Here is a 60,948-nt window from a genome sequence, read left to right as displayed (position 1 = left end):
CTGCATTTTGTCCTGCATTGCCGCGTGGAGAATGTATTGTAAACATCACCGTGTGGGACTACGGGAGGCAGTTGTGGCCAAACTTGGTGTGAGCGGTAAATTGCGTTTTTTTTTTTTTCATGCATTATTATTTCCAGATTAATCATGGTCGTTAACGCGTTATTGTTGACAGGCATTATATATATATATATATATATATATATATATATATGGCAGAAAACGCAGACAAGTCTGAAAAAACAGTTTCTGCTCCTGCACCCCTCCTTAAAATAAACTGCTTTATTTTAAGCTAAAATAACATGTGTTTGATAGAACAATATTTCTATATGCTACAATAGCAGATTCGTGGCGCAATAAGCCCCGAACAATTTTTAATTTGTCTGTTTTACCCTGGAAACCCCCGTTTACAAAGTCTCACAACCGCTTTTGTTTCCATCCAGCCATAAAAAGGAATTTATTTTTCAAAATGTCATTTTTAGCTTAGAATCATGAATTAATGCCTATTATTTAGTTAAAAAAAAAAAAAATTAAATATGCGAGTGAATAATATTTAAACTTTTAAACAAATTACGTCACAATGAAAAAAAAATGTCTGTAAAAAATCCAGGATATCTACCTCATAACTATCGCTTAATTTTTTTTTTTTTTCTTTTTAACCGTTGCATTTCCCCTCAATATTTTAGATGAAAATATTCGATCCAAAGAAAAATTGAAAAAAAAAAGTTTAAAAGGGGTAAATACATGACAAAGAAAATCTCAACAACTACTTGATGTCTACGATTACTACATCGCGCCCCTTGTTACATTACCATGTTTCACCCATAAAATCCCCCCATGGCCATTCACAGCTGTTTCTTGACACTCGGTGATGCTACATGGAGTTTTTGGATTGAAAAAAGGTAAATACGCGATAAAATCTCGTTAAAATCGTGGCGTCTAATTCTGCTCTCTCATCCTCTCACCTCTAGTTAGAGTTTTGCTGTTTAAAAAAATTTGTTTTCAAAATGCCATCCTGTTCAAAATTTTTCATCCCCCAGAAAAATTGAAATTTTAAGCTTTCCAATGATGTATCACACATGGACAATTTTGAAATATGGCCAAATTGGGGGTCTCAGAGCGGAACTTCAAGTCACCTGAGTGTTTTCCGCCATATACGTGATAAATTTTGATCGTTTAATGAATCTGAAGATAACAATGCCTTTAAATGCTGAATGTTTTAGTGTACATGAGTAGAACAAACTACGCTCAAATATGCAAATTTAGGACTTTGAAGCCTTCATACATTTTTACATTAACTTTTGTAATATTTGTTTAATCTATCACGTATATACAGTATGTCAATTCTTTCCGGCATTTAGTCTCCAATGATTAACCACATTTTGCTTCCATTCATTAAAAAGTTTATTTCTCACATTAAGACTTTGAAACTTTCATTCTGCTGAGTTGTGACACAAACACAAAAAAAGGCATCATTTGGTCTGCGTGTGTTGGGCAGCGTTTGGGCTTCTCGTCATCAGCAGGATTGAAAAATAAATATGGAAAAAAATAATCACTTGGGAATTGTAATAGATTTACAGCGAGAGAATCACGAGCTGTGAAAAGTTCAAGTCACGCTTTGAACAACGACGCGTACCGTGGAGAAGGAAGCAAAAGGGGAAATTTGTTGTGTTATTCCACCATCACACAAAAAAAAAAAAAAATCACAGTTTCACAAAAGCAAAAATCACAGATTTTGAAAACAGTAGTCGTCTCGTGAGCTCCACGCGAACATTCATCGCTGCGCTTTCAGTGATCCGACTGGAATGGCGCCAACGCAAGCGGGTTCGACTCGGCGTTCGTGCTCTGTACAAACTGAGGAAAGCTCAACTCGTCGGCCAATCACACGCCTCCTTCGGCTCTGTTGGCACCGCACTGAGGCACTTGATAGGTCAGTTCCTGCCCCGCTGCATTTTTAGGCGTGTCGTACGCCGACCGGCCTCCGTCTGTCCGTGTCAGTAACAATGTAGTCGGCGCGGCCCCCTGCGGGTGACGGCCCATGTCCACCACGATGGGCGTGGCGTACTCGGCTCCCGAGGCGGGCAGGGGCTCGGCGTACGCGTGGTAGACATCGGGCGATATGGGCGCGTCGTACAGATCGGGGTCGCTGTACCCCGGGTCGGGTCCCTCGTCGGGTTTAAAGGTGGAGCGTGCGCCCAGCGTTGTCACGCCGCTGACCAGGGGCTGCGCGTATTCTGTACACATTAAAAAAAAAACATGATCGTGAATAGGGGTGTGACAAAATATCAAAATGGTGATATATCGTGATACTTTGTATCTCAAAGGGTTATCGATATGCTCCTGCCAAGAATCGAGATATCGTTTTAAAACTGTGTCAATGTCTAAAAAATAAATAAAAATAAACCAACAAGTTGCTACCAAAATCTTCCACCATAATAGTGTCTCAGTTAACTCTAAAGCAGGGGTGTCCAAACTTTTTGCAAAGGGGGCCAGATTTGGCGAGGTAAAAATGTGGGGGGCCGACCTTGGCTGACGTCCTTTAGGTCGAACAATATTTTTAAGCAAAATTTAGCAAGCCATTCAGTGTGTCACATTTAATTTGTTATTTTTTTAATGAATAATTTCAACAATCTCGCAACTAGCCTTTGCGGCGTTCTCTTTCGACTCTTGGGCTCTTGCGAAATACTACTGCTGTGAAATTTAACTTCAAGTTGCTTCAATTTCTCACAGCGTATCTTCCCTGTAATTTTGTCGTACATGTCAGCGCGTCTTGTTTGGTAATATCGCCTCACATTGAAATGTTTAAAAACAGCGACTGTCTCTTTTGCAAATGAGGCAAGACACAGTTGTTACGTATTTTAGTGAAGAAATCTATCATCTATCCTTGAAGCGTCGGCCGTCACAGTCAACTTTTTTTTGTTGATTGTCGCCATTTTAGAAAATTGGAAGTAGAAGGTCACACGGAGTATTGTTGCTTAGCCCTTAAATACCTGCAACATGAAGCAATTATCAGAGAATCCAAAAATTTGAAAAATAAGGTCCTAATGAAACCTTTTTTTTTCAAACTTGTGAAAAGAAAAGTCAAAATGAATATGTGTAATAAGCGCTCTAATGTCTATAACCCATGCTAAATCATGTTTTTTTCTTATGGAACCTGCAGATGCATGTGTTGACTTGCATCCATAATTTTGTTTGTTTGTTTGTTTGTTTGTCAAAAAGAAATGTCAAAATTATAAATTGGTCTGAAAATCATGAAATTTTAGGTGTATCAAATGTGATACATTTGGCAATAAAGGGTTCAAGTGCTGCTGCCTTTTAGTGGGTAAATGAGGAGCAGCATTTCGTGTGTAAGCTACTTCATATGCTGGTTGCAGTACTGCTGACCAATTTATTAAGTCTGTGTGCGGGAGATGTTATTGATTTTATGACAGAGGCTGGGGGCCGGATGAAATTTAACCACGGGCCGCATTTGGCCCCCGGGCCGGACTTTGGACATGTCTGCTCTAAAGCCTGAGTTATAGAGCTGGGAATCTTTAGGCACCTAACGATTCAGAGGCTCCGATTCGATTATAAAACGATTATTGATGCACCCTCCCTCCTTTTTTATTTTTTATTTTTATAAATGTTTTGTACATTAGTTCCAAAATTGTTCAAAAATCCTCTCAGGCTAAACCAAACTACTATTTCAGTGTCAAGTTAACATATAACAGTAAACAAATATACAAAAATAACAGTAAATAAAAAAACTCCAGTCCCCATTCTGTATCAGCAGCTTTAAACTACATTCAATTAATTTAATGTAGTGAATCAACTGTTAGTTTTTAAAATTGCTCCCGTTATTCCATAATTTCCCTTCTGTCTACTTTTGTCACAGTTTTAACACTATTTCATCATTTAAAGATAGATTCAAGACAAGATTCTGCCGATTTATTTTGGATAAAAAGTTCATTCAGGGTCCCCCCAGGATTGATAAATCTAAATTTAAGACTTTTAAGACCTTTTTTAATGCCATTTCAACTGAAAATTGATACTTTTCTCGCACCCATTATTTAGATAATACTGAATCATATTAAACAAATAAAGCACTGAACATCAAATTTAATCTCAATTACTAAGTGTGTGTGACAAAAGAATGCACATTTATTGAAGATACAATTAAAACACATTTAAAGTAACATTATAAAGTCTGTCAGAATTTTTTTAAACACACACACGCACACAATAATTATGGACAAAAAGAGGAGGAGGACAGGACAGGACTCAGACCAGCCATTTTCTGTAACAGGCTAGCCGCTAGTACACCTGCCAAGGCCCCAGTGAACATGGCTAACTCTTGGCGAAATTCACATTCATTCGAAAGGCAAACCGAAATGTTTAAGCAAGTCCACTGCCTTCGCATGACCCATAAACTGCAACCTAAAGTATCTGGACGTAACTTGAGCCCTTATCACATACTCCAAAACAACGGGAATATTGCGGGACTTAACCGTGCAGCAGTTGTGTGTGAAAACAATTTCCCGTGTCGACTGACATTCGAAGCAGTGTGCGTGAAAGCGGGCGTTAAATTCCCGGGTCACAGCAGATGGCTGATGACTTAAATATCATAGCGGCGGCCGATGTAACTTCCTCCCTCTTCGCAGTAAGAGGATAAGCGGTAAACAAACATCGCAATTATAAACATAGCAAGCTGGAAACAGCTAAATTAAACTGAAAACATGACCAAAATTAAAATTTCAATTATTACATCGGGCCGGGCCGGGCCAGGGTTCTTTCTCGCAAACTTTTTGAAATAACTATATATTAACGAAGTATGAATGATAAACTCAGGAATACTTGTTATAAAATAAATCATTTGGATTAAAAAAAAGAAGGCACTGTATGGTCATTGCAGAGCCAGAGCGTACCTATACGCCCTTTTTAATCTTCCCCTCTGCGAGTCCGCAAAACTGCATCTGTTTATTTTTATTTAACAAACTTTTCCAGCGTTATTTCGTTGTGTAAATAAATTTATAATGATCATAAAAATATGTAGTCTATTTAAACATTAAGAAAATGTGCGGGTTTTTTTTCTGCCAACTGAGAATTCGTTACGCAGACATCGTCACAAATGTTATCACACAAAACGCGGGTCGGGCTTTAATACCCGCGGACCAGTTTGGGTCGGGCTGGACTTTTTAGGCCCGATTTTAGCTCTAAAAGTCTTGATGAGCTTAAATTGGCTGCAGTCAAAGTCGGGAATGCTCCCCCCGGAAAAATAAAAAACACGATTTGAGCAACATTATGTTTAACAAACTTTTCCAGCGTTATTTCGTTGTGTAAATAAATTTATAATGATCATAAAAATATGTAGTCTATTTAAACATTAAGAAAATGTGCGTTTTTTTTTTTTTTCTGCCAACTGAGAATTCGTTATAAAAGACAGGCTTTTATGCAGACATCGTCACAAATGTTATCACACAAAACGCGGGTCGGGCTTTAATACCCGCGGACCAGTTCGGGTCGGGCTGGACTTTTTAGGCCCGATTTTAGCGCTAAAAGTCTTGATGAGCTTAAATTGGCTGCAGTCGAAGTCGGGAATGCTACCCCCGGAAAAAAAAAAAAACACGATTTGAGCAACATTATGTTTAACAAACTTTTCCAGCGTTATTTCGTTGTGTAAATAAATTTATAATGATCATAAAAATATGTAGTCTATTTAAACATTAAGAAAATGTACGGGTTTTTTTTCTGCCAACTGAGAATTCGTTATAAAAGACAGGCTTTTATGCAGACATCGTCACAAATGTTATCACACAAAACGCGGGTCGGGCTTTAATACCCGCGGACCAGTTCGGGTCGGGCTGGACTTTTTAGGCCCGATTTTAGCTCTAAAAGTCTTGATGAGCTTAAATTGGCTGCAGTCGAAGTCGGGAATGCTCCCCCCGGAAAAAAAAAAACACAATTTGAGCAACATTATGTTTGACAAACTTTTCCAGCGTTATTTCATTGTGTAAATGCATTTATAATGGTCATAAATATATGTAGACTATTTAAACATTAAGAAAATGTGTGTTTTTTTTCTGCCACCTGAAAATTCGTTACAAAAGACAGTTAAGACGCTCCCTCTGGAACAAAACGCAATATGAGCAACATTGTGACAGCCGATGCCGACCAAAAATTTACATTAAACATTAAAAAACAATGTCTTAAAAGTCTTGAATTTAGATTTATCAATCCCGGGGGGACCCTGAATAGGAGCGCGTCAGGCAACCGCGCAGGGTCGTAAATCGGGTCTTCCTTGACCTCGCAGGTCTGACGCGGAAGTATAACACCGCCTTTAGGCTGCCATTGACGGTGCTCGACGCCCAATCCATTTTGACTGGGAACGTTCGTTCATTTAAAACCAGAGCATTCACAGTCATTCGGTCCGATTTTTCGATGCGTTTCCAGGTCATTTCCTGTTGAGTTTGAGTCACTGCCTATTCATTTGGGTGATTCCCAGGTCACTTCCTGTTCTGTAACTCAAAATAAACAGGAAGTGACCCATAAAATACCCCAAAATCAACAGGAAAAAACTGAAAATCAACAGGTAAATGACCTTAAATGGCCCTAAATGACCTCATTGCCTTGCATTGGCTGCCACTGACGGCCAAAGACGTTCAATCCGTTTGAAGTGGGAAGGATGGCAGCGAATGAACGAACGTTCATTCGCTGCCATCCCTCCCACTTCAAATGGCTTGGACGTCTACTAATGATAAACTCATTCCAATCCACAGCAGAAGCTTGTTTTTCTGTTTATTAGTTGTTTGTAGAATATCCTAGAATGATTTTTCCTGACCAATGTATCGATAATCATCGTATCGCCATAGCATCGTTACCGTGAGCTTTGTATCGCAAATCGTATCGTGAGGTACCAAGAGGTCCCCACTCCTAGTCTACAGTAAATGATCTAAAAAAAATTAGGGATCCATCTTTCATCTACGATACCTGCAGGTTCGGCGTGCAGTCTCGGAACGGCGCCCCTCGAAGTCAGCCGTCCAACTTCGCTGCTGCTGTAGCGTACCGTATCTTCCACCTCCACCAACTTGGACGGCAGCAGCTGCTTCATACTTTTCCACCAGTCTGTAGAGAGAATAAGCCGAATTGTAAAAGTACTAAAAATTGAGAGTAAATGAACAACAACAACACACCACTGCGATTCCAGTGAGGAAGATCATACGTTCCTTCAGAGCTCTTCTTCCTGTAAACGGAGACGTCCAATTATGAAAAAGATGTTTTCTGAGTGGTTGTCAAGTCATGCTAAGCGGATACTGACCGACTCTTCCAGTGCCAAGCACAAATCACCAGCAAGAAGAGTGCCGTCAACACCATGACTGGGCCAAGAACAGCCGCTAGCGCCACCTCTGAGTTCACAAATAAGAAAAATAACAGTTTTATGATTCATATGAGGCATAATTAGGAATTTGGCAATACAGGTAGTCACCGGGTTACGATGTGCTCGACTTATGTGATTTCAACTTTACGACACTGGAGTCTCGTTCGCCATTTTGGCTCCATCGTTCTCTTTTTTGTTTTTTTTCCCCACTTTACTTTTATAATATCATGTGTTTTGTCTTCATTTAATGTGTAGTTGTTCAGCTTGACAAACAGAAAACAAGGCAATCAGACCCGATTTTACCTCTATCTTAAAGTCTTGATGAGCTTAAATTGGCTGCAGTTACGAAGTTGGGAATGCTCCCTCCGGAAAAAACACAATTTGACCAACATTATATTTAACAAACTTTTCCAGCGTTATTTCACTGTGTAAATGCATTTATAATGATCATAAAAATATGTAGTCTATTTAAACTAGGGTTGTTCCGATCATGTTTTTTTTGCTCCCGATCCGATCGTTTTAGTTTGAGTATCTGCCGATCCCGATATTTCCCAATCTGATTGCTTTTTTTTTGCTCCCAATTCAATTCCAATCACTCCCGATGATTTTTCCCGATCATATACATTTTGGCAATGCATTAAGAAAAAAATGAATAAAACTCGGACGAATATATACATTCAACATACAGTACATAAGTACTGTATTTGTTTATTATGACAATAAATCCTCAAGATGGCATTTACATTATTAACCTTCTTTCTGTGAGAGGGATCCACGGATAGAAAGACTTGTAATTCTTAAAGGACAAATGTGACTTTGTATATTATGACTAAATATTGCCATCTAGTGTATTTGTTGAGCTTTCAGTAAACGATACTGTAGCCATGCCCAAATGCATGATGGGAAGTGGAACCATGACCGTGCGTAGTGCTACCAATTGATATATCTTCTCTGCGTTGGGATATAACATAAGGTGTTAAGAAAAAGATCAATTGCTTCCGTGTTTCTCCACATTGCTTCCCATGATATTTCTAGTCGTAGGGAGAGGGATTGTAAGGCTTTAGCCAATTATAAAAAGGCTCCAAAGGCTGCCAAAATTCACTCGACTCATTTTACGCTGCCTTTTATCTCGCTATATGGGTAAAACGGCGCCATTACAGATTGAGCGCGACAATGCGTGAGTGGGTCGTGCAGCGCATGCATTAATTGCGTTAAATATTTTACCGTGATACACTTTTTAAAAAATTAATTACCGCTGTTATCGGGATAAATTTGATAAACCTACCTTAAGCCTAAACTAAAGACTCTGGATGAGTGTAACACATTATGTCTGTAACGTTAAATGAGACTGCCTGATGAAATAAAGATAAAAAAAAAATAAATAAATAAATACAATTAGAAAACGATTTAATTAAAAAATACATATATACTGTATATATTAAAAAAAGGCATGGCCGATATTTTTTGCCGATTCCAATACTTTGAAAATGACGTGATCGGACCCGATCGATCGGGGGATGCCGATCGATTGGGGCATCTCGAATTTAAACATTAAGAAAATGTGCGGTTTTTTTTCTGCCAACTGAAAATTCGTTACAAAAGACAGTTACGACATCGGGAACGCTCCCTCTGGAACAAAACGCAATATGACCAACATTGTGACAGCCGATGCCGACCAAAAAGAAAGAGATCACCAATGGACTCATTTGAAGTATATGAATGGTAATGGTTATATATATATAAAATTAAGTATTTAATTTTCTGTTCCCCCCCCCCCCCCCCCCCCCCCCCCCCCACATTCTGTGCCTAATTGTTGAGGTTTACCCATGTTGACAATTACAGGCTTCTCTAATATTTTCAAGTTGAAGAATTTGCACAATTGATGGTTGACTATATACCAATACCCACTGTAGACAGTCCAAAAGGGCAGCGGTAACGGCATGAAAGTAATACCCACTGTCATTAATACATACCAAAAAAAAAAGATTATAATACTCTTGTGTTAAAAATGTGTAAAACCCGGACCGGCCCTTTTGGCCAGCCAGCCCACCAGGATTTGTCCCACCCTCCCGATTATCCTGCCCACACCTGAGTAGAATGGTGTTTTCTTTTTTTTTTTTTTTACCTTTGCCAGCGTGCGGTGGCATGGTGGTGTTCCTGATGTCTGGAGGTGAGGTGGTCTTGCCAAACGTACGTGGACGTTTGGGTAGAGCTGGGCGGGGTGTGAAACGGGGTGGTGGGAACATCCTGGGTTCAGCGCCTGTCCTCACTGTGGACAACAGTGCAGTTTAAATAAAAGCTTAGGGGGGAAAAGTTCATCTTGATCAAAATAGTGAACCTCTGCAATGACAATGTTTTAGCCTTTGCACATTTTACAGTTGTTTTGGCGCCATCTTGTGTTAGGTTGGGGCTATTTTTTTCTTTGTTATCATGATTCAAAACACATTATTAGAGCTATCGTGGATTTTTTTCACTTAAAAAAATACAATATATCACTTAAAATGTTAAGATAAATGCAGTGGCGCCTCCAGAAATTTTTCATAGGGGTGGCCAGATGGGGCCACTTAAAATCTTGGGGTGGCCAAAACTAAAAGCCATAATTTCAGGTTTTCATTATATTATTGCAGTAAAAAGGTCAGGGGAAAACTATCAGAAAGACTTAAGGACACGGCTACTGATATACTTTGGTGTATTGTGTAATATTTGATGTTACTAATGATTTAATGTGCATAGTCCGTAACTGTCCAGTCAACATTTTGAGTTCCATAACAACTGTGTTTTATTGTGTTATGTATATATTAGGCATAAGGTGTACATTTAACTTGGGCTGTCAAACGATTAAAATTTTTAATCGAGTTAATCACAGCTTAAAAATTAATTAATCGTAATTCATCGCAATTCAAACCATCTCTAAAATATGCCATATTTTTCTGTAAATTATTGTTGGAATGGAAAGATAAGACAAGACCAGGGGTCGCGTTAACCGGAAATTTTCCGTCGTTGACCGGTTTTTTAAAACGGTGACGGAAAAAACTGAAGTCCGTCCGTCATTTTGACAGGTTGCAATTCACACCCCAGACCACAGGGTGGTGAGTTAGCATATTAATTAGCTATTGTCTCTCTTAATGCATGACGTCGTTGGCTCTTCTGTCAGAATATTGTAGCGTCACCGGGGTCTGGCGGCGGCACCGTGATTGACACATCAACGCGAGGTTCTTATTGGTGCACCCGGTGTGCCAGCGCGTCATCCAACTGATGGACAAGATTGCCGCCTGTGTATAGACCCCAATCACATGACGTCACAACTCCGCCCCCCTGACCGGAGCCGCCATATTGTGTGTCAGCTCGTCATGTTTACACATTACCGCTACGTACACGCCTCCTATTACGGCGTGTTTTTCTGCTCGTTAATATTAATAATCAAAATGGTGAAGGCGTGTGTGGCGGTTGGTTGCTGTAACAGAGAACATAGACGGAGAGACTTGAAGTTCTACTGTATATTCTGAGAGACCCGAAGATGAGAGCGAGATGGACTGCTGTAATTCGACAAGAAATCTGGGCACCAAACGATCACCACAGACTATGTAGTAGTCTTTTTATATCTGGTAAGATGCATTTAATATATATTTAGAAGATTTTGGGCTGACAACCACAATTAAAATCATTGTGTGACGTTGGTGATTGGGGTCTATATCGTTGCCTCCTTTTCTTTGGGGGCGGAGTTGTTGGCGGTAAGCAGAGTAAAAAGGGAGAAAAATACCACGACTTCCGTGTCTAATTTTTCGCCGCCAAGCAAGCGTTACAATATTAATTAAAAATGAATGAAAACTAAATACTATTGAATATGTCATCATTATCATTTAAAAAATTTAAGTCATGGGTAAAAATAGACTGACCGGATTTTTATGACCCTGTCAGTCAAAATGACAGACAACGAAAATGTCTAGCGCAACCTAGGGCTGGGCGATATGGCCTTAAACATGTATCACGATAAATTGAGCAGATTTATCTCGATAACGATACATGACGATAAATTCGCCCAAGCGGACTGTTATATAATTTGAAAATCTGAATCAATGCATGAAATACAGATTAACTATTTCTTGTTGATTTATTTACCAGCATTCAATTTGATATACTGTATTTAACAATTGTACATGCAGTCTAAACATTAAGTTTATAAAAATGTATTGTAAGCAATAAGAATTCAAGTATGAACATTTAAAACAGCGTGTATGACTTGAACAATGTACATTGTCAAAATCAATATGCCTGTGCAAACATGTAATTGTAACACAAATGACTTGCAGCTTGAACAATACACTTCAAAAAGACAACTTATTGTTAATGGCTGCTGTGACATAATTATTAAATACAAGTGTTTACTTTATGGTTTAAGGGTTTTTTTCCCCCCAGTGCATTTTTTAATAAACACACGTACAATAAAAATAGCTAGGGCCATTTCTCGGTCATTATAAGTTTCGCCATTGGATTGTACTTTATGCTGAATGCTTTACCATCACAAAAGCTATCAGAGGAATCACACACAGACAGATACAAAATAACGCCACATAGTAATTGCTAGATGCAGTCCGTGCCCAATCCACTCATTAAGTTCAGCCGTTTCGACAAGGTTAGAGCCGCTATCCGACTCCATAACGTTCATTTTAGAGCTGAAACGAGTACTCGAGCAACTCGAGTAACTCGAGTTTAAAAACTGATCCGAGTAATTTTATTCACCTCGAGTAATCGTTTATTTTGACAGCTCTAAGCATCACGTTTTGGTCGGACTACTTTTAATGCGGGACAACGCGCTGTCACGTGCGGAGAGGAAGAAGGGGGAAAAAAAAAAACTTACTGCAGCCGACAGCCGCCACAAACGACGCCGACGTTGCTAAATACTAGCCCGCACGATGCTACGTTGGTACAGGTAGCGTCTCATAGAGATCACATGTATGTTGAACTAGATGCTAAATGACAGACTCGGCCGCGTCTGGGCAGCTCTAGTAAACAGCCGCCATCTTAAAGCAGTAGAGCGCTAAGCGCTAATAAAGAGCGCTAAGCGCTAATAAATAAGATTAACGTTCCTGTTCTGAAGTCACGTTAGCCCTGCGGAGGGCTAGGTTTCTATTAATTATGACCACTGTCGATGCTTGGCTAACGTGTCTTACATACAGGCTTTAACATAACATAGCATTGTGGAGTGATGAGGGTGTAAAATAAAAACTTAATCATGCTAACTATCAATTTTAGCTCAGTAGTCATTGCTGGATAAAACACCAAGTAGCACTGGTGCTAATGTGCTCCAATACAGCCTGTATCATACATTTATTTTGAACACTGCAAAAACTCAAAATCCTATCAGGACTTACAGTTTAGACTAACTTAAAACTTGACTAGAACTTAAAAATGGCTTGACACAAAGAGAAATTCAATTGAAAGACGTGGGAAAAAATCCAAACTTTTAAGTGATGTGTGTTATCAAGCGTAACGGCATTTTTAGGTGAGATATATATATATATATATATATATATTTTGTAATAAGATCTAAAGTTTTTTGAGTGAAAGCAGTGAATTAGTCTTTTTTTTTTTTTTTTTAAATTCTAGTTACATCTGAGATGCAATTGTTGGCTGTTTTCAACAATATACATCGAAAATAAAGACATTGATTGACTGAAAATGGTTCAAAATTAGATGAAATGTCTTGTTTTCTCATGTATATTTATAATTGCTCTTCACCTAAAAATATATTTGTTTTATCCGATTACTCGATTAATCGATAGAATTTTCAGTCGATTACTCGATTACTAAAATATTCGATAGCTGCAGCCCTAGTTCATTTGTAGCGTTAGCCGCTAGCTAGCGTTAGCCTGGCTACCAGTAGAAAGCACTGAAAGCACCATCTCCGGAAATCGTGAGAACAAAGGAGGACAGCGGGTGAAAGCCCGTCTGGATGCCACCAAGAGTCAACTAAATGTCGGTTGAAAGTTTGGTGAACCTCCCTTAAGCCACACTCCATCACGTTTTGCTTGTAGCGTTAGCTGCTAGCGTTAGCTTACCGGGCGTTTGTTTGATTGGCTTCCTGATGATCACGTGACTCCCTACGTAAGCACATTCACTGCTTTCTTAAAGGGGAATGAACATAGACGAACAACACAGAATCAAAGCGGGATGAAAAGCCTATATTTTCTTGTTTTATTAATTTACCAAATTTACCGACATGGTCAAAATTATGTCGGTCATCGTTAAGAATTTCGGTGACGGTAAATTTTCGGTTTACCGCCCTGCTCTAGCGCAACCTCTGGACAAGACGGATATATACATTCAACATACTGTACATAAGTACTGTATTTGTTTATTATAACAATAAATCCACAAGATGGCATTAACATTGTTAACATTCTTTCTGTGAAAGGGATCCACGGATAGAAAGACTTGTAATTCTTAAAGGATAAATGTGAGTTTGTGTATTGTGACTAAATTGCCACTGTACTACTGTAACTAAACTAAAGCTTGCTCACCTGTCGGCACTTGGCATCCCAGCAGCTCCACCTTGATGGCAATCCTCTGGTGCCACCAAGTTGGGTTTATCCTCACGTAGCGTGCCTCCATGGGGGGAATGAAATTATTCCTTACCTCGTGCAGGTAGTTAATGTTGCCTTGGAAAACCTGCAATTCCAACAAAAAAAGACAAAGTCTCAAAACTCCCCATGACGATGTTCCTAAAACGTACCACTCACTCCGCATCTATTATTAAAGCAGAGTCGTCACCCCAGCACTCTCCTCAAACCACTTCCTTCCTGAGATAAACATCCCTCAGTCAAGACCCGTTACTATGGCGACAGAGCTAAGTGTGCAGCCATCAAGAGCTGGGATTTTCGATACATGGGTCAGGAAATCATTTTAGGATGTTCTACTAAACAACTAATAAAAAGAAAAACAAGGTATTTTCATCCTTCTGCTGTGAGGTCATCACTAGTAGACGTCCAATCCCTTTGAAGTGGGAGGGTGGCAGCGATTAAACCAGTACTTCTCAAATAGTGGGGCGCGCCCCCCTGGGGGGGCGCAGAGCAATGCCAGGGGGGGCGCATGTGACCTCGGGGAACATGTTTTATGCGTTTTTTTTTTTTTTTTTTGCCGTACTGGAATAAAGTGTACTTGCACATCCACTCAGTAGGTGGCAGTGGCGCTCTCATTTTCAGAGTGCGCGCAGTATTTTTGAACTAAGGAAGAGCACTCAGCACACACAGACAACAGATATGAAGAGCAGTGTGCCACCGCCGTTTTCGAAAGCCGTTTTCCGACCGGACTCACTCACGCAGCGACCCACTGTCTTGTCCGGTTCTCACGTCGCCGCCCGAGAAGTGCCATTTTCGGCTTGGGATCGTCACGACGACTGCCCTCACCTACGGTTCTACCTCGGCCGCCGTGAATGCGCTTTTTTTCGAGCCGTTTGCCTTTAAGCTTTGACTTTTAATACAGTGGGTGATGATGAAAGACCACTGTTTACTGTGTCTAAAAATAATTATAGCAGATAGCAAGAAGCCAAATCAATCATTGTTAAGCCGCTTGATTTTTTCAGTGAAAACGTGCCTACAGTATATTGCCAACAATCGTCCTGCTTTGTCAGTGTTCTATCAGTAAGCCAGTGAGCATTGTTAGCATGCTAATTGAAAAATAACTCCACATCATTGCAAAGGAGGTAAATACTGTGAGCAGCAAAAATAAAAACTGTCCTGTCCAAGGACACTTTTCCCCCCCCCTTTTATTCAGATTTGTTTTTTCGGTCAAATTTTTTGGCACATTGTCCTCATGAGTGAATGTTTCTAATCAATTTTAATTTGGTATTATTTACTGATTTTATTACATTTTATTTTTCTGTATCAAATGGTCAAAAATGTACCTTGAGTGTATTTTTACAGTTTGGATGTGAATTTTTTTTTTTAATTCAGGCAAATTGATGCACATCAAGTCTTCTCTGTTACAAACAAAACAATGTTTATAATAAAGTTATACTTTATTATAAGTTGATCTATGTTACTTTTTTTCTTTATTAGAAAAAAAGGACACAATGTTAGGCAGATGCGTATTTATAATAGTAATTTTATAGACAAATGATACTATTTACAGTGGCGGCAGAGAGTTTGGGGGGGCGCGAAACATTTACGTCTTCCTTGGGGGGGCGTGACAGAAAATAACTGAGAAGCACTGGATTAAACGGATGTTTATTCGCTGCCACCGCAACAGATTGGACATCCTTGGCCGTCCGTGACACCCAATGTCAAGCAACGAGTTCATTTTGGGGCATTTCACGTCATTTCTGTTAATTTTCGGTCACTTCCTATTCATTTTAGGACATTTACAGGTCACTTCCTTGGGTTACTGACTCAGGAATAAATAGGAAGTAGGGCTGCAACTATCAATTATTTTAGTCATCGATTAATAGTCTCAACTAGTTAGTTCACAAAATGGAGTAATCGGATTAGTAACATTTAATGCGTTGCAGAATGAATTTTAGGAGATGAAAGACAAAGGCTTGCTAAGATTGCACTTTCAAAAGAGCATTACATGTGAATACAAAATAAATATTTAAAATACCTGAGCTTAGCCTCAAACGGTAAAAAAAATAAATAAATGGAGATCTAAACACAGCAAAAGAAAAAACTGGTAACTTGCATAGCAAAAATCTGCTAGCTTAAATGCTATAAAAAGCTAACTTCTTTTTTTTTTTTTTTCAATGCTCTTAAAAAAATCGTTTAAACACTAAGGGTGTAACGGTACATGTATTTGTATTGAACAGTTTCGGTACGTGGTGCTCGGTTCGGAACGGAGGCATACCGAACGAGTTTCTGACGTAATGTAACCAGGGCTGTCAAAATTAACGCGTTAATGGGCAGTAATAAATTTTTTAAATTAATCACGTTATAATATTTGACGCAATTAACGCACATGCCCCGCTCAGACAGATTGAAATGACAGTATACTGAAATGCCCACATGTTAATTGTGTTTTATGGAGCTTGCCGCCCTCTGCTGGCGCTTCGGTGCGACTGATTTTATAGGCTTCAGCAGCCATGAGCATTGTGTAATTATTGACATCAACAATGGCAGGCTACTAGTTTATTTTTTGATTGAAATTTTTACAAATTTTATTAAAACGAAAACATTAAGGGGGTTTTAATACAAAATTTCTATAACTTGTACTAACATTTATCTTTTAAGAACTACAAGTCTTTCTATCCATTGATCGCTTTAACAGAATGTTAATAATGTTAACGCCATCTTGCTGATTTATTGTTATAATAAACAAATAGAGTCCTTATGTACCGCATGTTGAATGTATATATTCATCTTGTGTCTTATCTTTCCATTCCAACAATAATTTACAGAAAAATACGGCATATTTTATAGATGGTTTGAATTGCGATTAATTGCGATTAATTAATTTTTAAGCTTTAATTAACTCGATTAAAATTTTTAATCGTTTGACAGCCCTACTATAAACTAAATTACCAACGCATAAAAAAACATTAGCTCCAAAACTTGATGTTGGTCTTAACAGGGAGGAGCTGGATTCAGTCATGTTAAATGAATTATGTCACATTCACTGTTGCAACTAAAGTGCAGTATACACCCAATTCAAGAAATTCAAATGCAAAGACATTCAAACAAATCATTACAACGCAAGTCTAATTAAACGAATCATCAAAGCAGCAAAATTGGATTCCAAGCTTTTTTCTAATCGAATTACTCAATTTAATTGATTAATTGTTGCAGCATTAATCGGAAGTGACTGATGATCAACGGGAAGTAACCTGTAAATGCCAAAGAAAGATTGGCTGTGAACGCTCTGGTTTCAGTGATACTGACGTCGCTAGACGTCCAATCAAGTCAAAATGAATTCGATGTCAAGTGAGCTAACTGGTAAAAACCTGTTTGTTCCTTTTTTCTTTTCTAAAGAAACAGGGAAGCTCTTTGAATATCGATTATTGGTGGGAACATATCGATAACCTTTTAGGCTACAAAGTATCGTGATATAATCACATTTTCAATATATTGCCACACCCTTAGAGCAAACTGCGCCCCGCTGCCCAGATTTTATTGTCCCGAAGCAAAATTAAGACGATATCATTGAATATGTCCCACACAAGAAGCTTCAGTTCAGCCTATTGCTATGCACTTCTAAGGTTGAACACTAGATGGAGTTAGTCACTTAAACACTTCCTCTCAATTTAGCTCAGGGGTTAAAACATGTTGAAATTATTGTAGGAAACTTTAATTTAGTATAATTTTTTTTAAATGTGATAAATAGCTATGTTTGTTGTGATTTTATTGACTTTTTTGCTGTCAATGGAAATGTTCTTTTCTGAAAAGTTATTTCAGTAGCGTAAATATGAATATATATTTTAGGGCTGTCAAACGATTAAAATTTTTAATCGAGTTAATTACAGCTTAAAAATTAATGAATCATAATTAATCGCAATTCAAACCATCTATAAAATATTCCATATTTTTCTGTAAATTATTGTTGGAATGGAAAGATAAGACAAGATGGATATATACATTCAACATACGGTACATAAGTACTGTATTTGTTTATTATAACAATAAATCAACAAGATGGCATTAACATTATTAACATTCTGTTAAAAGAGATCCATGGATAGAAAGACTTGTAGTTCTTAAAAGATAAATGTTAGTACAAGTTATAGAAATTTTATATTAAAACCCTTCTCAATGTTTTCGTTTGAATAAAATTTGTAAAATTTTCAATCAAAAAATAAACTAGTTGCGTAGTAGTGATGTCAATAATTACACAATGCTCATGGGTGCTAAAGCCCATAAAATCAGTCGTACCCAAGCGCCAGCAGAGGGCGGCAAAACTCCATAAAACACAATTAACAAATGAGCGTTTCACTGTACCGTCATTTAAATGTGTCTGAGCGGGGCATCTGTGTTAATTGCGTCAAATATTTTAACGTGATGAATTTTTAAAATTAATTAACGCCCGTTAACGCGATAATTTTGACAGCCCTAATATATATATATATATATATATATTTTTTTTTTTCAATTAAATCGTTTTCTAATTGTATTGTAAAACTAAAAAAAAACAACAAAAGTAACAAGTGGACATTGCACTGTGCTGTCATTTTAATCTGTTTGAGCGGGGCATGTGCGTTAATTACGTCAAATATTTTAACATGATTAATTAAAAAATTTAATTACCGCCTGTTAACGCGATAATTTTGACAGCCCAAATATATTTTGAAATATCTTTATACCTCTGGATTAGTTCGTTACTTGTAGCCTTTTATTCATTCATCGCCATTGAGTTATAAACAACAAATCCAAATCAACTGGGAAGGTTGGCAGAGTGATCATGTTTCACTGCCATTGACGTCGAAAGACGTTAGACCTGTCGCGATAACAAATTTTAGTGTGCGATAATTATTCTCATAAATTATTGCGATATTATTGCGCGCCCCCAATTTTTTTTTTAACCAATTTACAATAACACAGTGAGAATACAGTATATATTAATAGATCAAGTACACCCATTTAAACGCGATAAATATTTACCCTTAAATTCAAAAATACTTTTTAAGAAATCACAACTAAAAACAATAGACCATGCCTCTTAAGTAAAAAACAACAATATTGATACCACGCAGAAAACACAGAATAAATAAAATGTGTTTAAAAAAAAAAAAAAAAATCATTTAATAACTTAAGCAAAATTTAGGCAAATGAAAACTTTCCCTGTCATAGCTTCTGCAAGGGTGTTCCTTAGGGATGCAACGATACAGTTAAGTCATGGTTCGGTACGATTTTTGATACGGGAGACACGATTTTCGATCCGATTCAATACATTTAATGCTCTGTAAAAAATTGACTAAACAATTATATTTTTTGTTTCGTTTTTTTTTTGTTTTTTTTTTTTGTTTTTTTTTTGCTAACGAGCAAAAATTAAATTGCCATCATATAAACATGCATTTTAGTGCATAATATTTATGTGCTTACTTCTTACTGATCTGAAAAACAATTGTATAAAAGTGCTTAGAACAATCTTTACTGTTTGTAAAGTGAGGCAGGGCACACTGTTGATTGATTGCTACAGCTCTCTTAGCAGCTAGGTTTACTACATGAGCAAGACATCCTATTTGTGGTCCGAATCCATCTGTGTCACGTACTGAATTAACAATATTTGCAACATTATCTATAGTCACTGGTATGGATTGATTTGGCCTTCTTAACTTCCATTCAGTCATGACAGTTTATTCAATGATGTAGTATATGGACTACGTGTCCGATAATCACTCTGGGCTCACGTAGCCAATGGGATGGGACATAGCACATCTAGTTTGCCATTTCATGATATCTAGTGTGTGCGCGCATTAAAAAAGTGCGCCGCTGAAGTCATGTCTGCTCATTGCATATGACAATCGACTTTCATAAACAGGACGAGTTTGAAGCAGCTGTTCGTTGTCAAAGCAAGGTTGTTCGTAGCAGCCAAGTTGGTAACAATGTTTTGGCGGACTTCGTTGTAAATATCCGGCGTTGTGCCGGAAAAATAGCCGCCCCGCGCGAAATGTCACTCCTGACGGGAGCGCCCACACGACAGCAACACCGGCGCGCCATAGATGGTCCACAGTCACTCTGGAGGACTGACGCGGCCGGTGAACAATAGGATATATTGGAACGATTGGCTCCGGCGCTAGTTTTTGCCGGACCTGGAACGAAGATGCATTTTACGCAGTTGGTAACGAAGAATCCGAACTTTTAACAGCACGTCTGCCGCACGCACGTGCACGCGAGGCGATAAATCGTAGCGGAAAATTAACCGCCTTCATTTTTATTTATCACGCGATAAATGGAATTATTGCATATTGCGACAGGCTTAATACACGTCCAATCCAATTTGACAGATCGATTCGGATCATCTGTTTAATATTGACGCTTATGTCCTTTAAGTCAATTTCCAAGTTTGCCAGATGTGTGTTACCATGTCTTGTGTGGTGTTGGCCTCCTTGTAGCTGAACCAGCGCTGGCCGTTGTGACTGTAGAGGATGCGGTACGCCGCCACGTAGTACGGGTACTCCCTCAGAGTAGAGCCGGTGGTGGTGATGCCTTCAGGGAACAACAGGAAAAAATAAGAATTTTCGATATTTATTCTGATTAAAGTACTCTTCATCGTTGGGTAAATAAATGCCCCTGGCAACCATGTCGGATAATAAAGTATTGCAGTTATAGGGACAGATTAGCAGACAACCAATAGTAGTTTCTCAGTGGATTATATCTTGCGCCATTTTCTAAATTCTAGTCTAATGATGCTGCTGTCAAATAAAGTGTTACCTAATCACCCAAATAAATTAACAAACAACAAAGCCGCACTGGACTATAAACCGCAGGAATCAGAATGAAGGAAAAAAGTAGCGGCTTATAGTCCGAAAATTACAGAATGTGTGAGTGATTTGCTATGAAAATTGTAACTAACATTAGCATTCATAGCATTTAAGCTAGCGGACTTTTGTTAGGCAAATTAAGCTAATTTAATCTACTAAATTTACATATTGATCAGACTAGATGGACGTTTGAACAATTGTTTTAAGTGTTTTATTGTGAAAATGCGTGCCGTTTTGACCATAAGTGTACGGGTGTGTGTTACAGCTTTGCAAATTGTCAAAAGTGAAGGAAGTAAAAAGCGCAATTGCCTTGTTTGATGTCTGTAAAGCTAAACAACTTCCCATTTAGTATGTACAGAACATGGCATATTAATAAAGTAAGGTAAAAAAAGATACTTTGAGGTACAATAAGGTACTGTTTATGTGACTAAAAAACTCCAGGGTCGTAAAGTCGAAATCTCGTAAGTCGAGTATGTCGTAACCCGAGGACTACCTGTAGTTTGAAAATTATGTGATTGACATTACTATTAAATCGTGCAACAAGCAGGGTTGTTCCGATCATGTTTTTTTGCTTCCGATCCGATCGTTTTCGTTTGAATATCTGCCGATCCCGATATTTCCCGATCCGATTGCTTTGTTTATGCTCCCGATTCAATTCCAATCATTCCCGATAATTTTTCCCGATCATATACAGTTTGGCAATCCATTAAGAAAAAAATGAAAAAAAAAAACTCGGACGAATATATACATTCAACATACAGTACATAAGTACTGTATTTGTTTATTATAACAGTAAATCAAAAAGATGCCATCAACATTATTAACATTCTCTTAAAGCGATCCATGGATAGAAAAACTTGTAGTTCTTCAAGACAATAAATCCTCAAGATGGCATTTACATTAGTAACATTCTTTCTGTGAGAGGGATCCACGGATAGACTTGTAATTCTTAAAGGATAAATGTGACTCTGTATATTGTGACTAAATATTGCCATCTAGTGTATTTGTTGAGCTTTCAGTAAATGATACTGTAGCCATTTAACTGTTCTGCCCAAATGCATGATGGGAAGTGCAACCATGACTGTGCGTAGTGGCACCAATTGATATATCTTCTCTGCGTTGGGAAATAACATAGGGTGTTAAGAAGATCAACTACTACCTTGCTTCGCCACATTGCTTCCCACGATATTTCTAATTGTTGAGAGAGGGATTGTAAGGCTTTAGCCAATTAAAAAAATGCTCCAAAGACTGCCAAAATTCACTCTACTCTTCTTACAATGCCTTTTAGCTCTATATGTAGGTAAAACGGCGCCATTATAGATTGAACGCGACAATGCGTGAGTAGGTCATGCAGCGCATGCGTTAATTTTTGCTAAATATTTTAACGTAATTAAAAAATAATAATTACCGCCTTTAACACGATTAACTTCATAGCCCTACTTTAAGCCAAAACTAAAGACTCTGGATGAGTGTAAGACATTTTGTCTGTAACATTAAATACTATTAGAAAACGATTTAATTTAAAAAATACATATATATATATATATATATATATATATATATATATATATATATATATATATTAGGGCTGTCAAAATTATCGTGTTAACAGGCGTTAATTAATTTTTAAAATTAATCACGTTAAAATATTTGACGCAATTGACGCAGATGCCACGCTCAGACACATTTAAATGACAGTACAGAGAAACGCTCATTTGTTACTTGTGTTTTATGGAGTTTTGCCGCCCTCTGCTGGCGCTTGGGTGCGACTGATTTTATAGGCTTCAGCACTAATGAGCATTGTGTATGTTATTATTGACATCAACAATGGCGGGCTACTAGTTTATTTTTTGATTGAAAATTTTACAAATTTTATTAAGACGAAAACATTAAGAGGGGTTTTAATATAAAATTTCTATAACTTGTACTAACAATTTTCTTTTAAGAACTACAAGTCTTTGTATCCATGGATCGCTTTAATGTCAATGCCATCTTGTTGATTTATTGTTATAATAAACAAATACAGTCCTTATGTGCCGTATGTTGAATGTAGATATACATCTTGTGTCTTATCTTTCCATTCCAACAATAATTTACAGAAATATATATATATATAGATGGTTTGAATTGCGGTTAATTGCGATTAATTACGATTAATTAATTTTTAAGCTGTAATTAACTCGATTAAAAATTTTAATCGTTTGACAGCCCTAATATATATTAAAAAAAAGTCATGTCCGATATTTTTTTGCCGATTCCGATACTTTGAAATAACGTGATCGGGACATCTTTAGTAACAAGTATTTCTCTTTGTAAAGTGTCCTGAATCAATACCTGTGATCCTCATCTGTCTTTTCAGGTCCACCTGCAACCACTGGTGTTGGTCACTCTGGGAGGGCGCCCAAGGTAGTCCCGTCTTTTTTAGCCGCGCTCCCGACGGCGCCCACAAGCTGTGCTGGCCCTCCGAATTGTTCCACTCCCACACAGAGGACGCAGAGATCTGAATGTCCGCCACGCCGCCGGACTCTAGTCCTAGCGTTCCATAGCAGCCTGAACGCAGTCAAACACACAAAGTCAACCAAATGCTTCTTGGTTTATCCTTTTACACCATTCAAGTGGAGTGACATCTACCATTTGTCCTGAAGGTGAAGAGACTGTTTGAAAGGGTTCCTCTGTTAGGCAAACAAAAAAGGGGTGGTAGAGAATGAAATTTTTATCATGTTTTCAGTGCAGTCAATTGTTTAGTCCATGTTACTGTTTTATCTTACCCAGTGGATGTGACGTTGTTAGCCAGTGTGCCCTCGTAGTGCCGGATACCTTTGCTGCTTACCACATGGATCCTTCCCCCCACAGCGTTGGACACCACGCCAGCGTGGACGGCGGCCAGACACAAGGGAGACGACTAGGAAAAATATTAGAAAAACCTTGAAGAACGTCCGTAACACATGAAGTTCATCAAACTTAGGAGCCAATACAAAAACAATGTTGCCAGACTGGATAGGAGACAATGTATTGTACTGGTTGATTAAAATATGGGCTAGTTTTGGAAAGAATCGGTTTGATGACTGTATTTTCACGAGCATAAAAGTCACCTGAAAGTTAAAACATTTGTTCCAAAATGGACAGGTTAGGGTTCACAACAGAATTCAAATGGGCTCAGATGTTAATGCCAAAATGTCTGCTCGTATATTGGAAAGCCGCATCTAAACTGAGCTATTTACAATTACCTCCTCTTTTTTCTGTTCGGGGTAAAAGATACATTCATTTCGGTGGGAAATAATATAAGGTGTTAAGGAAAAACATCATTTGTTACCTTGCTTCCCACGATATTTCTAATAGTAGGGAGAGGGATTGTAAGGCTTTAGCTAATTAAAAAAAGGCTCCGAAGGCTGTCAAAATTCATTCTACTCATTTTACGCTGCCTTTTATCTCTCTATATAGGTAAAACGGCGCCATTACAGATTGAGCGCGACAATGCGTGAGTGGGTTTTGCAGCGCATGCATTATTGCGTTAAACATTTTAACGTGATACATTATTTAAAACATTAATTACCGCCGTTATCGGGATAAATTTGATAACCCTACCTTAAGCCTTAACTTCAGACTCTGGATGAGTGTAACATATTATGTCTGTAACGTTAAATACAATTAGAAAACGATTTAATTAAAAAATATATATATATTAAAAAAAAGGCATGGCCGATATTTTTTTGCCGATTCCGATACTTTGAAAATGACGTGATCGGACCCGATCGATTAGCACATCTCTACTTTTAACATGTGTCTAGAATGAGGGACAAGTGCGAGTTTGACCCCCCCAGCAACAGTCGTTAGCGTCATGAATATTAATGAGCAAAGGTGATGTTTTACGTGCGGTACGCTATTGGAGGTAGTACACCGTCAACAAAATAATTCTCAAATGGCATAACATTAAAATGTCTTTGATGCACTGTAACTAAAAATAATAATAATTGAAACAACTGACAACATCAAAATGTATTTTTTTTGTTGTTCTTTTTTTGTATTGTTGCTTAATCTGGTTTGTTTTGAATCAATTCAATTTATTTATAAAAAAAGTTTTTTTTAATCGTCAAGTTTACATAATTTTTAATGCCTCAAACATTTAGTTTAATGCTTTTTAATAACCCGCATAAACCCCGTTTGAACTTTACTGGTATAGTTCGCAACAGAATTCAATTGGGCTCAGATGTTAATGCCAAAATGTCTGCTCCTATATTGGAAAACCACATGGCGGGAAACACTCAGGTGACTTAAGTTCCGCTCTGAGACCCCCAATTTGGTCAACTTTCAAAATTGTCCGATATGCATGTGTGATACACCATTGGAAAGAAAAAAAAATGTTTTTTAAACACAGGCATGAAAATGGGTCAGGGGTTAAAAAGGTGAGAAAGGTGTGGAGGAAATATGTTCCGGCGTTCTGCCAAAATGTCCGCCGTCGGCAAAACGTCCTACATGTGGCGAATTTGACCATTTTAATTTTTCACATAAGGCTTAATATTCGAGTTAATGGGGGTTTAATTAGTTGAAGGAGTTGATTTCAACCACCATTGACTCGCGCTAGCTTAGCCACTCCGGAGCCCTGAAACTAACAAATAACTGTCAAACTGCACAGAATTTGTTCAAATCATTTCCAACGACTAATTAAACCCCGGCTAACTCAAAGATTAAGCCTAATGTAAAAAATTCTGAACTTCCCCTTTAAAATAAAGACCATTGAATATGGCCCTTAAAATGTTGTCTATAAAAGTTTTAGAGCAATAAAACAAACAACACAAATGAATAAAATGAACAGGAATCATTCAAAGTATTTCATAATGGGTCCAAATGATTTTTCGAACAGATCATGTGACTATAGAACCTTAGAGACAGCCGTTTGCATTGCTTAGCCAAAACTACAGCTGAGGAGGCAAGATGGATATTTAGAATTTCTTTAAACCTAAGCTTTCAAAACCCTCAACAACAACTGAGCTTGAACCGAAGATTGAGCACGAGCAGTATCAAAAAGTCCTGGCTGTCGTGTTACCTGTTGTGGTGCTTGAATTGGATGCTTAAAGCGGTGGACAGTCTTTTTGAGCCAGCGCAAAGTTTGCAGCGCACGGAGATATTTTTGTTATCTTTACTGGACAAAAATGTGACGTAATGGCTGTGTTTCCAGTGTGCAAATGCAGCCGTTTGTAGTATATCTCCTGCCTATTTCATTGCATCCTGGCGAGGTAGCAAGGCTATGTTGTTTTGGCCGCAAACTCCCAGCGCTCACGCATCATGGTAATACACGTGACCCTTTTTGTTCCATCCCCGATTAAAAAATGAGACATGTGATGTCACTCCCATGACTACAGTATTCTTCATTCTACACACATTATGGGGCAATAACAAAATAGTAACGCACAGGTATCAAGGAAAGTAATTTTACTCAGATTACTGATTTAGAAAAATGAACGCGTTAGATTGTTCTTTACTGAAAGAAAGTAATCAGATTAGTTACGCATTACGATACCGCGTTATTGACAACACTGCTTTTATATTGCCGTTAAATACACAAGCTTGACGCTACCTTAACGGGAGCTATTTTTTCACCGGACGCTCCGGCAGTGTTCAACGCAAGCTGCAACGAACGGCAGTAACTTTGTCATACCACAAAATATGAAAACGAAAACCATTACTCACTAAATTCAATATGCTGGCAAATGCATTCATCTAAAAACAATTGGGAGTGATACTTTACCTCCTCCAGCGAATGTGAATTTGTGCTTAGTACAAGATCATCTGTCGCAATTAGCGATCTTTGACGCTCTTTTTTTTTTTTTCTTCCCCGCATACAAACTTGTTTCTCTCTCAGCGGCTGTGATTAACCTCAATGAAGTTGCTGTCCTAGCTAAGCCTTGCCTATCATTCGTCTTTGTAAGTTTTTAGTAACTTTGTGTATTGAATTTGAAAGGAAAATGTTTTGTTTTTGACGAACTTTTTCATGAAGCTAAACTGTTGAAGCTACTCACATGTGGAAAAATACGAGTGTACAACGTTTTAAATGTATTCATTTGGTATATTTCAGTTACCACGATTTGAGAGATCAATAAATTGAAGAATTTACGCCTTGCGTTTGGAGTGCTTGTTTTTGGGTTTGCTGGAATAGCGTCACTGACACACGCAGCATCAAACAGGGGAAGGGGTAAGCACTGCCGCGCCAAGCTAATTCTGGCTGCATTTTCGACACATGAAAAATAACGACTACGTACTACTGTATGACGGAAAATTTTAGTGGTTTTGTAACCGCGACGTTTTCATAGCATGGTAATCCGTGAAGGTAACTGGCACATGCCTACAAACGACCCCCCCCCCCCCCTTAAAAAGTTTTCTCCTCGGATCTACACGATTCACGTAGGTCATCCTTTTTTACTTCAAAACGGCGAATTTCGCCGAAAGGTGAGAGATTTTCATGCCTGTAAACAGCAAAACCCTATTTGGAGGTGAGAACACGCGAGAGAAAAATGACAGACGCCATGACTTTAACGAGATATTATCGCGTACTTACCTTGTTTTGATCCAAAAACTCCATGTAGCATGTATCATTGAGTGTCAGGACACAGCTGTGATTGGCCACAGCTGGATTTTTTGGGGATTTTATGGGTGAAACATGGTAATATAACAAGGGTCGCGATACAGAAATCGCAGACATCGAGGAGTGATCAAGATTTTCCTTTTCATTTTTTCACGCTTTTTAACGTTTTTTTTTTCTTTGTTTGGATCGATTATTTATCATCTAATATATCGGAGAAAATGCGATAGTAACAAAAAAATATAACTAAGCGATAGTTATGAGGTAGATATCTGACTTTTTTACAGACACCATTTTTTTCATTAAGACGTTATTTGTTTAAAAGTTTAAAACATGCGTGTGAATAATTTTTCAAAGTCGTTTTTTTTTTTTTTCCAAAAACGAAATATTAGACATCAGTTCATGATTCTAAGCTTAAAATGACAGACATTTTGAATAATAAATATAATTAATTACCTTCGTTTTGTGGCTGGGTTGAAACAAAAACGGTTGCGCGACGTCTGTAAACAGAGGTTTCCAGGGTAAAACGGACAAATTAAAAATAGTTCGGGGGCTTAATGCGCCATGAATCTGCTATGGCAGCATATAGACATTGTTCTATTAAACATAACAGTTGTTTTGGCTTGAAATACAGCAGTTTCTTTAAAAGAGGAGTACAAACTGCTTTTTCAGTCTTGTCTGTGTTTTCTGCCACATCTAAACTGAGCTATTTACAATTACCTCCCTTTTTTCTGATGGGGGTAAAAAGATGCATTTTGGGGGGGGGCATTTTAGAAGAACTGGCAATATTTGTGTATTTATACACAATTTTACATTATTATAAAAATGCCTTTGTAAAGAAAAAGTGCCCCGGAAAATACATAATAGAAGCCTACAAATTCAATGTCTCCAGCTCTGACACTAGTAGCAATCAAAAGAGATGATTTGCCCAAGCATAGTTTTAACCGTGTGATTTAAAGCACACTTTGCATTCACACTACGGCACCCATGATTCGGCATGATGTCACCTTAATTTGGCGAGAATGCTCGTGTCTCAGGTAGTGAATCACCCCACCGGCTGCATTCCAGCTCTAACGCGCTACCAAAACATAAAAAAAGCCATTCCTGGGAACAGCTGGGATTTTTTATGACTGGAAAAGGCCTACCACTGGAATTTGCCGCCAACTAGTTATAGGAAGACGCTGGAGTGACTAACATGTTTGCACTCATGTATTTATTTACATGCACGGTGCAGGCAATCAACACTCATTTCATGACCGCTTCAAATTTCCCATGAGCACAGGCACACACTTTACTTCCGAGCAAACCACTTACACCATGTTTCCAGTGAACACCATTTGGCGTGGGCGGAATGTGTACACGACGTAAACTGGGTGACATCTTAGCAACGCCAAACAATAGTAGGTTTCCGGTCCAGGACGACACCCTTCAGAGACCATGCTTTCGCTTTCTGATCTAGTTTCTTATTCTCTTCCCATTTTCTTTACTCTTTGTCGCACCATAATTTTGACGCTTCAACAAAAAAATATATATATACAGTGGGGCAAATGAGTATTTAGTCAACCACTAATTGTACAAGTTCTCCCACTTGAAAATATTAGAGAGGACTTTAACCATGACAGAATGTGAAAAAAAAAAACAGAAAATCACATCGTTTGACTTTTAAAGAATTTATTTGCAAATCATGGTGGAAAATAAGTATTTGGTCAGTACCAAAAGTTCGTCTTCCATTTTCTAATGATTGCTACCACAGTTGATTTCTTTACACCAAGCGTTTTACTTATTGCAGATTCAGTCTTCCCAGCCTGGTGCAGGTCTACAATTGTGTCTATGGTGTCCTTTGACAGCTCTTTGGTCTTGTGGCCACAGTGGAGTTTGGAGTGTGACTGACTGAGCTTGTGGACAGGTGTCTTTTATTCCGATAATGAGTTAAAACAGGTGCCATTAATACAGGTAACTCGTTAGACCTATTTAGAAGAAGTTAGACCTTTTTGACAGCCAGAAATCTTGCTTGTTTGTAGGTGACCAAATACTTTTTTCCACTCTAATTGGGAAATAAATTCTTTAAAAATCAAACAATGTGATTTTCTGTTTTTTTTTCCACATTCTGTCTCTCATCGTTGAGGTTTACCCATGTTGACAATTACAGGCCTCTCTCTAATCTTTTCAAGTAGGAGAACCTGCACAATTGGTGGTTGACTAAATATTTATTTGCCCCACTTTATATATACATACATATATATATATATATACACACACACTCACACGGTAATTTTCGCACTGTAAGCCACTAATTTTCCCCTCATTTTGAATCCTGTGGGTAATAGTCTAGCGTGGGTTATTTGTTGATTTTTTTGGGTTAACAGGTAACACTTTATTTAACAGCCGCATAATAAGACTGTCATAAGACCGTCATAATCATGACATGACACTATCATGGGCATTACTGAATGCTTATGACAGATGTAATAAATAGTCATCCGGAAAATTATGTCACTAACTTAATTTTTGTCCAGCTCAGATTTTTTTTACATCCATTCAAAAGTGAGATTATTTGCCGGATGACACAAGATGGCATCTGTCATAAGCATTCATTGGTGCTCATGGCAGTGTCATGTCATAATTATGATGGTCTTTTGACAGACTTATGGCGCCACTGTCAAATATAGTGTCCCCAAATACCATAACTAGCAATTAATGAAACAACTGGAACAGTAACTGAAGAAATAATTAGCACAGATAATGAACTTTGATTGTTTTTTTTTTACATCTATAGTGCTGCAATGCACGCTAGGAGACATGTTGGACGACAACAGTGTTGACAGCAGGTGGCAGCAGAGGTTGACTGTCTCCCCCAAGGGAGCAGTGATGGCCAAATGAAGCTTCTTGAAGCAATGATGCTTTGCAGCCAATTGGTTCCAAGCGTCATGGTGGTTAATTTGGTCTTTTGACAGTCTTATGATGCCGCTGTCAAATAAAGTCTTATCGGTGAATATCTTTTGGTGTAAATATCCCATAATACAGTAAGCACAGCTGTGGCTTATAGTCCAGTGCGGCTTCTCTATGAACAGACGTCGTTTTAGCGTCAATTTTGGTGGGTGGCGGCTTATAGTCAGGTGCGCCTAATAGTCCGAAAATTACAGTAAATACTGTTTTACATCGTGCAATGTACACGTAAAAACCACTCTGAGCTTCTGTTTCTGGTGTTTTTATTGTAGCTGCTTGTGTTTGGGGACTTGACTTCTGGCACTCTAGTTTCTTTCCCTACCGAGCAGCAGCTGCCGCTGAGCCGCTTTACCGTCACAAAGCAAATGCAGCCGGACACACTTTGAGCTTTTCCTCATTGAAAGACCGGCATCCACCACTGCGTTACGTGCACATGAGTAACTTTTTGAGGAAAAATGTAGTTCTAATCGTAGTTTTCCCACACCGCACTTATTACTTTGAGTAGTAGCTACTTTTACTCGACTACCTTGGACTACATGTGCAAAATTCATATACAAAATATTAGTGCTGCAACAATTAATCGATTAAATTGAGTAATTTGATTAGAATAAAAGCTTCAAATCAAATTTTGCCGCTTCGAGGGTTCGTTTAATAAGAGTGGCATTGTTATGGTTTGTTTTGAAAGTGTTTGCGTTTTTTTTCCTCCTTAAAAACTTTTTTAAAAAATGAAAGTGTTTGCATTTAGTTTTATTGATTTGGGTACATACACTGCCCTCTAGTGCCAACAGTGAATGTGACATATATCATCTGATATAACAAGCAGCAGCTGGAGCCCCCAACATAAGGTTGTATGGATTTGTTTGAGCTAACCTGTTTTTTTTATCCATTTGTAATTTAGTTTAGAAGTATATTTACCGTAATTTCTGGACTATAAGGCGAACCTGACTAAGCCGCCAGCCACCAAATTTGACATGAAAACGGCATTTGTTCATAGATAAGCCGCACTGGACTATAAGCCGCAGTTGTCCTCATTGTATTATGGGATATTTACACCAAAAGATATTAACTGGTACCACTTCATTTGACAATGGCCCCGTAAGACTGTCATGAGACCAAATAACCCACCATTAAGCTTTGAACCAATTGGCTGCAAAGCCTTATTGTCACCAAAAGCTTCATTTGGCCATCACTGCTTCCTTGGGGTAGACAGTCAACCTCTGCTGCCTCCTGCTCTAAACACTGTTGTCATCCAACATTCCTCCTAGCATGCATGGCGGCGCTACAGAATTATTTCTTCAGTTACTGTTCCAGTTGTTTCATTAATTGCTAGCTATAGTACTTGGTAACATTTTCTTGGATAGTGGTGCCATAATACTGTCAAAAGACAGTCATAATTATTACATGACACTGTCATAAGCATTAATGAATGCTTATAATAGATGTCAGTTAGTGTCATCCAGAAAATTATCTCACTTTTGAATGGATGTAAAAGATCTGAGCTGGACATAAATGGATTTAGTGACATAATATGACACATATTGACATCTGTCATAAGCATTCAGTAATGCCCATGATAGTGTCATGTCATAATTATGATGTTCTTATGACAGTCTTATGATGCTGCTGTCAAATAAAGTGTTACCTATTAGCCCAAATAAATCAACAAATAAGCCACACTGGACTACAAGCCGCAGGATTCAAAATGAGGGAAAAAAGTAGCGGCTTATAGTCCGAAAATTAGGGTAGCTGCTTTTCATTGGAATATGTGTTTAATAGATTTGTTAAGAGCCTTGTTAAAAAGAAAAGAAAAAAAAAATTAAGTTAGCATTTTATAGCGTTTGGGCTAGCGGACTTTTGCTATGCAAGTTATCCAATTGTTCTTTTGTTGTACTTCAATCCTTATTTAATCATTTTCTTATACCGACTGAAGCTTCATGTGATGTAAAGCACTTTGAATTGCCTTGTGTTGAATTGTGCTGTATAAATAAATTTGCCTTGCCTTGCCTAAGCCTAGGTATTTTATTTTTCAATGCATTTGTTGCTCTTGTGAAATGAAAGTGCAATCCTGCATAGTTTAAAAAAAAAAACACTCGGGAATTTCATTTTGTATTCACATTTAATGCTCTTTTGAAAGCAGTCTTAGCAAGCCTTTCTTTGTTTTACATCTCATAAAATCTATTCTGCCATGCATTAAATGTTCCTAAACTGATTACTCGAGTATTCAAACCAACTAATTGATGGATGAATCGATTACTTGAGCGATCAATCGATAGCTGCAAACTTACGAAATATGGTGCCTTTTTATAACTTTTCACAATGGAAAAATTAGAAAACAATGCACTTCACTCAAGAAAATCTGTATCGCTATAAAGTGGATTACTGCACGCTCCCACTCACACAAAGTCCTGTCAGACCTCTGCATTCATCATCATAACATGATCATGCTGGGATGCACAAGCGCCAAAGAGCACGCACACTCATACGCACCCACACAAGCGCACACCCTATATGACAAGCAGACAGCGAGGTGTTGTCCAGCATGTCAGATGCACTGAGTCACCCTCCAAGAACACGCTGCAGCTGCACTGGATTAAGAGCTCTTTTCTTCGGGGCCAAATTATCATCTCACCTCCGTTTCACCCCTCTGACCCGGTCCCTCCTCTGTTCCTGAGGGGCGCCCCACTCCCTCAAAGCCCAGCACCGCCACCACTTAACACTTCGTCCCTCCCGTTGCCGGGCAACAACCCTCCTCTCTCGTGCGAATCATGTAGTGGTGACATCATTGCGCCCCCGCACAGTCAGATACCAAAAAGAATAGGCTGGTTTACACCACAAAAAAGGGCACTTCAAATGGACCACAAGGTCATGGGGCTATAATGGGGCTCATTGGAGAGTAGCTCTGCACCAAGGTCAAAAAAAACAACCCTCATTTGGACCTTTGAAGATGGCACCTCTTCCATATGCCTAATGGGCAGTGGTGGGTAGAGGAGCCAAATATTTTACTCAAGTAAGAATAGTATTCAGTGCTGCAACGATTAATCAATTAACTTGAGTAATTCGATTTAAAAAACATTCAAATTAAATTTTGCTGCTTCAAGTATTCGTTCAATTAATGTGCCATTAAAACTGTTCTTTTTGAAAGTTTGCATTTTGTTTTATTTATTTAGGTGGATACACTGCCCTCTGGTGGCAACAGTGAATATGACATAACACATTTCTCATGGCTGAATCCAGCTGCTCCCTGTTAAGACCAACATAAGTTTTTGTTTGAACTAATGATTTCGCAATTGAGTTTATTGGTATTTTTAGCCTTTTTTGTGGAAATGTGTTTGAACCGTGTTAAAAGTAGGGCTGTCAAACGATTAAAAATTTTAATCAAGTTAATTATAGCTTAAAAATTAATTAATCGTAATTAATCGCAATTCAAACCATCTATAAAATATGCCATATTTTTCTGTAAATTATTGTTGGATTGGAAAGATAAGACACAAGACGGATATATACATTCAACATACGGTACATAAGTACTGTATTTGTTTATTAAGACAATAAATCAACAAGATGGCATTAACATTATTAACATTCTCTTAAAGCGATCCATGGATAGAAAGACTTGTAGTTCTTAAAAGATAAATGTTAGTGCAAGTTATAGAAATTTTATATTAAAACCCCTCTTAATGTTTTCGTTTTAATAAAGTTTGTAGAAATTTTTAATCAAAAAATAAACTAGTAGCTCGCCATTGTTGATGTCAATAATTACACCATGCTCACTCATTGTGCTGAAGCCCATAAAATCTTTTGGACCCAAGCGCCAGCAGAGGGCGCCAAACGCCAAAAAACAAGTAACAAGCGGACATTACACTGCTGTCATTTTAATCTGTTTGAGCGGGGCATGTGCGTTAATTGCGTCAAATATTTTAACGTGATTAATTTTAAAAATTAATTACCGCCCGTTAACGCGATAATTTTGACAGCCCTAGTTAAAAGCATTGTTAAAAAAATAAAAATAAAAAACGTTAGCATTGCATAGCATTTAAGCTAGCAGACTTTTGCTATTTAAGTTAGCCAATTGTTCTTTTGTTGTACTTAGATCGCCATTTATTTTTTTTTTTATTCTATGATCCTTATCCGATTACTCGATTATTTGAACTATTGCATCGATTAATCGACTACTAAAATAGCCGCAGCCCTAGTAGCATTACTTCAAAAGTAAAAGTATTCATCCAAAAAATGTACTCAAGTACAAGTTAAAGTATTTGATGAATAGAATACTCAAGTACAGAGTAACATTGTGAGTAACTGCTTACAATGTGATTTTTCTGAAGCAACAGTATATTTTTTTTCAGCAAAACGTCTCCTATATTGACTATCATTATTACACTGTATTATTACCATGTTAGGCCAAAAATATAATATACAATATAACACAATATAGACAAATCATCAAATTAAGACTAGAAAAATGAAACATCATCTGTCCAATTAGCATGAATGCCCTCGTAGCAGCCAATCACAGACCTCATTCCTACCATGAAATTAAAACAATCCTCTCTCCGGTTTCCGTGGTCTATCTGTGCCAAATAAAAACTGGACTGTGATTGGTCCGCTCAGACTGTTGTTTCCGGTTCAGCGCGAAATCACCAACGTTGACATTCTTGTGCTAACGACCACCTCCGCAACAGTCTTCTGCATCGCCTGCTCCTCAACATTTGTATGATCAACATTTCTTGTTCAATGTTGATGAGCTGCCTTCTCCGTTGGCATTGTTGTGCAACTGGAACAAAACCGTACAAACACAACGCCGCACCCCTCTAGTGGCTTGACGGTGAATTAAAGGGCAACGCGTTCCCTTGCCGCAGAACTATCAAATGCTCATTGACGCCGTATTCGCTACGCCGTCAATGCAACGCAGAAGCATAACTCAGGCTTAAGAGTAGCGTTTCCTCTTTACAAATCTACTCATTTCAAAGTAAAAAGTATGGTGTGGTAAAACTACTCTTAGAAGTACATTAGGACCAGATACTGCATTAAAATGCAAGCATCTGTTTCTCCTAGTACGAAGAAATAATAAGCTGATGCTGCCAAATATGTACTCTTTGAGATTTAGTTTCCAATTCCCAAGATGGCTGCCAGTTACAAACACCACCGAGGAAGCAGAAGAGGAAAAATAAGTGTTTTTTTTTCCCTCGATATTTTTCATGTATGGGCCTATACTTCAAAATGGTGGACGAGTACATGTTAAACGGTAATACCAGCCAAGATTTTAAGTTTTGTGAACACCGACATTGACGTAAGTGACTATAAAGATACGGTATTAGCTTTGTTAAGAGGGAAAACTGGGAAAATCAGGCTAGTGAATTTGTGTCCTCTGCTATCATAAGACATTAGCACATGAGCTAAGCTAATGTATTAATGTGGTATAACCAGATGTGGGTAGAGTAGCCAAAAATTTTACTCAAGTCAGAGTAACGTTACTTCAAAATAATACTACTCAAGTAAAAGAATAAGTAGTCATTCAAAAAATGTACTCAAGTACAAGTAAATATGTACTTGGTGAAAAGAATACTTAAGTAATGAGTAACATTGTAACTGCTTACATTTTTGTTAGATTTTTTTTAAATGGTATTTTTCTTCTCAGCACAAAATTATCTTTAGGAACTGTTGTTATAATGAACAACAACCCATTACATAACCACACTAAGCCAAATAAATAAATAAATTTTTTTTAAAAATCATTGAATTCCGAAGAAAAAAAAATGACAGAAATGAAGCATTATTCGTCCAAAGAGCATGAGTGCCCTCTAGTGGAGAAAATAGTTCCTAGTTTGAATCGTGAATAGTTCCTTCATTGTTCCCATTATGAAAATAAAAGTATCATATCTCCAGTTTTCAGTGGTCAATCGGTGCCAAATAAAAACTGGAAGAGAAGTTAGTTCGAGTCACGTTGAGGGCTGCGCTCAATATCAAATCATTTTTTTTACGGCGCCACCTGAATGAACAGGATGGCGTGATCATAGAACAACGTGATCGGTATAATGGAGTCATGTGATTATTGTTGCAACGTCTCATTGGTGAAGCTACGTAGGGCTTAGTAAAACTACTTGTTAGGGCTGTAGCTATCGATTATTTTAGTAGTTGATTAATCGATGAACTAGTTACTTAGTATTACATAGAGTAATCGGATGAAGAACATGAACAATTAAAGACCTGAGCTTAGCCTCAAACGTTATTTGAAAAAGACAACAACAACAACAAAAAAAGAGGATCTATGTACAACAAAAGAACAATTGGCTAAATGACATAGCAAAAGTCCGCTAGCTTAAATGCTATAAAATGTTAACGTTTTTTTCCCCCCAAACAATGCTCTTAAAAAAAAGGTTTAAACACATAAAAAAAAAAATAAAAAAAAAAAAAGGCTAAATATATCTACAAACGAAATTACGAATGCATTAAAAAACATTAGCTCAAACAAAAACTTAGCTTATGTTGGTCTTAACAGGGAGCAGTTGGATTCAGCCATGTGAAATGAGGCAGACCAGAGGACAGTGTATCCACCCTAATCAAAAAAACTAAATGGAAAGACTTCTAAAATAAACCATTACAACACCACTTTAATTAAACAAATACTCGAAGCAATAAAATTTAATTCTAATATTTTTTTTCTAATCGAATACTCGAGTTACTCGATTAATCGTTCCAGTATTACTACTCATAGAAGCACATTTTTCTCAAAAAGTTACTCCAGTAAATGTAATGGCGTACATGTAACGCGTTCCTACCCACCTCCGGGTATAAAGGCATAGACTGTAGACTTATTATGAACATCAGGCTGTATACCAAATTGAAGAAACGATTGAAAAAATATTTTTCTCGGCATTCAATAAAGTTTAAAAAAGTAATATACTGTAGTATAATCAAATAAAGAAAAAGCAATCTAACATTTGTGAGTTGTTTTGCATTGTTTAAGTTCTGAGCTAGCTTCCCAGGCCAAATTATGACAGTTAATAGGGCAATATGACTTGTCAGAGACATGCATCAACATGTCCTGACCAGCCAGGTGTCGGTCGGTTACAATTCTAACGCGCCAACTGCAGTAAATTGCATCAGCTGCCCCTTATTGCGTTAGCTATCCAGCAAACTAGATAGCGGGCTAAATTGAAATAGGACGACACTATCTACACAGGCCGAAAGCTAATTAGCGTGGGAACGACAGCCACTTTGTAACCACATGGGATGATTTGCAAGTATTTCAAAAGCTACTCGATATCAAATCAGTTTGACTGAAATACTTAAAAGGAAGGAGTAGAATATTGACTGAGCAGCAATACCTTTGACCTTAGCATTAAACAAGGACAACAGAGGGAAAATGCCTAGGCTACATTTAAGCTATTGTCTCCGCTTTCGAGCATGACGGTGTTTTTGCTGAATGTGCTGAAACCACACCCTGCAAAACAGTCAATAAAATACCACTACCACGACCTGAAAACAGATGCTACGTCATGTAGCATCTTTAATTAGCCTACGCAAACTTAAAGACCTAATGTGAAGTAAGGTTGGCCAACCATGTTTTTGAATAATATCAATGGCTAAACAATTATAAGCATATTTTCGATATTTTTTTTAACGCAACCCTTCCAGATTCTTTGTTTAACCTATAGCAACGCCCTTGACAACGAAAATGCTTTTCTTCGACAATCTTCGGAAATGACGTCACCAGTGTTGTTAATCTTGCTGAAAAAAAGTAATTAATTATAGTTACAAATTACTTCTCCCAAAAAGTAATTGCGTTAGTAACTCAATTACCTGAATGTAAGAGTAATTAGTTACTTGGCAAAGTAATTGGTGATAATTACTTTTTTTTTTTCCCTCAAAAAAAAAAAATAAAAAAAACATTGGCCACACTATGTGAAGTTTTTTGTGAAGGTTTTTGGTACAATTGGCCCGAGCCCAATTCTTTACCCTAATTTACCATTTACCCTGAATCAACTGTTAAAAGTTGTTAAAATTGCTCCCATTATTGCATTAGTTCCCTTCTCTCTACTTTCGACATATGAAAGTTTTAAAACTGTTTCATCATTTAAAGATAGATTCAAGTCAAGATTTTGCCGATTTAGAAGTATTTTAGATAAAAAGTTACTTAGGTTCGCTAGGAAGGTTCTCAACAACAGAGCAGTCCTAAAAAGTCTACTGCTTTAAGATGGCGGCTGTCAACTAACGCATTTTGTGCCATGTCTGTCATTTTGCATCTAGTTATATCTATATACAGTACATGTGATATCTACCATATCTACCATAACATGTGGGCATAGTTTGTAGGCTATCGGCTACAACATGTATTATTGGAGCTACCTAGCATCGCGTTTGCTCGGCGTCACAACTTTCTTGCCTCCTCCCCACTCCTGCTCTGCTCTGTCGTCTCGGTGAGTCCGTCTCCCTCAGACTTTTCGACCAATATAGTAACGCATGCATTTCCGTCCTCAGTAACGGTAACGGCGTTGCCAAGATGAGAAAAGTAATTAATTAGATTACCCACTACTGAAAAAAATAACGCCGTTATATTGTAACGCCGTTATTAACAACACTGGACGTCACATAGAGAACTGCGAGGGAAGTCCGCCATAGAACAGTATTGTTGCATTGCTTCTCAGTAAGATGCCACGGCGGTGTGTGGCGATGTATTGTTCTCATTCTAAAGAAAAGTTGTATGAGTGGCCAAAGGACAGCAGGGCACGTAAAATGGACATCTTTCGTTCGCGCGAAGCGAATGAATTTCACGCCATCATCGAGTGGTGTTCTCTGCTACAAACACTTCGAAGATTGCGCCATTGCGCCACACCTTCCCGTAGGGAGCCGGACCCAGGCAGAAGTTGAATTGGCTGTGATAAACTCAAAAACACACTGCGTTCTAACGCCGGATTTGAGTGGAAATAGGACGAAGGTTTTACTGCACACAACCATGCAAGAGTGTCTCAAGAGTGATTTGGTGAAGGATTCAATTAATTATTATATTTTTCGCACCATGCATGCACTTTGAAACGTGAATACAATAAAATGCATGGGAAAAAATTGTGTAACTTGAGCTTTAAATATTAATGTAAAATGAATGATAACTGCCCATTTTTTGCTTTTAACCAAGAATCTAGACTGTTTTACGTTCATAACTATATATATTCCGCAATTTAAGCATTTATTTACAAGAATTTTCAACTTAAAAAGCGCTTTGTTTCGTGACGGCTGCCATGTTGGATTACAAAATATCCTAACTTTAGCTTGAAATATTTACGTAAAATGAATGATAACTGCCCGTTTTTTGCTTTTAACCAAGAATCTAGACTGTTTTACGGTCATATGTATAGAAATCCCGCAATTTAAGCATTTATTTACAAGAATTTACGACTTAAAAAGCTCAGTTTCTTGACGGCCGCCATGTTGGATTACACAATACCCTAACTTTGGCCTGAAATATTAAAGTAAAATGAACGATAACAACCCGTTTTTTGCTCTTAACCAAGAATCTAGACTGTTTTACGGTCAGATCTATAGAAATCCCGCAATTTAAGCATTTATTTACAAGAATTTACGACTTGAAAAGCTCTGTTTCGTGACGGCCGCTATGTTGGATTACACAGTAACGTAACTTTGGCTTGAAATATTTATGTTAAATGAATGATAACTGCCCATTTTTTTTTAACCAAGAATTCAAACTGTTTTACATTCATATCTGTAGAAATTATGCGATTTAAGCATTTATTTACAAGAATTTTCAACTTAAAAAGCTTTTTTGTGACGGCAGCCATGTTGGATTACACATCACCTTAAATTTGGCTTGAAATATCTACGTAAAATGAATGATAACTGCCCGTTTTTTCTATATAGGATCTATACTTTTTTACGTTCATATCTGTAGAAATTCCACAAGCATTTATTTTCAAGAATTTTCAACTTCAAAAGTTGTGAATTTATAGCGAAAAACACAAATTTTACTTTTGTTGAGTAAAATTAAGATGATTGTGCATGTTTTCCTCAAGTATAAAGTTTCTGATGTGAAAATTGAGCAATTTATTAGCTGTTGAAAAAAAAAAACCTAACTATATTAAAAAAAAAAAAAAAAAAAAAAAAAAAAAAGTTGCTATTTTGGGCAAAAACTTATATGTTTAATATTGCTATTGATCCTAAAAACATAGGTGATTATCTCTATATTTGGTGATTTTTTGCGCAGCTAGTGTAAAATTTCAGAATTTTATAGCCATTTTAAGTTTTCTTATGCTTGTAAAAAAAAAATAATAAGGATTTTATTCGGGAACGACTTTGAATTTTTTGATGTCGTTGCTCATTGAGACTCATACTGTATATGCCTAAGGGGAGTGGGTGTTTTGGTTTTAGGTCGCTAGCGGCTTTGGTTTTGAAAATATTTGAATTTTAAATTTTTTGAAAATAGGCACCCTACGGATCAGCCCCGTGTCCCATCAACTGATAGTGAAGTCTATGGCTGTATAAAGGTTGACTGTAATATTGCTCTACATTGTGACTACAGTTTGACACTAAAGACTGCAATGTCCATTACTTCCTAGGGACGAATCAGGCTTTGCTCACCTCTCTGTAGCCAATCGGTATTGTCCCGGAAACCTCCTCTGTAGATGTTAAGCATCCGGCTGGACAGTATTTGCTTGAGAAGAGTGAAAAACAATAATGAATACAAATAGATAGATGGACATCACACAAACAGTAAGGGACTTACCTATATTCCGCTTCAGAGAAATCACTTCCTTTGTGCAGGCAGGTGATGAGATCTTAAGTCAACAATGTCAGAACAGGTTTATGTCAGCAACAACAATTAGCATCATGTTACCTTACAAGCAATCAGTGGTTTTAACTGGGCTTGAACAACCTTAGAAGAAATGCGCCCTCTCAGGTAGTATGCAATGCTAATGCTAACATGCCGAAATTACTGTTGGGTGGGTTACCTGTGTGTTCTGTGGTGGAGTAGGACAGGTAGAATCCACGTCCAGTGTGATGGAATCCGCTCATGAACTGAACGGTCACCTGGTTGCCGGTGGACTCTATTAGCTTGTCCATCTTCACCTTCAAACCGCAGTACTTTTCTGTAGCATGATAAAAAGTCATGTTAATTAGTAAACGGTATTAAGGCTAACATGATTAAAAAACAAGAATTCAAGACACATTCATCCATCGCAGGGCACAAAGAGACAAACACTCATGTTAAGATTCATACCTATGGACAATTTGGAGCGTTCAATTGACAATTGTACTACTACTGTAAGTTTTTGGGCTAGAATACCTGAAGAATACCCATGTGGTGATGTGGAGATAGAGAACATGCAAAATCTACACAGGAAGGATTTTATCCTGGGATTGAGCTGTTGATCCAAGGCAGTGGTTCTAAACCTTGCTAAAGGTACCAAACCAAACAAGTTTCTTATGTGTATTCACCAAACCTTTCGGAATTAGATAATAGCAATTTGTTTGAGTCAGAAAACTGATTTATATAAGCTAGCAAGCTAATATCTAAGAGGATTCCCGTTTAAATTTATTCTCATTTTGACAGTATATTTAATAGTTCAAAATTGGATTGTTTTTAGCTTTACCGATATAGAAATGCCTGTGGCTAATCTATGGACAATCAACAAAATCAATATGTTCAAAAGAAAAAAAAACAAACACGAATAACCACACAAAAATACAACAGTATGAGACAAAAATTTACTGCAAATAATTTTACTTTGTGCCGTTGCTTTTAACTTTAGAAAATGAAATGAAACATTTCATTTCGCACTGTTCCTTTTTTCTGTTTTCATATCTACATTCTCATTCAAATGTCATATCCTTGCATCACAGATGGCGTAAAATGTGACGCAAATGTTTTTTATGCTTGCGCAGACCATGCTGCCCACAGTTCCATTGTACTTCCTCAAAATAAATGTGAGTCAACCTTCCACTGAGCAAACCAGTTTCGTCTCCCATCAGATCGAGGACTAGCAGTTGAAAGATAAACCTGTAAATATGGGGCAAACCAGTCAAAAAACTGGTCTAAAACACTAACTTGCCTAAATTTAGTTAGCATAGAAATACAGGGCCCCATGTTTTTCGTGCGCAGCGTTGGGCTGGACTGGGAGAAAAGCTGTGCTAGCTAGCAAGCGAAGCTAGTATGATGACTGGCATGATTTTGTCACATTCTGCTGCTGGTCAGATTGTTTTGTTCCAGAGATGTGGGATAAGTTCCCAACGCCGTACCTGCATCTAATTCTTACCGATCCTAGGCGGCTTGTACTGACTTTACTGCAATTTGACAGTTTGTATATCCCCTCGTTGTTAGTGGCATCATTCCTTTGTTTTTTTTTTCGTTTGTCTTTCTCTCACCGGGGTTTTCCCTCGTTTTTTCTTTTTTCTATTGATCCCCACCTACTGTCACCTTTTTGTGTTGTGGAAGTACGGCAGCGCTGCCCAGTGACGTCACCGCCCAAAGTGCATTGCGTCGTCAACAACAATGGTGACCTACTAGTTAAACAAATTTTTCAAATTATATAGAAAAACGAAAACATTAAGAGGGGTTTCAATATTAAATTACTATAACTCATACTAACATTTATCTTTTAAGAACCACAAGTCTTTCTGGACGTGGTTCCCTTCAATCTTCGTCTAACCCCTTAGACTTACTTACTCAACGAACCCCCGGGGTGCGATTGAACCCAGGTTAAGAACCACCGATCTAAGGATTGTGAGGCAATGTGCTAACTAGTCATCCACTGTGTCAGCAGACTGTAAGACCCAGTTTATCATTATCATTAAACACAATTCTTTCCATTGGGATCCGCATTAATAAAGATGTTATCTGTCCCTTTATGGTTTTAGCTTTTCACTCATCACATGCATTCATGCTAACAACAAAACAAGCTTACCGATCTCGCTCCTATCAGGTCCGATGCCGTTGTACAAGCGGAGGTAGTTGACTTGGCAGTCGCCGTCATCGATGTCCAGCTCGGCAAAGCAGAAGTGGACTCTCTTTCCAGGCGGCACGCTGATCTCCCACTCGCACACCGTGTTATTAGGGTACGGCCCTGGATAGCCAAGTGATGACAGGGTCCCGCTAATTGGGCCCAGCACTGTGGGACCGCAGCCATCCCCTGCACATGTACAAAAATATAGTTGTTACGTACTTCAGCAAAGGGCGCATCAATTTATTGACTCGGTTTGTTTTGCTTTTCATTTAGCTTTTTGTGACATCGATCTAACTAATGCTAACTAATGAAAGGCCAAGATTGAATTAATGTTGTATATGGAGTCATGTAATATAATCTCGTGAGATTTCATTGTACTTTATTTAACCTCGGTTTAGCGAGTAAAGAGTAAATTGACAATCTTGTAGCTTTTTCCTTGGCTTTTCGATGATACTTAAGCCAAAAGTCGGGCGATTGTCATGCATGGCAACATGCAAAGCATCAAAAAATGTCATGGGATTAAGTGATTTTGTACATTAGTGGGGTCAGTTAAGCATAAATCAAAGGATTTAGTTCTATGACATACTACTAGATCTAGATTTAGCTCAATTACAAGACACATAATTTATATTAGGGCTGTGGCAAACGAGTAATTTTCTCCCGATTAGTCAGCCGACTATTTTTACGATTAGTCGACTAATCTTTTTTTTTTTTTTTTAATTTTTTTTTTTTTTTTTAGTAATTTAGCAATGAATTTTTTTATGCTTGTCAATTCACAAAAACATTTTGGAACACTTAAATTCTTGATTAAAGTACAAATAAACAGATAAATAACAATAATAAATCACAAATAAACAATGAGTTCAAATGCTGATTGAATTAACTTGTGCAAAAGAATGGAATGTAAAGAGATTCAGCACACTGACTTCATCTTTCCAAAATGATTCAAAACAATTCTTAAAAAAATACCTAGCATTAAATTATAGTATACTGTAGTACTATATATGATAGTATTATAATAAATATTCATTGCTAATCAAATTTTTCATAAAGGGTGACATTTTAAAGGTATTCTTAGTATAGAATCTGAAGTATATGGGATTAACTCCAGAAATCGTTATTTATATGACGAACATTACATGCTTTTATTTTGAATTGTTCACCGGAAGTACGTTCGCTAAACCGCCAACTACTAGTCGGGACAGCTCTAATTTATATTATACATTTTTTGTTTGTTTTGGAACACATAATTAGTTGAGCTGTCAAAATTATCGCGTTAACGACGTTTTTTAAATTAATCACGTTAAAATATTTGACGCATTTAACGCACATGCCCCGCTCAAACAGATTAAAATGACAGCACAGTGCAATGCCAACTTGTTACCTGTGTTTTTGGGAGTTTTGTCGCCTTCTGCTGGCACTTGGGTGCGACTGATTTTATGGGCTTCAGCACCCATGAGCATTTGTGTAATTATTGACATCAACAATGGCGGGCTACTAGTTTATTTTTTGATTCAAAATTTTACAAATTTTATTAAAACGAAAACATTAAGAGGGGTTTTAAGATAAAATTTCTATAACTTGTAAAAAAATATCTTTTAAGAACTACAAGTCTTTCTATCCATGGATCGCTTTAACAGAATGTTAATAATGCCATCTTGTTGATTTATTGTTATAATAAACAAATACAGTACTTATGTACCGTATGTTGGATGTATATATCCATCTTGTCTTATCTTTCCTTTCCAACAATAATTTACAGAAAAAAAAATGGCATATTTTATAGCTGGTTTAAATTGCAATTACGATTAATTACGATTAATTATTTTTTAAGCTGTAATTAACTAGATTAAAAATTTTAATCGTTTGAAAGCCCTAGTAATTGGCAACTGATATCAATTGCTATAATGCAAGACATGACAAGATATCCCATAACTCTCTAGATGTCAATTCAGCGAGCATCAACATGCATTAGCAAGTTATGTTTTGAAGTGGTTTGTGTGAAATTGTAGTTTACAAGCGACATTAAATGCTAGATTCCTGTCGAATCTAGTAGAGACCTTTTCACGGCTGCCCTAATCTCCTCTTCCTCCTTAAAATTAGCAAAGCCGAGGTACGATAACGATCTCACGATATAACAATTATCGATACATGTGTCAGGAAATCATTGTACGATGCAACTAACAAAAAGAAAAACAAGCTCTTTTCATCCTTCTGCTGTGAATCGAAATGAGTTTATCACTAGTAGACGTCCAATTCATATGAAGTGGGAGGGTGGATTCGTTCGTTAGCTGCCATCCCGCTTTTAATATTAGAGCATTTCAGGTCATTTTCTGTTGATTTTCAGTCACTTTTGGACTTTGGGTTACTGCACAGGAAGTGACCTGGGAATGTCCCAAAATAAATATGAAGTGACTTAAAATCAACAAGAATGAACAGGAATTTACCTGTAAATGACGCCAACACAAGGAAAACTGGCTGCAAAAGGTCCGATTTCAATGCAATTGAAGGCTCTGGACGTCCAATCCATTTTAAAATGAATTCCACGTTGACCTGAACTGGACGTCTACACAGACACTATTCTAGAGGAAGACTTTGCTAGCAACCTGTTGGTCCCTTTTTTTCCCCAAACAGTAATACCTTTTTTAAAACGATTAGTGCTGCAACGATTATAATCAATTAACTCGAGTAATTCGATTAGAAAAAAAGCTTTGAATCAAATTTTGCTGCTTTAAGGATTCGTTTAGTTACAGTGGCATTGTAATGGTTTGTTTTGAAAGTGTTTGCATTTAGTTTTATTGATTTGGGTTGATTCACTCCCCACTAGTGGCAACAGTGAATATGATATAACACATCTAACATAGCTGGATCCAGCGGCTCCCTGTTAAGACCAACATAGGGTTGTTTTTGTTTGAGCTAATATGATTGTTTATGCATTCGTAATTTAGTTAAGAGGTACACTACCATTTAAAAGTTTGGGGTCGCTTTGACTCCAAACTTTTGAACGGTAGTGTATATTTAGCTGTTTTTATTTTATGTGGGCATGTGTATTTGCACAATTTGTTAAGAGCATTGTGAAAAAAGTTAGCATTTTATAGCATTTAAGTTAGCGGACTTTTGCTATGCAAGTTAGCCAATTGTTCTTCGATCCTCATTTTATTTTTTTTTTCATACCATTTGAGGCTAAGCTCAAGTATTTTTATTTTTAAATGCATTTATTGCTCTGGTGAAATGAAAAAGCAATTCTGCATTCTTTGAGAAAACACTTGGGAATTTTATTTTTATACCGTTTGAGGCTAAGCTCAACTATTTTTATTTTTAAATGCATTTATTGCTTTGGTGAAATGAAAAAGCAATTCTGCATTCTTTGAAAAAACACTTGGGAATTTTATTTTTATTTCAAAGTGCCGCGTCCTCCACCCCTTTTGAAGACAAGGGATATTGGAAGTTTTTTTTCGGCCTGCAGCAGGCACTGTATGCAATGTAAAAAGACCTCAATGTTGTGGAGGTGGGGAACACACAACTAATTTTGCTACTGACCTGCATCAGAGTTAGCATAACATTATTTTGTGTGAATTTCTTGAACTCGAGCAGGAAGCTGCGTTGAAATATCCTCCGACATGTTTTCTACTATTAACGATAATTAAACAGTAAGAAATGTAGTTAACCAAGAATCTACCCATTATAGATAGTTAACTGCTGATTGCTGCAAGTTTGTATTTCTTGTATATGTTAATATAATTTGTGTTGTATATTGCAATTTAAATTTGCTAATAAAATCCAGAGATTTTTCAGACAAGTTTTCAAACTGTTTAGTAGTTTTTGAAAACAAAGGTTTGAATCCAACATGTATCACCTGAACCAATACACATGAAAATTACATAAGTCAATACAGATTTATTTTGCATTGATCATTTAGCCTTTCAATTAATTAGGTTCATATTGGTGAGAAATGTAGCCATGACCTCCATTCACCCAATCGGTTTGGTCTTATAAATGTCCCGTCCCCACCAAAAAGTGTACATGCAGGTTATGCTGTTATATCGTCCCTACCAATGTTGAGACCAAACCTACGCCCTTGCTATTACTACTTCCATTATGTCTCCTATGGTCAAATTTGAAGTCAATGTATTGTTTTTGACCTCAGAAAATGCAGTATAATCCATTCTGTAGTTGTGAAACACTAGCTAATCGTAAGCAATACATCAAAAAGTGCACCTTGTGACCTTAAAGATTTTTTCAAGGGGGGTGGGGGCTGATGTGTATTTATCTGCGTTACGCAAGCGCTTCCCGGTGGACATTATCCGGCTGAAGAGGACAAAAACAAAAGCCTCATTCCCTGCTCTGACTCACTGCAACGTTCACCAGCAGCTCATGTTACCTCCCTAATAACTCACCACAACACATCACTTTAAAATCAACTGTCTGCATATTCCACTGCATTCAATGCATTAGATATCACGTTAGTACGAGTTGGGTAACTTTTCGGTCATAAATCACTGGCTGCCATTGGCAGCGCTGGACGTCATTTAAAAAAAATGTCACTTTAATTAAGGACCAATAGGTTGCTACCAAAATTTTACATTCTCATTTTGTTTGGAAGACAAACGTTTTTGACATATTGTCCACGACAGTGAAACAAATAAACATTGTTTTTATTACAGTTATAGATATATATAAATAACTATATATATATATATATATATATATATATATTTTTTTTTTTTTAAAGTAGTTGTAGCGGATGGAAGCGCAGAGTTGCCAGCTCGTTTTTACGTACTGACAACTCGTTTCAACCTATTGCCAACCACATTTTATTGTAATGCCAACCTCATTTTAACATAATGCCAACCTCGTTTCAACCTATTGCTAACCTAGTTTTAACGCAACGCTAACCTAGTTTTAACGTATCGCCTACCCCGTTTTAACGTAACGCCAACCCCGTTTTAACGTAACGCCAACCTCGTTTTCACGTAACGCCATCCTCGTTTCAATATAACGCCAACCTCGTTTCAACGTAACGCCAACCTCGTTTTAACATAACGCCAATCTCGTTTCAACGTAACGCCAACCTCGTTTTAATGTAACGCCAACCTCATTTTAACATAATGCCAGCCTCGTTTCAACCTATTGGCAACCTCGTTTCAACCTATTGCTAACCTAGTTTTAATGCAACGCTAACCTCGTTTTAACGTAACGCCAACCCCGTGTTAACGTAACGCCAACCCCGTTTTGACGTAACGCCAACCCCGTTTTGACGTAACGCCAACCCCGTTTTGACGTAACGCCAACCCCGTTTTGACGTAACGCCAACCCCGTTTTGACGTAACGCCAGCCCCGTTTTAACGTAACGCCATCCTCGTTTTCACGTAATGCCAACCTCGTTTTCACTTAATGCCAACCTCGTTTTAACGTAACACCAACCTCGTTTTCACGTAATGCCAACCTCGTTTTAACGTAATGCCAACCTCATTTTAACATAATGCCAACCTCGTTTTAGCGTAACGCCAACCTCATTTTAACATAATGCCAACCTCGTTTCAACCTATTGGCCACCTCGTTTCAACCCAGGGTTAACCGAATATTTTCCGTCGTTGACCGGTTTTTTACAACGGTGAGGGAAAAAACTGATGTCCATCTGTCATTTTGACAGGTTGCAATTAACACCCCAGACCACAGGGTGGCGAGTGAGCATATTAATTAGCTATTGTCTCTCTTGATGCATGACGTCGTTGGCCTTACTCGGAAAAATGTCAAGGCAACTCCGTGTCCGAAGTTTCTTCAAAAAGCCCCAAAACGACGATGGTGTTGATAAAAGAGGTGAAAAAAGGGGGACTGATGCAGTGAAGGATGACAACGAATCAAGTGAATCGCCGGTTCACTCCTCACTGCGGCGAGCAGTTGAAAACGCCGCCAATTACCAAGAAGGGGAGAATTGGTAACCCGGTGAAAGCGGCATAAAGCCAAAAAAGCGGACCAGACTAGCCAGAGCCTGAAATTATTTCAAGGAAAATATGGAGGGTGCCACCACTGTGTGTACTCTTTTTGCTAAGCTGAGCTCGCATACTACGGTAGCACGTCGGCTATGAACGAACACTTGACGCGCCGTCACCCAGGTGTATTTCGGAAGACAACAGGAAACAACAAGCTAGCGGATTGTAAGTCCATACAACTTTCTAACGATTTTTTAAAAAATTGAAGTTTCCTTTAGGTGCGTCGTATCAACATGCATTTTTATTTAATAATAATAAGAAACAATAAAAAAAAAAAAAAATATATATATATATATATATATATAATGGAATTATATAATATTTTATTATTATTAAATGTATTAGGATCATGGAAGGTCCCACTTGGGGGGGGGGGGTATATATATATCCTGTATATACATAATATAATAAAAATATATATGGAAACACAGCACTGGCCTGCTTACTGTAATCCATGACTGCACTAATGTTAGTTACTTCATATTATAAAGTATTATTGTATCATTGTGGATATACATATAGTGACTGCATCAAGATATAGTCATTTTAAAAATTTAAGTGACGGGTAAAAATAGATTATGACCGGATTTTTATGACCCTGTCAGTCAAAATGACAGACAACGAAAAAGTCTAGCGCAACCTCTGTTTCAACTTATTGCTAACCTAGTTTTAATGCAACGCTAACCTCGTTTTAATGTAACGCCATCCCCGTTTTAACGTAACGCCAACCCTGTTTTAACGTAACGCCAACCCTATTTTAACATAACGCCAACCCTGTTTTAAGATTTGCTTTGAGTATTTTCTTAAGGCATTTTTTACTACGTACTTCCTGTATGCATCTTAACAAAACACATTGAGAGCGCACGTTAGTACTTTGGGTGACAAATTCGCCTGTGGTAGGACATTTCGGCATGATTCAGTATGAATATTTAATAATAATAATAAATTGTTTTTTAATTTGTCTTTTTGGCACTCAAGGTCGCCGTATAATCATTTAAAAAACAGACAAATTAAAGACTAAAACTAGAGCCGATAGATCGGGTCCGATCAAGTCATTTTCAAAGTATCGGAATCGGCAAAAAAATATCGCCCATGCCTTTTTTTAATATATATATATATATATATATATATATATATATATATTTTTTTTTTTTTTTTTTTAAATTAAATCGTTTTCTAAATATATTTAACGTTACAGACATAATATGTCACATTTATCCAGAGTCTTTAGTTTAGGCTTAAGATAGGGTTATCAAATTTATCCCAATAACGGCGGTAATTAATTTTTTTTAAAAATGTATCACGTTAAAATATTTAACGCAATTAACGCATGCGCTGCACGACCCACTCACGCATCGTCGCACTCCATCTGTAATGGCACCGTTTTGCCTATATAGAGAGCTGAAAGGCAGCGTAAAATGAGTCGAGTGAATTTTGGCTTCCTTTGGAGCCTTTTTTAAATTGGCTATAGCCTTACAATCCCTCTCCCTACGATTATAAATATCATGGGAAGCAATGTGGGGAAGCAAGACAGCAATTGATCTTTTTCTTAACACCTTATGTTATTTTCCAACGCAGAGAAGATATATCAATTGGTAGCACTACGCACAGTCATGGTTCCACTTCCCATCATGCATTTGGGTTGAATGGCTACAGTATCATTTACTGAAAGCTCAACAAATACACTAGATGGCAATATTTAGTCACAATATACAATGTCACAAGTCTTTCTATCCGTGGATCCCTCTCACAGAAAGAATGTTAATAATGTAAATGCCATCTTGAGGTTTTATTGTCATAATAAACAAATACAGTACTTATGTACTGTATGTTGAATGTATATATTCGTCCGAGTTTTATTCATTTTTTTCTTAATGGATTGCCAAAATGTATATGATCGGGAAAAATTATCGGGAATGATTGGAATTGAATCGGGAGCAAAAAAAAGCAATCGGATCGGCAGATACTCAAACTAAAACGATCAGGATCGGATCGGGAGCAAAACAACATGATCAGAACAACCCTAACTAAAACCAGTAAAAATAATTAAGTATAGAACGTTCAAAACAGTAAAATTTCTAATCTATGAAAATAATTAGCAGAATAGTAAAACACAAAGTAATCAGGGATTATTGCCTTGGTCTTTCCAAAGGAAAGAACAAGGTTATGTTATTCTACAACTTTATTACCTTGGTCTTTCTGAAGGAAAGACAAGGTAATGCAAATTTTTCCCATTCATTTTAAATGGGCAAAAAACAAATTTTCCCCAAATCAACAGAAAATGACCAGATATTAATAGGACGTATACCCCAAACGTCCCCAAACTCCATTGACGCTTATGGGGGTTGCTGCCATTGACGTCCATGGACGTCCAAAATTTTCCCCATTCATTTTCAATTGGAATTTTTTATTTTCGCAAAATCAAAAGAAAATGACTAGATGTCAATAGGACGTGTCCCCCAAACTTCCCCAATTCCATTTACGCTTATGGAGGGTGATGCCATTAACATCCACGGACGTCCAAACTTCCCATTAATTTCCAATGGCATTTCTTCATGTTTGTTCATTCTATTGATGCCAATGTACTTGGATTCCATTGATGCTTATGTAAGTTGATACCATTGACGTCCAAAATTTTTCCCATTCATTTTCAATGGGAATCCCCCCCCCCCCCCCCCAAATAAACAGAAAATGACTAGATATCAAAAGGACGTGTACCCCAAATGTCCCCGATTGCATTGCCGCTTATGGAGGGTGATGCCATTGACGTTCATGGACGTCCAAACTTCCCATTCATTTTCAATGGCATTTCTTCATGTTTGTTCATTCTATTGATGCCAATGTACTTGGATTCCATTGACGCTTATTTAAGTTGATACCATTGACGTCCATGGACGTCCAAAATTTTCCCCATTCATTTTCAATGGGAAATTTTTTTCCCCCCCAATCAACAGAAAATGACTAGATATCAATAAGACGTGTACCCCAAATGTCCCCGATTGCATTGCCGCGTATGGAGGGTGATGCAATTGACGTCCATGGACGTCCAAACTTCCCATTAATTTCCAATGGCATTTCTTCATGTTTGTTCATTCTATTGATGCCAATTACTTGTATTCCATTGATGCTTATGTAAGTTGATACCATTGATGTCCATGGACGTCCAAAATTTTTCCCATTCATTTTCAATGGGAAATTTATTTTTTTCCCCAAATCAACAGGAAATGACCAGATATCAATAGGACATGTCCCCCAAACTTCCCCAATTACATTGACGCTTATGAAGGGTGCCGCCATTGACGGCCATGGACGTCCAAATTTCCCATTCATTTCTAATGGCTTTTAATCATGTTTTTTCATTCTATTGATGCCAATGTACTTGGATTCCATTGACGCCTATGTAAGTTGATACCATTGACGTCCATGGACGTCCAATTTTTTTCCCATTCATTTTCAATGGGAATTCCCCCCCAAATCAACAGAAAACGACAAGATATCAATAGGACGTGTCCCCCAAACTTCCCCGATTCCATTAACAATTATGAAGGGTGCTGCCATTGACGTCCATGGACGTCCAATTCTCCCATTCATTTCTAATGGCTTTTACTTTGTTTCGTGCCATTGACTGGCATTATGGTCCATTCTATTGATAGACCTGAGTGGGACTAAGATCTGTATCTCCACAGAGGAAAGACCAAGGTGTAATTTCTCCCGAAATTGCAGTTTCTAGTTATGGAACTCTCTGAACACGTGAGTTTTGAGTTTCGATATTTCCCATCTCGCAACCCTGATCGCAAATCGTATCGTATCGGGAGGTACTCAGAACTTCCCAGCCCTTCTGTTTACCTCAACCGCAACTTCACCCACCTTTGTTTTCCTTTAAAACACACCTCATTAGCAGAGTAGTGCTTGAACTAGCTACTAACATGCCGAATGTTGCATTCATGTTTCAACCACCATATAAAAGCGTTGAAACATGTGGAAGTGGCGTGAGTGTAACGAGGGGAAAGGCCACAACATGCCCAACATGTGCTGCTGTCTCTTAGAAGCCAAACAGCAGCCATGCTCCTTTAAATCTTGTACGACTTTGAAAGATTAGACGTTTTAATACAAGCGGGAATGTCATACTCTGCACCTTAAACTAATGATTTAACGCTTTGCTTTAATTCGGTGTTCGTGTGAGCACTTGAACGGCCTGAGTACCAAAAAAAAAAAATCACAAACAAAACCGGTTCTCCTGGTTTTAGCACAACGAATGCTCAGCGGCGGCAAAAGGGTAAAAAAGTAAAGGAATATAGCCATACTCGAATTTTTAATATAGTGCTAGTATCACGTTGTAATATGTGTGCGTTTCCTCCGATGTTTACAACACGCTTTTGGCCTTTCGCACCCACCTTTCTGCGCCCTGCAACCTTCCGCGGTGAAGATGATGACGAGGAACGACAGGACGAGAACCCCGGCCCCTGTCGGCCCCCTGCCCACCATTACCGCTCTTTCCATAGTAGCAGCCTGCAGTCCAAATGCATACTGCTCGCTTCGGGACCGCCGGGGTTCGCACACCACGACGAACGAATTGCACCACGCTGGTTGGCGTTCGGATCCGAGCGTGGCTCGTCCACCCCGAGCCCGCGGATGGAATTCGGCCCCGCTATGTTGATCCAGTGATTCGCGACACTTTCTATGGAGGTAAATTAGCACACGTACACACACCACAGTCAATCTGAAGGGGCTACTTCCTCCATGAAAGCTCCGCCCCTAGTTGGAACTCGCTCACGCACGCACGCACACGGAACAACACACATTTGACACCCCCGCAGGTACAAAGGGCAAATCCACCTTAACCCAATTTTAACCTTAAATTATATTTATTTTGAAGTAAGCACGTGCCGGTATGAGATTCTGACGGTATGATAACCTTAAGCCAAAATATTACGGTTTCACGGTATTGCAGTTACAGTGATCCCTCGTTTTTCGCGGTTAATGGGAACCAGAACCCGCCACGATATGTGAAAAACCGCGAAGTAGTTTTTTGTGTTCAACAGTGTTGTTAATAACGGCTTAAATACTGACTTTTTTTCATGTACATTTATAGCAGTGCTTCTCAATTATTTTCTGTTACGCCCCCCCAAGGAAGACGTAAATGTTCCGCGCCCCCCCCAAACTCTCTGCTGCCACTGTAAATAGTATCATTTGTCTATAAAATTATAATAATAATAAATAATAATAATAATAATAAAATAGCATCTTAATTGATTTGGCTTCCGGCTGTCCGCTAGAATTATTTTTAGACACTGTAAAAAGTGGTCTTTCCTCATCTCCCACTGTATAAAAAGTCAAAGCCAAAAGGCAAACGGCATGATAAAAAGCGCATTCTCGAAAATGGCACTTCTCGGGCGGACACGTGGGAACCGTAGAATGTTGCTGCGTGAGTGCGGCTGGAAATCAGCGCACACTCACAGCTCTTCATATCTCTTTTCTGTGTGCTCTTGCTTAGTTAAAAAATATTGCGCGCACTCTGAAAATGAGAGCGCCACTGCCACCCACTGAGTGGATGTGCAGGTACATTTCATTCCAGTACGGGGAAAAAAAAAAAAAAGCATGTTCCCCGAGGTCACATGCGCCACCCCTGACATCGCTCTGCGCCCCCCAGGGGGGGCGCGCCCCACTATTTGAGAAGTACTGATTTATAGTGACAATGAAAGTAAAGTGAAATGAAAATGGAAGGGTGGAAGGGTGGAAAGAGGACCGACACCCCATGGAAGTGTGAGCTGTGTGATGTAGCCCTGTGTCTAATTCCAGGACGAAACTGCTTTTCGGAGTGGCAAGCCTGACAAAAATTTAACTTGTTTATTGTAAATATTTTTGAAAATACTGTTTTTTTCCAGTGTTATATATTCCCCCCCCCCCCCCAATCAGTCTTCTCAATTTGTGTATATAAATGTGTGTTCAAGAAGCTTGATTGTGTGTACATAGTTTTCATCAGGTGATGGGCCGCAATACCTAAACTCATAAAGAGATGGCCTCTAAACACTTTTTGTGTTAGATGGTATATATTTTTTCACTGTTCTTCACTGTTTGGTCTGCTGTATATAACCTGTTTTGACTAGAGCATGTATAAAGGCAAAAAATGCCTATGGCTATACCTGTTGTTTATGTTGAATTGTCAAATATAAGACTATTTATTCTAAATTTTTTGGGTTGAATGTTCATCCTAACATGTTGAATAAATATTACAAAGTTTCAAAACGGTTCGCTACGCATGTTTGGTTGTCAATTGGACATCAATATTAATCATTATTATTATATTAGTCTTTTTGGGCCCAAAATGATGATTTATAATTGGTTAGTGAAGGAAACAACAGTTTGGACATGAAGTTCAAGGTGTCACAAAAAAAGGGACCAAACCAGGCTATCGTAAACAATTCTTTCTTTGAAATATAAAGGCAACTTCAAAGGCATGCAAAATCAGACAAAATAGGCCCAGACCTTAAAGGGTTAATAACGGCGTTACAATATAACAGCGTTATTTTTTTCAGTAGTGGGTAATCTAATTAATTACTTTTCTCATCTTGGCAACGCCGTTACCGTTACTGAGGACGGAAAGGCATGCGTTACTATGCGTTATTATATTGGTCGAAAAGTCTGATGGAGACGGACTCACCGAGACGACAGAGCACAGCAGGAGTGGGGAGGAGGCAAGAAAGTTGTGACGCCGAGCAAACGCGATGCTAGGTAGCTCCAATAATACCTGTTGTAGCCGATAGCGTACAAACTACGCCTGCATGTTATGGTAGATATGGTAGACATGGTAGATATCACATGTACTGCATATAGATATAACTAGATGCAAAATGACAGACACGGCACTATATGCGTTAGTAAACAGCCACCATCTTAAAGCAGTAGACCTTTTATTACGGCTCTGTTGTAGAGAACCTTCCTAGCGAACTTAAGTAACTTTTTATCTAAAATACTTCTAAATCGGCATAATCTTGATTTGAATCTATCTTTAAATGATGAAACAGTTTTAAAACTTTCATATGTCGAAAGTAGAGAGAAGGGAACTAATGCAATAATGGGAGCAATTTTAACAACTTTTAACAGTTGATTCAGGGTAAAGGGTAAATTAGGGTAAATAATTGGGCTCGGGCCAATTGTACCAAAAACCTCCACAAAAAACTTCACATAGTGTGGCCAATGTTTTTTTTTTTTTTTTGTTTTTTTTTTTTGAGGAAAAAAAAAAAAAGTAATTATCACCAATTACTTTGCCAAGTAACTAATTACTCTTACATTCAGGTAATTGAGTTACTAACGCAATTACTTTTTGGGAGAAGTAATTTGTAACTATAATTAATTACTTTTTTTCAGTAAGATTAACAACACTGTATAAAACATGTTATTTTCACCCCCCCCAAAGGATAATTAAAAAAAAATGTATATTACTGTATATATACTGTATGTAATGTATTGTCATGACACATTCCCCATTCACTGCGTGACTGCAAGGGGGCCGTCCTAGATATGTATTTTTCAAAACATATTAGCAAATTGGAACATAAGTATAATGTTAAGTTAAAATAAAAAATGTAGAGCTGTCCCGACTAGTCATCGATGACGTAAATACGTCGACGGGCAAAACATACCGTCGACGGGTAATGACGGGTTAAAAAAAATTATATACGGATAAAGTTTAGAATGGCGGACGCTCGCGATACAGGCGGTTGTTACTGGCACCCCCAAGGGGGCCGCTGTTATTTCAATGTGACCGGCGTTGTCAAATTGAGCAAAGAGGAAGAAAGTGGGCGAGCGAGCGAGAGAGAGGGAGTGAGATGGGCGAGTTGGAAAAGTGCGCGGGTAGCGCCGAGTTGAGTGGCTGCGTCCCCCACGTTTTTGTTTTGGTCAATAAAAGTATCCATAAAGAGCCATCCGACGCCTCTTGGTGTTTTTATGCACGCCGCCGCCTTCCCAAGGAGGAAATCGGACGAACCCAGACGAACCGACGACAACGAGCCAAGTGAATCGCCGGTAGGGAGTTGAAAACACCGCCAATTTCCAAAAAGGGCAGATATGGTAACACGTGAAAGCGGCATAAAGCCAAAAAAGCAAACCAGAATAGCCAGAGCCTGGAATTATTTCAAGGAAAATATGGAGGGTGCCACTGTGTGTACTCTCTGCTAAGCTGAGCTCGCATACCACGGTAGCACGTCGGCTATAAACGAACACTTGAAGCGCCGTCACCCAAATATAATTTTCGAAGACAACAAGAAACAACAAGCTTGCGGATTGTAAATCCATACAACTCTCTAACGATTTTTTAAATGGAAGTTGCCTTTATGTGCGTCGTATGAACGCGCATTTTTATTTAATAAAATAATTAATATAATTATATATATATTTTTTAATTATTATTAAATTTATTAGGATCATGGAAGCTCCCACTTAGGGAAAATATATACATATATCCTGTATATACATAATATAATAAAAAAATATATATGGAAACACCACTAGCCTGCTGTAATCCATGACTGCACTAATGTTAGTTATTTAATATTATAAAGTTTTACATATACTGTAGTAGTATACTCTAAAATTAATACTATATACTTAATTTTTGTTACTGTGGGTATGTGTGCCTTTCATTCAAAATAATTGTGGTAATATTTCTGTGTGCCCTCTGCGTTATCTTCAGGTTAAAACAAACAAAAGTTGAACAGTTTTTCCCCTCCCCCAAAAAATGCGGAATGCACACCGGAAAGAGCATCTGAACTCACACAAAGTATTCTGAAAAGGATTGTCCAGGACATTGCAATTCATTTTAACATTTAGAACAATTATAGACGATGACATACCGCAAAAAGAGTAAGAATTGTTTTGACTCCTGTTAAAAAGGTGAAGTCACAGTGTTTCCGTTTACATTTTTTTGCACCAGTTAATGCCAGCAGCATTTGACCTCATTGTTTGTGATTTATTATTGATATGTTATTTATACGTTAATAAAGAATTTAGGTGTTCCAAAATGTTTTTTGTGAATTAATAAGCTTTAACAAAAATTTCATGATTAAATTAGTGAAAGAAAAAAAAAAAATTATTAGATTAGTCGATTAATCGTAAAAATAGTCGGCTGACTAATCGGGAGGAAATTAGTCGTTTGGGACAGCCCTAAAAAAATGATAATGGTAAATTGTGTTTTACTTGTATAACGCCTTTCTACCTTTCAAGGTCCTCAAAGCGCTTTACACTACATCCACCTACTGGTGACACAGCACCAGGAGTTCAGTATCTTGCTTGAGGATACTTAGACGAGTTCATCAGGGCGGAGAATCGAAAACTAAAATATACGATTTCATTCAATTAATTTTTTTCCAAAATAACCGACGCAAGTAAAAATAGTTGAAACAAATAGTACACAATAGATTAATCTTTTTTTTTTCTTTTCTTAAATTGAACAATACAAAATAAAATACAAAAACTACAACAATTAAAAACAACCAGTACATGTAAGATATATGTACATCATTTCCATTTTTACCTTTTTGTATTGAGACAGACAGAAAAAATAAAAATATACATGTTATTTGTTTAATATTTCTGTACGAGCTTCAATTGCAGAATTGCTTTTTTTCCCCACAATGGATCGATTACTTGACGTCACCGTCCGTTGCCATGGAACCAGCACACACAAACTTATTTAATTCCTTTAACGCACAAGTCGTCGCTCCGATTAGACGTTATTTCCTGCATATCCATAATTGTAGAAATTGAAAAAAAATGAAAGCAACGTACAAGCGCTATAAAGACATTTATTAAAAGTGGAAGACAATACAAATGTGTCAGTATTTTCAAACGGTGACATTAATTCTTGCAATGCTGCAATCCATTAGTTTCCTGCATTGAAAAATTAAGCAAACAGGGACATCTGGTGGCCATTATGTAGGACTGCTACACGCATTACCGCAACATGAACCTATTCATTCATTATCCGTATCACCCCATGATTTCAATTTAATCCCTTATGTGTTGAAATGAATATAATAACAAACAATAACAGCAGTCGTCATGGTAATACAAATGTTATTTGATCAGTTTAGTATGCATAATAGAGCAGTTAACATTCATTATTTAAAGCTTCTACAGATGGCCCAAAGCCCTTATGTCATAATTCCTGCTGTAATGTGTCACTTAATGCAGTAAAATCAATAATTTGGCACAAGTGCAGCCTCTTAGGAAGATGAGTTGCTGAGAGTGAGGGTTTTAGTCACATGACAGGCTCATGTCATGACATGTTCATTGCAGTTTTAACGACAATGCACCAGAATCAAAATGTGATGATTGAAAAATATTGACCTGTTAAACTCAGCAGTCAGTTCTGTGTCAGGGCAATTTCAAATTGTAATCTTTTTTTTCTCCCCCGCTCATTATTGTAACTTTTATTCTTTTATTTTCTGTTTATGAATTATTATGTGGGAATTTCTTTAACTATTTAATTTTTAATCCCATTTATTTTCTGTATTTATTATTTTCAACCAATCTTGGATAATTGCTATTCCTTTACATTTTTATGTTTTTTTTTGTTTTTTTGTGTGTGTGTGTGTTTTACAATTTTTTAAAGTGATTATGTTGCTATTTCAACTATTGTTTTACTTTCATTTTTTTTTTTTCTAATTTCATGTTTTTAATGAAAATGTATTGTTCCTTTTCAACGTATTTTTAGGGATTATAATCTTATATAATCTTAATATTTTTTGGTGGGGTTTTACGTATTTTTTTATTTTGTTGCCACTGTTATTTCACTCATTAATAATTAATGAATTAATTATTAAATTGATATATAGAGGGCAAAAACTGATTACGGTGATTTTTTTGTTGTAATTATATGGAGTTATAGATTTATATGACAGTGATACAATGAGGTCATCTTTTTTTGAGGATCAATGAATTTATATTCAAACACATTTGCAATTACATATGACTCCATTAGAGGGCACTAAAGGGCACCAACTCGTGTCAGGTCCGTTCAAAAGTGATCAAGAAAGAAATGTTATAGACACTTGAAAGTACTGTAGAATAGAATAGAATAGAATATGAAGACTTTATTGACATTGTACAACATACAAAGAGATTTAAAGCTTCACCATAGCGTGCACTACATAGAAGAAAAAATACAATAAGGCTAATATGACAACACAGGTGACAGTGAACACCAGTGTTGTTAATCTTACTTAAAAAAAAAAAAAAAGTTTTTTTTTTTTTTTTTTTTTTTTAGAAATTACTTCTCTCAAAAAGTAATTGATTTAGTAACTCAGTTACCTCATTGTAAGAGTAGTTACCAGGTTGGGAATCTCTGGAATGAAGCCGATTCGATACGTATCTAGATACACAGGTTACGATTCGATTAAAAAACCATACATTTTAAGGCCGAGCGATTCAGTACGATTCGATACAGTTTAAGAACGATACGGTTCAATACAGAGTGAAAACGATACGATAGTAAACACTTGTTGTCTGTGTTCGTGCAGTATTTTAAAAATATAAAAAAGACTACATTTTTTAATAGCAAAATTCAACAACAAAATTTCATACCTATGTTATGTTTTATTTTTTTATGAGAAAAAAAATAAGGCTTACTATATGACCGTCATTTTGTTGGATGGGATTGATAATAAAACTCCAATGACAGACAACAATAAAGTGCCGTAATTTAATTACTGCATTTCCTG

General features: G+C 37.5%; 1 protein-coding gene across 1 annotated transcript; it reads right to left on the bottom strand.

Annotated features, from left to right (window-relative positions):
* Nucleotides 1-243: 243 nt before the first annotated feature.
* On the bottom strand, nucleotides 244-53,993 carry dcbld2 (discoidin, CUB and LCCL domain containing 2). The gene is made up of 15 exons (XM_057852413.1): nucleotides 53,623-53,993; nucleotides 43,197-43,421; nucleotides 41,244-41,381; nucleotides 41,018-41,069; nucleotides 40,873-40,945; nucleotides 23,525-23,658; nucleotides 23,388-23,428; nucleotides 23,091-23,306; nucleotides 20,357-20,481; nucleotides 13,873-14,020; nucleotides 9,477-9,620; nucleotides 7,292-7,379; nucleotides 7,167-7,216; nucleotides 6,964-7,098; nucleotides 244-2,231 (listed from the first exon to the last, which is right to left on the bottom strand). The coding sequence occupies exons 1-15, from the start codon at nucleotides 53,726-53,728 to the stop codon at nucleotides 1,879-1,881; spliced, it is 2,028 nt and encodes a 675-aa protein (XP_057708396.1). The 5' UTR covers nucleotides 53,729-53,993; the 3' UTR covers nucleotides 244-1,878.
* Between the last annotated feature and the right edge of the window lie 6,955 nt (nucleotides 53,994-60,948).

The sequence above is a fragment of the Corythoichthys intestinalis genome, chromosome 12, assembly GCF_030265065.1.
Source record: "Corythoichthys intestinalis isolate RoL2023-P3 chromosome 12, ASM3026506v1, whole genome shotgun sequence".
Classification (NCBI taxonomy): Eukaryota; Metazoa; Chordata; class Actinopteri; order Syngnathiformes; family Syngnathidae; genus Corythoichthys; species Corythoichthys intestinalis.
This window is presented reverse-complemented; position numbering and strand designations above follow the sequence as displayed.

Excerpts from the sequence above, each read along its gene's own strand:
- dcbld2 (XM_057852413.1), bottom strand. The coding sequence starts at position 53,728 with ATGGAAAGAGCGGTAATGGTGGGCAGGGGGCCGACAGGGGCCGGGGTT. Across the intron at positions 23,429-23,524 it reads AACAACGTCACATCCACTGG|AGGAACCCTTTCAAACAGTC; the intron begins GTAAGATAAAAC and ends TTTGCCTAACAG. Across the intron at positions 9,621-13,872 it reads GGGATGCCAAGTGCCGACAG|TGAGGACAGGCGCTGAACCC; the intron begins GTGAGCAAGCTT and ends TGTTGTCCACAG.